Source organism: Nomascus leucogenys, chromosome 9, assembly GCF_006542625.1.
Source record: "Nomascus leucogenys isolate Asia chromosome 9, Asia_NLE_v1, whole genome shotgun sequence".
Taxonomy (NCBI): Eukaryota; Metazoa; Chordata; class Mammalia; order Primates; family Hylobatidae; genus Nomascus; species Nomascus leucogenys.
This window is the reverse complement of record NC_044389.1, coordinates 56,364,497-56,436,585: the sequence shown is the minus strand read 5'-3', so window position 1 is coordinate 56,436,585 and position 72,089 is coordinate 56,364,497. Positions and strand designations below refer to the sequence as shown.

General features: G+C 37.0%; 1 protein-coding gene across 2 annotated transcripts; it reads left to right on the top strand.

Annotated features, from left to right (window-relative positions):
• Positions 1 to 16,003: 16,003 nt before the first annotated feature.
• RASSF6 (Ras association domain family member 6) lies at positions 16,004 to 60,832 on the top strand. Of its 2 annotated transcripts, XM_003265734.4 has the most exons (11): positions 16,032 to 16,128; positions 24,571 to 24,669; positions 37,767 to 37,845; positions 42,870 to 43,012; positions 48,503 to 48,597; positions 50,905 to 51,089; positions 54,317 to 54,418; positions 54,734 to 54,785; positions 58,698 to 58,816; positions 58,919 to 59,016; positions 59,113 to 59,566. In XM_003265734.4, the coding sequence occupies exons 2-11, from the start codon at positions 24,605 to 24,607 to the stop codon at positions 59,186 to 59,188; spliced, it is 1,014 nt and encodes a 337-aa protein (XP_003265782.1). In that variant the 5' UTR covers positions 16,032 to 16,128; positions 24,571 to 24,604; the 3' UTR covers positions 59,189 to 59,566. The 2 variants fall into 2 exon arrangements, with proteins under 2 accessions (XP_004089043.1, XP_003265782.1); XM_004088995.3 differs by lacking the exon at positions 54,317 to 54,418 and having other exon boundaries at positions 16,004 to 16,128; positions 59,113 to 60,832.
• The last annotated feature ends 11,257 nt before the right edge of the window (positions 60,833 to 72,089 follow it).

The window sequence follows — 72,089 nt, the reverse complement described above, 5'->3', positions numbered from 1 at the left end:
TGAGGTATGTCCCTTCTATGCTTCTTGAGGGTTTCTTGAGGGTTTATATCATAAAGAGATGCTGTATTTTATCAAATGTTTTTTCTGCATCTGTTGAGATGATTATATGGTTTTGTTTTAAATTCTGTTTAGGGGATGTATCACATTTATTGACTTGTGTATGTTAAACCACCCTTGCATCTCTTGGATAAAACCCACTTGATCATTTTGTATTATCTCTTTTATGTATTGTTGGATTCAGTTAGTTAGTATTTTGTTGAGGATTTTTGCATCTGTGTTCATCAGGGATATTTGTCCGTGGTTTTCATTTCTTGTAATGTCCTTTCCTGGTTTTGTTATCAGGGTGATACTGGCTTCTAGAATAATTTGAGAGAATTTCCCCCTTCTCTATCTTTTAGAATAATTTCAGTATGATTAGTACCAACCCTTCTTTGAATGTCTGGTAGAATTCAGCTATGAATTAACCTGGCCTTGGGCTTTTTTTTATTGTTGGCAAGCTTTAAATTACTGATTCAATCTCACTGCTTGTTACTGGTACGTTCAGGGTTTCTATTTTTTCCTGATTTAATTTAAGAGGGTTGTATGATTCCAGGAATTTGTCCATTTCCTTTAGATTTTCTAATTTGTGTGCCTAGAGGTGGTCATAGTACTCTCAAATGATCTTTTGTATTTCTGTATTGGCATTTGTAATGTCTCCATTTTTATTTCTAATTGAGCTTCTTTGAATCTTCTCTCTCTTTTTCTTGGTTATTCTGGCTAACGATCTGTCAATTTTATTTACTATTACAAATAATCAGTTTTTCATTTCATTTACCTTTTGTATTTTTTCTTTCAATTTTATTAGTTCTCCTCTGATCTTCCTTCTTTTCTTCTGCTAGCTTTAGGTTTGGTTTATTCCTGTTTCTCTAGATTCTAGGTTGTCAATTTGTGCTCTTTCAGACTTTCTAATGTAGGTATATAGCACTACAAACTTTAATGTTAATATTCCATTTGCTGTATCCCAGAAGTTTTTATAACTTGTGTTATTTATTTCAAAGAATTTTTAAATTTCTATCTTGATTTTATTGTTAACCCAAGAATTCAGGAGCAGATTATTTAATTTCCATCTATTTGTATAGTTTTAGGAGTTCCTTTTTTAGTGGATTTCTAGTTTTATTCCACTGTGGTCTGAGAAGTCACTTGATGATTTCAATTTATTTTAATTTATTAAGATTGTTTTGTGGCCTATCATATCTTCTATCTTGGAGAATATTCCATGTGCTGATGAGAAGAATGTATATTCTTCAGTTCTTAGGTAGGATGTTCTGTAAATATCTGTTAGGTCCCCTTGTTCTAGAATTTAGTTTAAGTTCATTGTTTCTTTGTTAACTTTCTGTCTTGATGATTAGTCTTGTGTTGTCAGCGGAGTGTTGAAGTCCTCCACTATTATTGTGTTGCTGTCTACCTCATTTCTTAGGTCTAGTAGTAATTGTTTTATGAATCTGGTAGCTCTAGTGTTAGGTTCATGCACATTTAGGATTGTAATATGTTCTTGTTGGATTGATCCTTTCATCATTATATAATGACCTTTTTTGTCTTTTTTACCATTGTTGCTTTAAAGTCTATTTTACCTGATACAAGAATAGCTTCTCCTACTCACTTTTGGTTTCCATTTGTGTGGAATATCTTTTTTTACCCATTTACCTTGAGTTTTTATGAATCCTTATATGTTAAGTGAGTGTCTTGAAGACAGTAGATATTTGGTTTGTGATTTTTTAAGTTGATTCTGCCAATCTGTATCTTTTAAATAACATTTAGGCCAGTCCATTTACATTCAACATTAATATAGATATGTGAGGTACTGTTCCAGTCATGATGTTAATTGTTACCTAGACTCTTTGTTTTTTTCATTGTGTTATTGGTTTTATAGGCCATGTAAGTTTCATGCTTTCATGAGGTTCTATTCGGGTGCATATTGACTTTTTATTTCAAGATTTAGAACTCCTTTTAGCATTTCTTGTAGGGTTGATCTGGTGGTGACAAATTTCCTCAGCATTTGTTTGTCTGAAAATGACTTTATTTCTCTTTCAGTTATGCTACTTAGTTTTTTTGAATACAAAATTCTTGGCTGACAGTTTTTCTGTTTAAAGAGGCTAAAGATAGGACCACAATCCCCTCTGTCTTCTAAGATTTCTGCTGAGAAGTCTGCTGTTAGTCTGATAGGTTTTCCTTTATGGGCTACCTCATGTCTTTGTCTCACTGCTCGTAGAATTCTTTCTTTCACTTTAGATAGCCTGATGACTGCATGCCTTGGTGATTTTTTTTTTTTTTTGCAATCAATCTCCCAGGAGTTCTTTATGCTTCTTATATTTGGACATCTAAATCTCTAACAAGGCCAAGAAAGGTTTTCTTAATTATTCCCTCAAATAAGTTTTCCAAGCTTTTTGCTGTCTCTTCTCCTTCAGGAACACCAATTATTCTTAGGTTTGGCCATTTTACATAATCCCATATTTCTTGAAGACTTTGTTCATTTCTATTTATTCTCTTTTCTTTATTTTTGTCTGATTGGATTAATTAGAAAGCCTTGTCTTCAAGCTCTAGAATTCTTTTCTCTAATTGATCTAGTCAATTGTTAAAAATTTCCACTGCATTTTGTAATTTCCTAAATGTGTCTTTATTTCCAGAGGTTCTGATTGGTTTTTCTTTACAATATTAAACTCTTTAGAGAATTTTTCATTCATAGCCTCAATTTTTTTTAATTTCTTTATGTTGGTTTTCACCTTTCTCTCGTATCTCTGATAGCTTAATAATCAATCTTTTGAATTCATTATCTGGCATTTCAAAGATTTCATCTTTGTTTGGATCCATTGCTGGAGAGCTAGTGTGATCTTTTGGGAGTTATAGAATCCTGTTTTGTCGTATTATCAGATTTATTTTCCTGATTCCTCTCATTTAGGTAGACTATTTATTCTGATTACTCTTAAATTTATTTTTTATTGACTGTGTTTTTTTTCCATTTATTTTCCCCTTAAGGATGTGAATTTAATGTTTATAGTTTATTGCGGCCTAACTCAGTTCTTGGTGCTTTCAGGGAGGAAGAGTCTGTATGGGTTCTTTGATCATAGAAAGTCTTTGGATGATGACTTTCTCAGATGCCGGTTGTAGTAGCAATGTGCACAGTGCAAGAGCAAGTTCACTTTCTCCTATGGAGTTGGAATGGCAGAGATCTTTTGAAGTTTATCTCATTCTCCCATTGTGTGTACTTTTTAAATTCATTTTCCCCAATATTTTGTATACTGGGTTGAAGAGTTTAGGCTTCAGGCCAGTAGGGGAGGTGTCCCTGTGTAGAAACTAGTTTTGGCTATGCAGGTGGGTAGATGCAATGCCCAATGTTGGGCAGAGGTCTCAGCCTTGACAGAGGTGTCTGGGGGAGCTCTCAGTGAGATGCACTGAGGTCTTATCAGGGGGAATGGTGGCAGCCACCTCAGCTCTCCTGCCAGTCCAGCAGGAAAGCTATTCTCCTCTTAGACATACTCCTTACCCAGGGTTCTGGCTATTCAGATCAGAATACCTATTTCATTTGCAGAAACATTGATGTTCCAAGTAAAGAGAAATTGCAACTCTACCCCTCATGCAAGCCTAAACCCGAAAGGTACTCCTTCTGTAGCAGGGGATGCAGTCATCCTGAAGTGTTCCAAAAAGGCTACCTGTAGGTGTAATCATGCTGAGCTCCCATGGGCAAAGCCTCAGCTGTGTCTGCAGTGGTGGACAACGAGAGAAAAAAAAGTTTCCTTCTCCAATATCCTTCAGAAGCACAAGGGCTGCCTGACTTTTGGGGTAGAACTGCAGACTTTCCCCACTGAGCCCAGCACTGTAGCTGTTCCTCTGCTGAAAGCAATTTCCCATCCACAGAAAGTTCTGGGACTCAAAAAGCCTGTTATCTGGATTCTTTTGTCCCATGCATGGGGCAGTCCCTTGACATGGTGCATTCCCCCTTCCCATAGGAGTAGGAGCCCCTGAGAGCCAGACTACTGTGAATGCTGCTGCTCCTCTGGATGTAGCCATCTAGTGGGAATGCTACACTCCAGGCTGGAGCTGCCAAATGTCTGCAAGGGATCTTGTGATGTGACCTGTCTTCTAGTTTCCCAACAACAGGTACCAGTGCCAGCTCTGATGAGGGTGGCAGGGGAGTGACGCACATTCTGTGAGATTCCTTGGTCATAAATAGCCTTACTGAGTTGACTTTCTGAAATGCGAGTTGTAATGGTAATAAAGTGGTCACATAGACAGACTCAGGACCTCTTGGTTAGTCAGGTTGCTGCAGGCAATGGTGATAGCTGAGGTCACACACATGTTTTCTCTTTACTGGGCACAGTGTTAGTCTACCTGGAGATGCTGTAATGAACTGTGTCAGTTGGCCTCTAGCCAGGAGGTGGCACTTGCAAAAGAGCACCAGCTGCAGTTTTAGTGGTAGGATTTGTTCTTGCCTTTTTACCCAGGGAGGTACTCTGGTTTCTCAGGTGATAGGTGAGGCCATGGAGCACCCAAAATTTTCTGTCTTTTGTGTTAAACTACCAGGGTGGATGGAGGGGTAAAGCCAGGTTGGGGCTGGGTCAGCCAGGTCTGTGCTCTGGCTCTGTGTGTGCAAGGAAAGCAGTGGCACCTGTGGGGGTTGGAATGTAGTGCTCTGGCCACTGTGGTAATGTTCCAGAGGGGAGTGTGTAACTGCTTCTGCTGCACAGAAGAGTTTGCACAGGGAGTGGGAAGTAGCAGAGGGTAGTAAGCCCCACCGAGCTCCTAAGATTTTGGCAAGGGAGGTCCCACACCCTCAGCGTTCCACTGGCAACAGCTAACTAGGTTCCAGGAAGTCTGCACTTAGAACTCAAATCTGCCCCAGGCCATAAGCCTTCCTGGGGAGACAGCAACCATGGCTTCAGGTCATGTCTGCAAAGCTGGGGTGCCCAGCTCCTGTGCTCATGGCTGCAGCACGCTTCCCACTTGCCACCCGGTTCTGACCAAGGGAGTTTATTACCACTTGAGAATATGTAATGAATTTCAGTTGGGAGTTTCTCTCAACCTGTAACCACTGCCTGATATAGCTTGCAGACTTTTCTGAGGTCGCCTTTGAGGCAGAATCAGAAATAGCTTCCCTCTGTCCATACTGGAGACTAGGAATGCACACAAGGCTCTTCCTGTGCTGCTCCTACTTTTATATTCCCCACTGCTCCCTAAATCAGTTCCAGTGCTGGGTAGTGTTAAGGCCTTCCTCTGCAGCCTAGATTGCAAGGTTCTCAGGGGGAGTGTATATCCTGGACACAGTTTATCTCCCTCTCACACTGTAGGGACTTTTTGTTTTCTACCTGGTTCGCGGTTAGGCTACAGCCTGCCACTTCTTTCAAAGTGTCTTTTGGTTTCTTTCAGTTTTCCTGTTAAGTTCCTGTGTCGCTTCTTAGAAAAAAGTTATAGTGTGAATCTCTGTATGCTATTTTGTCTTTCCAAATGGGAAAGACATGCTAACACTGTCTTCAATCTGCCATCTTGGAAGTCCTCATAACATTCTGAGTGTGTCAATATGCATGAGCACTTCTAAATTAAAAACTAAAAAAAAAATTAAAAATCCATACCCACACACATACCTTCAAGTATAACTACTGAGCCAAGTGTGTACTATAAGCAACAGGATGATTAGATAAATGATTTCCTAGTGAAATACTAATTTCATGTATTTTATCTCAGATTTCAGACCATATAAGACCAACAAAATATTCCAATTTTTTGTTTGTAAATATTGTCACTATAACAATACATTCCTAAGGAATTTTCAGTCTACAATGACATTTAGTATCATTCAACTGCTGATATTCAGATAAAAGTACATTGAGCTACATTTCTTACAAGCTGTTGGCCCTTGGAGTTAAGTGTTTTATGTAATATATTATTGTTTATTTTATTTCCTCAAAAGTTTGTGTTATCTTGTATGATATTAAAAAGTGTTGTGTGTGTGTGTGTGTGTGTTTAAAATGAAGGAATAGAGAAACAGAATACAAATCAAAACTGGCTAGAGCAAGATGGCCAAGTAGAGACCTCTTGCACTCATTTATCCCACAAAGACAGCAAAAACAACAAATAAGCAACTATATCTTGATGAAAATAACTAAAGTAGACCACTTGAATACATCAAAGGAGCAGCAGAAATTTTGTAGAGCCTATAAACCCAGGATGGCCACATAGAAAAGAGAAAGAAATACATAGCCTCTGCCACCCCACTCCTCAGTCAGCTCCAAATAATGAGGTACTTCCTCTTGCAGAGAAAAGGTAAACTAAAGGAACCTGGCAGACCCCATTGCTACCTTGGGCACCTATAATCCCTCAGCACTGGGGACTCCTGCAGTGTCTCAGGAGCTGAGCCCAGCTGAGGGAGCTGCCTGGAGTCCACACAGATGCCCTGCCCCTAGAGAAGCTGCCAACACTGTGTCCCACTCCCCGTGGTCTGTGTGACTACCGTGCTACGCCCTTATTGAACTAGAACTACTGCTGGAGTATTCCTGCTTCAGGGGTAAATATCCATCCCTGAGGCTTTGTCACTGCTACATCACCCCCACCTGGTGGCCTGCCATTCCTGAAACAAGCTGCTTCTACACCTTATCCTGTGGGGGCAAGTTGCTGTGCCCTACTCCTCTCAGTTGCTGCTGCACTCTGCCCCTCAGGTAGAAACTAAGCAACATGCTCTGGAACAATGAATGAGTCAAAGAAGAATTTTTTTAAATGAAAAATATCTTGAAGCAAACAATAGAAATACAACATAGCAAAACCTACAAGATGCAGCAAATTAAGTTATAAGAGGAAAGTTGATAGCAATAAATACCTATATTAAAGAAGAAAGATCTCAAATAAATTGCCTAACTTTATCCTCAAGGAGCAAGCAAGCAAGGGACAAACTAAACTGAAAGTTAGTAAAAGACAAAAAAAAAGATAAGAGCAGATATATATCAAATAAACCATCTGATCTTCAACAAACCTGACAGAAACAAGCAATGGGGAGACAATAGATGTCGGCAAGGCTGTGGAGAAATAGGAATGCTTTTACACTGTTAGTGGGAATGTAAATTAGTTTAACCATTGTGGAAGACAGTGTGGAAATTCCTTAAGGATCTAGAACCAGAAATACCATTTGACCCAGCAGTCCCATTACTGGGTATATACCCAAAGGATTATAAATCATTCTACTATAAAGACACATGCACACGTATGTTTATTGCAGCAATATTTACAACAGCAAAGAAATGAAACCAACCCAAATGCCCATCAATGATAGACTGGGTAAAGAAAATGTGGCACATATACACCATGGAATACCATGCAGCCATAAAAAGGAATGAGCGATCATGTCCTTTACAGGGACATAGATGAAGCTGGAAGCCATCATCCTCAGCAAACTAACACAGGAACAGAAAACCAAATACCACGTGTTCTCACTCATAAGTGGGAGTTGAACATTGAAAACACTTGGAGACAGAGAGGGGAACATCACACACCAGGGCCTGTTGTAGGGTGGGGGATGAGGGGAGGGAACTTAGAGGACAGGTCAATAGGTGCAGCAAACCACCATGACACACATATACCCATGTAACAAAACTGCATGTTCTGCACACGTATCCCATTTTTTTTTTAGAAGAAATAACAAAAAGAAGAAGAAAAACCATAGGAGAAAGCAAAAAAACAAAATTGGTTCTTTGAAAAAGTTAACAAAATTGACAAACCTCTAGCTAGATTGAAAGAAAAAGAGAGAGAGAAGACTCAAATAGATAAAATCATAAATACAAGTGGAGGCATTATTAAATATGCCTCATAAATAAAAAGCATCATAAGTGACTATTATGAACAATTATATGGCAACAAATTGGATTACCTAGAGGAAATAAATGAATGCCTAGACAAATATAGCCTACCAAGATTAAATGAGGGAAAAATAGAAGGCTTGGACAGACCAAGAACAAATAGATTGAAGAAGTAATTAAAAACTTTCCAACAAAGAAAAGCCCAGGGCCAGATGACTTCATGGATCAATTCTACCAAAAATTTAAAGAATTATTAGTGATACTTCTTACACTCTTCCAAAAAATAAAGGTAGAGGGGATACTTCCAAACACACATTTTAAAAGCCCAGCATCATTATGATCAACCTAAGCCAGATAAAAACACCGTAAGAAACAAAACATATAAGCCAGTATCTCTGATGAACATTGATACAAAAATCCTCAATAAAATATTAGCAAATCAAATTTAACAACACATCTAAAAGATTATACATCATGATCAAGTGGGATTGATCCCTGGCATGAAGGTTGGTTTAACATAAATTAATCACAGTGATAGGTCACATTAATGGACTGGAAGATTGAAACCACAGTATCATGGCAAGTGATGCAGGAAAAGCATTTGACAAAGTTATGCATCATTTCTTGATAAAAAAAAAACTCTTAATGGTTTAGATAGGGAAGGAAAATTTCTCAACACAATAAACGCCATTGACATCATAATTAATGGGAAACAATTGAAAGCTTTTCCACTATTATCTAGTACAAGACAGCGATGTCCACTCTCACAACTTCTATTCCTAAGTGTAGAAAACCCCAAAGAGTCCCCAAAAATCTAATAAATGAATAAATGAATTCAATAAAGTTGCAAGATACAAAATCAACATAAAAAAAATAAATAGCATTTCTACAAATAAATAATGACCTAGCTGAAAAAGAAATTTTTATAAATACTGTAAGCAGTACCATCAAAACAAGTACATAGGAATAAATTTAACCAAGGAAGTGAAAGACTTGTACACTGCAAACCATAAAATATTGATGAAAGAAATTGAAAAACACACAAATAAATGGAAGGATATGTCATGTTCATGGATGAAAAGAATTAACATTATTAAAATGTCTGTACTACCCAATGCAATATACAGATTTAATGCATTCCTTATCAAAATTCCAACAGCCTTCTTCACAGAAATAGAAAAAAAAAATTCTAAAATTTGTATGGAACCTCAAAGAATCCTGAATAGCCAAATCAATACTGAGACAAAAAAAAAAAAATTGGAAGCTAGATATTTCCTGATTTAAATTTATATTACAGAGTTATAATATTCAAAACAGTATGGTACTAGCATGGAAACAGAAACACATAGATCAGCATATGGAACCCAGAAATAAATCCAAACATGTAAAGTCAGCTAATTTTTGATAAGGGCACCAAGAGAACACAATGGGGAAAGAATAGTCTCTTTAATTAATGGCGCTGGGAAAACTGGGTTCCCACACACACACACACACACACAATGAAATTGGATCCTTATCTTACACCATTCACAAAAATCAACTCAAAATGGATAAAACACCTAAATGTAAGACCTGAAACCATAACACTTTTAGAAGAAAACATAGGGGGAAATCTCCTTGTCATTGGCCTTGGCAATGAGTTTTTGTGCGTTACACCAAAATCCCAGGCTATAAAAGCAAAAATAAATAAATGGAATTGTATTAAACAAAGTGAAGGAAACAAATCAACAAACTGAAAAGGAAACCTATGGATTGAGAAAAAATATTTGTAAACTATATGTTTGATAACAGATTAATATTATAAAGAATTCTTATAATTAATAGCTGAAAAACAACCCAATCAAAAAATGGGTCAGAGACCTGAATAGACATTTCTCCAAATAAGACATAAAAATGGCCAACAGGTATGTGAAAAGTTGCTCACTGTCACTAATCATCAGGGAAATGCAAATTAAAACCGCTATGAGATATTACCTCACATTCATAAGGATGGCTATTACCAAAAAGACAAGAGATGACAAATGTTGGTAAGGGTGTCAAGAAAAGGAAAGCCTACTACGCTGTTGATAGGAATATAGGTTGGCACTGCCATTATGAAAAGCAGAATGGGGATTCTTAAAGAAATTAAAAATAGAATTACCATATGACCCAGCAATTCCCCTTCTGGGTATATAACCAAATAAGATGAAATCACCACTCCATAAAGATATCTGTACTCCCACATTCAATGCAGAATTATTCATTATAGCCAAGATATAGAAACAATCTAATTCCTAATTGTCCATCAATACATGAATGGACAGAAAAAATGTTATATATATACATGTGTGTGCATGAATATTATTCAGCCTGAAAAAAGGATATCCTGACACTTTTATCAACATGGATGTACCTGGAAGACCTTATGCTGAGTGAAATAAGCCAGACACAGATGGAAAAATATTGCATAATCTCACGATCTCACTTATACATAGAATCTAAAAAGGAAAAAAATAAGGTCAAAATACAAAGAGAATAAAACAGTAGTTGCCAGGGACAGGAGGGGGCAGGGCAGAGGGAACGGGAAGATGTAGGTCAAAGAATACAAAGTAGTAGATATGTACGATGAACAGGTCTAGAGCTCTAATTAACAACATGAGGACTATAGTTAACAAAATTGTATTATATTTGGAATTTTTGTTAAACAAGTAGATTTTAGCTGCTCTTGTCACCAAAAATGTCACTGTGTAGGTTTGTTAACCATAGTAACTATTTTACTATCTGTATGGATCCCATAACATCATGTTGTAAACCTCAAATATCACAATAAAATGTAATTTTTGAAAACACAAATCAAACATGCAATAAGAAAATCAACAAAGTTTAAAAAATCAAAATTGATTTAAGTGCCATATTTTGAAAAACAGCGATCACTGTTACATTTCATTGGATTTCTTTATGTTTTATATACAATAACCAATTTTAAAAGGCAGTAACTTTGGGGGTGGGAAAATGATTACTGCCCATTTCATTTTTTTGAAAATGATTCTTCACATTTAAAAAAAAATTATTTCTCTTTATACCTGTTAAAGTCCATCAAAACATCATTACAATCTGGGTTTCTTTCTGTCACTGAATTTTGAAAGTATGTATGCTTTTAAATTTCTTCTCTTGAGGTTGAAGATTGTCAGCTCCTTGAGAGAGGAGATTTTGTCTTATTTGTCTTTGTACCTTCTCTGCATCTGCTTGGAAAAGATTAATTTTTCAAGGAATGACTAAACTAGATTATTTCCACTATCCATTACGTTATTGAAAAACAGTCTATATTGAAGATAAGAAACTGTCTCTTAGAGCTTCTCACACAAGAAACTTTCTTAGAGAAGAAAAAGCTTTGGAAATAAAAATTAATTTCATTAATTAATGAAAATAATCTTCATTGTTCAAGTTGTAAAAATGGTTGTGTTGCACTTATCCCCATCATCATGACAAATCATGGCCTTACTCAAGAGTCACTGTTGAACCTTATGATACATAATTATGGAAAGGTGAGGCTTTTAAAAAATTCATCAACTATCTAAAAGTTTTAAAATGATTTGTACATCAATAAAAGCATTGTTTTAATTAAAGTTCCGTGTACATTTTTAAATGAAATTTCTCCTTCCTTATTTTTCTCAACAAAGTTTTTTTTTAATTAAATTTCTTGTCCGTTTTCACAGAAAAGCAGTACATGTTCCTCAATTGAAACACGAAGTGACGGTTTATTCTTCAAGTTCAAGATAAATGTTGGGATTTTCCAAAAATCTTAATCTGTTACGGTTGCTGTAATTTATTAAAATTATGGCAAAAATTTCCAGTTGTAAAATATATTTGTTTTAAGCTTTACACATCGGAAATGTAATTAACACATTGCCTCCTTGTGAAGGCCTGGCTTCCTCTTTAAGGCAATTTTCCAGCTAGGTTTTTACTGGGAGCTCGTTTTGGAGCTACACTGCTTCTGCTTCCTTTTTTCCTTCCCTCGCACATATTCTTTAAGTACAGCCTCAGACACGAAATGAAGTGTAAGGCAAAAAATATGTATGCTCTCAGTATTTGATAAAAGTGTCATTTCAAATCAAGAAAGAGTGTGATCTATATTTATTTACTCAACGCTTATTTATTGTTACTATTTTTTCTTGACCCTGTGTTTCTTGACCCTCAGGGGACCACACATTGTTCTAGACACTAAGCACAGAGGAGTGAACCTACAAGTCAAGGTTCCTGATCTCTTAGAGTTTATATTTTAATGACAGGAGACATAAAGAGGTAACCCCAAACGATAAAACATAATTAGCTAATGATAATTGCCACAAATACAATAAAAAAAGGTGCCATAATAGAGAAAGATTGGAAGTCTTCTTTGAATACAGTCGTCATAGGAAGCCTTTCTAAGGAGGTAATATTTGAGGAAAAAAAACATAGTAATGAAAAGAAACTACCCATGACCAGAGCAGAGCTTTCTTAAGTGAATCAATAATAAATACAAAGGCAGTGAGACAGGAAGAAGTTTAGTCCGTTCCAGAAATAAAAATTAACCAGGGTAGCAAGTTTAGAGTTAGTACCAAGGAAGCAGAAAATCTAAAAGGTCGAAGAAGCAGGGATGAGCCAGTCATGTGGGACATTGTAGGGCATGGTAAGCAGTTCAGATTTACATTTTATTCCAGATGTGCAGTGCAACCACTAGAAAGCGTTTAAACCAAGAAAATCAGAAGTGGTATTGTTGTCTGGATATTGCTTATAAAAGATTACACTAGCTACAGGTGGAGAATGGACTGTAGTAGGATAAGAGGGGAGGCATAAAGCCCAGTTCGGAGGTCATTTGTGGTATCCAAGCAAGAGATGATGCTGGCCTGATGTAAGGTGGTAGCCATGGAGATACAACATTAGGACTTGCTCATTTACTGGGCGTGGAAAGAGGGAAAGAAAGAAATCAAGAGTGCTAGTTAAACATTTGATCTGAGCAACCATGGGCCTGCCAGTCACTGTGCTAAGCTTAGTGGTTAAAATAGAGGATAAGACATTATGAATTTATGAAGGTCCTTGCCTTCATAAATTTTATAATCTATAGTTATTTAATAAATGTGACTCGGTTAACAAACTAACACCTTAGACAAATTAAGTTAGATCTAAATTTCATGGTGTTTTAACATAATAAAGTCTAGATGGGCTAAAATGTTCAATTTAATAAATAAATAATATCTAAATCTTAGAAAAACTAGAAGAAACAATATATGTACATTTTTATATACTCTAAGGATGGGAAAGCTTTTATAAAACTGTGACGTAACTGATAAAGAAAAATAATAGATACGGCCATTTAAATTTTTAAACTTTTATATGTCAAAAATACCATAGACAAGACTAAAAGGTAAAAAAATCACCTTGAAAATATAGTCACAGCATATATGATGAAGAGCTGATATGTTTAATATATAAAGAGAACTTATAAATCAATAAGAAAAAAGATGAGCAAAGAGTCCAATAAACAATAAAGCAAAAGTGCAAAGTCTAAAGAGCTCAAACTTACAGGTACGATAATATATATATTTAAAATAAGATATGGATTTTTTTACATTTCAAATTAATAAATGTTTAAAAGAAGTATAATAACCCATGTTAGCTGCCCTGGGAGTATAAAACTGACAAAGATTTTTTTAAGGAGGGAAATTCTTCAAAATTCACATTGCCTTACATCTGGCAACTTCAATTTTTGAAATGTATCTAAAAGGTATAGTCATGTTGTGTGGAGTCATATGTAATCATTCACTGAAGTGTTGTTTAGAGCAATATAACTTTATCATAATGATTAAATACGTAACGGTATTTTCATTTGGTGCAATACAGAGCAGCTAGCTAAAATTACATTGCAGGAAAAAAACTGACTGATTTATAGTAAATTGTTCATACTATGTTTGATGTGATGAAAGCAGGCTATAAACCAACAAGCCAAATGTAATAGCATTTTGATAAACAGCCACAGGGAAAATAAATCAATAAAGACATTCAACAAATTGTTTATGATGATTCTACTTGAGAGATGGAATTATAGGTGATTTTTGTCCTCTACATTTCTGTGCTTTTTCAGATTTTCCACATTGCACATGTGCAATTATATACTTTTTATATTACAAAATAAAAATTACATATTTACAAACAGATAAAACACTAAAAAACAAAAGAAGTCACCAAGCCTCTAAGTTTACTTTTCTTTAGAAAACCAGTTGGAAAGCAGTCATCAGAATAAAAGTTTCCACAGCATCTGCCATTTAACAGTTTCTAAGCCTTTTTTGTGTCCTTTTGTAATTGGAGATATTGGCAAAATACAAAGCCCCCAAATCCAATGCTTGCAGATAAAAGATAAAAAAGAATGTTGCCCTGATGCTGACAATAAGCAAATGACCCACTTCAGGCACAAACAATGGAGGCGGAGCATGGATCTGAGCAAGATATCCTGGAACCTAGAGCTGTAACCACTCAAGGTCCTGCTAGTCATCATTCAAAGGTCAGTCCATACCAGCAACCACATACCAGAGAATTATGGAGCCAACATGACAATCAAATTAATATCTGCAAGTAATATTAAGTCACACCTGTCCTTACATAAGATTGTAAAATCTTTGATCGTGATCCAATAAAACCATTTGCTCAAATAATGATAAATCTGATAGTTCCTGGTCTCCACACACCACAGGTTAAATAGATAAACTGTCTAATATATTTTTTTTTTTGAGTCAGGGTCTTGCTTTGTCATCCAGGCTGGAGTGCAGTGGTGCAATCTTGGCTCTCTGCAGCCTCGACTTCCCAGGCTCAAGTGATCCTCCCACCTCAGCCTCCTGAGTAGCTGGGACTATAGGCATGCCCCACAATGCTGGGCTAATTTTTTTTTTTTTTTGTATTTTTTGTAGAGACAGGGTTTTGCCATGTTGTCCAGGCTGGTCTTGAACTCCTGGGCTCTAGTGATCCACCAGCCTTGGTCTCCCAAAGTGCTGAGATTACAGGCGTGAGTCACTGCACCTGGCCTGCCTCACCTTTTGAACATATAGGATCCTATTTAAAGTGCTATGACAAACATGCAACCTGAACATCTAGAGTCATTCTGTTTGTCTGGCGTTTGAACACAAAAGATACCAGAAATTAATTCTGCCTGCTGAACTCTTTGTAGGAATCAGATTGAATTTCTTTTGAGGGCTCTCAGGTTTACACTTGTAAAATAACCTATATGTTTAAAAAATTATGAATAGTTGCTTTACATAGGAAACCAGTAAAATAACAATGATCCTTAAAAATGTGTGTGTGTGTGTGTGTGTAAATGTACTTCATATTTCCACAGCATCTGTCTTTTAACAGTTTCTAAGCCTTTTTGGTGTCCTTTTGAAATTGGAGATATTGGAAAAAACAAAGCCCCCAAATCCAGTTCAGTAGATAATGACTAAATTATTATTTATTTCCTCTGTTTTGTTTCATTATGTTCATTTTCAAACTTTGATGTCTACCAGTTTCTTCTGTGGAGCTTATAAAAAATATAAATACCCGAAGTGTACGCATGGCCTACTAAATCGGAGCCTCACAGGTGATGGTACCTTGGTTTAGCAGAATACATAGGTGGTCCTGGTGCACCCTGAAGCGTGAAACGCTGCTCTGGGTGAAAAAAAGTGCTAGCAGGGAAATGTGTTAGCAAAAGAACAAGGAAAAGAAAGTTAATAAATCTCAAATTGGAAAAGAAAAATCTTAAAAAGAAAGACGTGAATAATGGCGTTCAGTCTTGGTTGGTGTCATTTCTCACAGACCAATTACCTACAGTCTGGGTGGACTAGAGAATAGAGATTAGCATCAGTCAAATCCCGTGGTTAAAGCGTTAACTAGAATGTCCATTCATTTCTCAAGAAGTGTGGCAGAGAGCAAAGGAGTGTACCTATCAGCTGTTCCTAAGAAAGTAAACACTCCCAACATGCACTGAGGCACAGGGAGTGGCTCAGGTTTCTTAACACTTCCCTGCTGTGGCGAAAAGGAGAAATAATTAACAGCTCCTGGGGCTCTAGCATCGCTGATCGCGTGGGGGGCACTGCAAGCGCCCAGCCTAGCCATGCTCTGGTAGGAGACAGGCGCCGCCCCTGCGCCCGCACGGGCCTCGGACCTCCCCTACAGGTGAGTGACTCGCGAAGTCCCAGCCCGGCAGAGACAGGGCACTGGTTTCCCTCTACCACAGTTCCTGACCCAGCAGAGAACAAACCGCGGAGCAAGTTCAGCCCAATAACGATGGTGAAAAGGCTCCTTCTGCTCACAGTGTGAATAACAGGTAAAAAATGAGGATGGGGAAAAAACTTTCTAATCCACTCCCTGGGGTCATGTTGAGGGCAAGTTATTAGAAAGCAGAATCCATAGGCAGCAAAGTTAAGTGTGTGTGTGTGTCATAGCAGCCTGAATCGCGCACATCCCTTTTCTTTTTGATTTTCTCAGAATATGCTTTCCTAACCAAGGTAAGCTTGTAGGGTGAGAGGGAGAGAGGGGAAAGAAGGGAGGGAAAGGGTGAGGGGAAGGGCTTGGAGGTAATGTGACCACAGGACCCCTCCACCCTTTAGTTCAATGAGCCCTTTACCTGTAATTGTGCCTGGCAAAAATCGTGCCTTATAAAGATACTAGACTTCTGGATGGCATCCTCCTTCCTCTGAGTATCCTTATGGCTGGAATATTGTGTTGAATCATCACACTGGAAAGATCTTAATTGAGGGTTCAGCTCAACTTTTGTTTCTGCAAAGTGACAGAAAGCATGCCCCCCACCAAAAAAAAAAAAAAAAAAATGAATTTTCAATATAAGCGCTCACCAAACAATGAAATAATAAACATAAATAATTAAATGGGAGTCCATGAGTTAAGGATATGAATTCTGAAGCAGGAGAGTGGTAGGTTCAAAGCTCAGCTTTGCCACTTATTAGTTTGCTCCATTGCAAGTTTCTTAAGCCCCAAACGTTTGTCTATAAAACAAGCATCATCAAAGGATCTGCCACATAAGGCTTTCTTTGATGGGAACTGAACACTCAGCAAGTGTTCTGTAAGTGATACCTACTGTTAGCATTAAGAATAAGATGCTCTGCCAAAGGGGTCATTCTCAGGGAGGGCAAGCTGAACTAGGGAGACCAGACAGTGTGTATTAGGATGCTGGAACTGAACTGGTTCCCAGAGAGTGGGTCCAGGACAGGCAAGCAGGTGACAGGTGTGCTAGGATCATCTCTCTGGGTAGCAACGAAATGACCTGGCTTCTTTCCATTTTTCAGATAGAGTATGTGGTGGCAAATTCAGACATATTTGCTGCTCAATCACTTTTCTTTTGAAAAATTCACATTTATATTAATCTGTTATTCCTAAAAAGAAAATAGAATTATAGAGTAAGAGAGTTACACACAATCTCATATTGTGGAATTCATGCCATTTGGGTTTTATAAAGGAGACTGCTTTTGAATAACTTTCATCAGTTTAGACCATATAATCCATGTCTTTATATTTCAGCACATATTGAATTGTTTGTACTGAAGCGATGTTTTTAATTTGTGTTGATGGACAAGAGACATGAAGGAATAATACTTGTATTTTGTCAGTCTCTACCTCTTAAGCTTAAATTACAGGAAAGTGGCTTTATTTTGTGAAGTTTCACTTAAAGGGCACTTTTGTCAATGTTGTTAGTTATTAATGTTACTAATTTTCTTGAGGGGACCAACTTAGTGCCTATGACTAGTAATTTCCATTGATGTCATTTTTATCTTGTTATTTTATTAAATAAAACAGTCAAAGAGTTTGCAATATACACTAACTTAGTATCATCAGTATTTTAATGGATTCTTTTTTCAAATTGCAGAGTTGAAATTCTTCAGTGTGCTTACAATTAGATATTGACTGGAGAACTGTGGATAGAATTCTAAACCCAACCTAACTGAAGTTTACTATGTTATTTCCCTCTGGGGTCTGATTGTGTTTAGTACAGTTTAGCTAAAAACTTATAAAGGAATCAAATTGAATTAGAATAAGTTAGGGCTCCATATTCACTAAACATTTTTCAAAGAGGAAATATACTTTTATGCTGAATTTACATATTGTTATACATCCTTAAACCAAGTTATTTGCCTTTATATTTATTAATAGACATATGTCTAAATAAAAAAGAGTAGCCCCAATTGAGATAAATTTATTTAACCATATTTGAAATTCATTTGAGATTAATCTATTTAACCATAACTAGGTGTAAGTCTTCCTAGTTAAAATCTGTCTAGATAGATAGATAGATAGATAGATAGATAGATAGAGACATAGATAACAACTTTATATCCATACATTAGAATATTGGGTTGAATTGACATTTATTCTACTATTTCTCACTTGTATAACATTTTATTATAAACTATTAAATGTTTTGGCCAGAGAGAGGGAGAAAGAGAGAAAAGAGTGACATAGAGAGACCCAGCAATGATTAAGAAAAAATTAACTTTTCCAGTTATATTCAAAATAGTGTAACACGTATGTAACAAGTCTTTTAAGCATGTAATTAAAAGTTCTATACCTGATTCTTGTTTTAATTTCCTAAAATAAGAAGCATCCTATACTTTTAACTGAAACAGAAACCCAGTGCTAACAGTCCATTTGCTTACATAGATTCATTGATTACAATGTAGGTGGGGAATTCACGGTTACTAGAGATACATGGGCTTCATATAAAAGCTTAGATTTTTAAAATATTCAAGTATAGGCCATTTGAAAATACAACCTCTGAGAAAGGAATTCTGAATGTTTTCCCTTTACACAACAGTTAGTTATTCTGTTGCAAAAATTAATTTGTATATTTAAAATGATCAGTTATAGTGATTTCATCACTTTCATAACGTAATCTCAACCACCAAACTTAACTAGTACCACTGCTTTCAGGAGTTGAACATGAAGTGTCTCCTATTTAAGTAATAAGGATGTTAACTTTAAGGAAAACTTCATCATCACCTAGAGCCTAGTAAAGGAGCTTAAGAGGAGAGAGTGTTGATTCTTTTGCAGCCAATATACAAACAGGAAAAATGAGTCGTGATCTTTGTGACGTCAACCTAAGAATTTCTACTGGGAAGCTCAGGTGAAGCAGAAAATCCTTGAGCTCCACCACACTGGTAATTCCAGAAGAAACTGTCGGCAGACTGAGCAGCGCCTCCCAGACCCAGTGGTGGCAAGATGCCTTAAGTGCCTTAATACAAATTTGCTTCTCCGACTGTTTCTGCTTTCTTTATCTCCCTGAGGGCACCTTGAGCAGAATAAAAATGCATGGCATTAGTACCATGTAAATATGCAATAGAATAGTAAAGGTTTGGCATTTCCAATTAGATTCCACTTGAACTGAGGGCAGTGGCATGCTCACATAGAAGTCTGTTTGATCCATGTTTTGCTTAGTCCTCTTTTAAATTCAATGATTATAATACATTATTTCTATCTCAAAACCAACAATCACTGACTGCAACCAATATAGCTTAATTAAGTGATAGTTTGTATATGCCAACTCTTGACTTTTACTGTCTCTGCAAATAAAGCACATTTTAAGAAAAAATTTGGAGCCAAATGTTTCCCAGAAACCATCACTCTGTTAACTCTTTTCCTTTTATTAGAGAACTAGATAGTAGATGGAATTATAGATGCTTTGTCTCATTTTCTTGAAGTGATGTAATTGCATATAACCCTGCTCTTCTCTACTCCAAGGTTGCAGGTCATAACTTTGGGAAAACAGCTTCATTTTGGAGATGAATACATAATTGTAACTTTCTATTGCTTCTTCAAGCTGAAACGATATTTTATTAAAAAGACTCTCCGTGTGTACAGCCCTTAATATATTCTTGTCTCATAATTGAAATACACACTTGCTATTCTAGTGTGATACTTTCTGTTCTTTTTTTAAGTAGCTTTTACTGGGGACGTGGGTGAAAGAGATGTAACATATATTCCTTGTCTATGATTTAGAAAGTACATACAAAATAAAAAAATAAATAATTATCACACATAATCTCTTAGCTCTTAATTTTACCATTAATATTATAATATACCTCTCTGTATGTTGGATGTATTCAATATTTTGTGTATGTTTTATCTATATGCCTGCATATATTCACTCACTTTAGAAGACACAAAAATGAAATAGCAATAATTCTGTCCTGAAGGACCTAGTAGTCAAATTAAGTAAAATAAAATATGGTTAGAGAGAGAGAGAGCAGTAAGTAATCAGAAAGCTACAGAAAATTTCCTGTGAAATTTCAGAAGCAAGAGAAATTGTCTTTGGCGGGGAAATACAGGGAAGTTAGCACCTGTATATAGATGATAGATAGATAGATAGATAGATGATAGATAGATAGATAGATAGATGTATATATATTAGTTCCTTGTAAAATCATTAGCGTTATGACACTTTGTGCACCTTGTGGCCTCAGAAATAAGAGGCTATAGATATAGATACAGGCTATATTTTCTGTACCTAGCACGGTAGCAGGTGCAGAGAAGGAACTCGTGAAATATTTGTTGAATTTACAAACGAGTGAAGCAAATTTTCCACTTTTAGACATGTAACCATTTAATTAACTCATGCTTGGATAACAGGAAGTTACTTTAAATGACTGACCCATTTGATTTAATTTGTACTAGAATTCACTTCCTGTCCTCTGGCCTCATTCTGGTCACAAGGCAACTGGTAAGTCCAGGCAAGCCCACCTCTAGGCAGGAATGCAGAGCAGGGGAGGTGAACCACGTTCCAGTGTTGCTGGAACGCTAATGCTGCCCAACACTGCCTCCTCAGGCTCCATCCAGATCTCATTGGCCTGTTCAGACCAATTCTACCTCTCCTAGTACTTATAGTGCTGTTGATTTCTCCAGGACTTAATTGCTGACCTATCTAATTCCCTGTTTCTCCAGCTTCATTGTTTCTGGACAAAATGAAAAAGCAAATGACCAAACTTATTAAATAATGATCTTATTTTACACACAATCTAAGTCAATAATCTCTGGCACCAGGGCCTACATAGATTTGTAACAACAATCTTCCTTCTCAAGTTGTAGTTTATTATGTTCTACCAAAATAACTGAACATCTCAAGTAAGACCTCCAGGCTTCTAGAACTGTAATATTTCTTTCTTCATAAATTCTCTCCCTCTTTGCTATTCATGACTTCTCTGGTATTCTCCTCTTAAGTCTTTGAGAAAGTTTGCTCAGATGCTTATATCTACCAAGTCTTTATAATTTAGAAGATTTTCACAAGGGCCCTAGCAGGTTTTAATTTGCTATGAATCATGGTGAATGGGAATGGGAAGATGAGGATGAAAAACTATTTGAATTCATAGATCTATGCCTCACTTCATTGTTTTTGTTTATTTGTTTTGCTTTTTTTTTTTTTTTTTGAGATGGAGTCTCGCTCTGTCACCCAGGCTGGAGTGCAGGGACACAATTGTGGCTTACTGCGACCTCCCTCTCCCAGGTTTAAGTGATTCTCGGGCCTCAGCCTCCCAAGTAGCTGGGATTACAAGTGTGTGCCACCACACCTGGCTAACTTTTGTATTTCACTTCACTGTTAATACTAACAATGGGACTTTTACCAAAGCATGTTCTTCCTTTCAGATATTTAAACTATTTGAATATTTTATTTACCCAATTTTTAGATCAGACATGAACAATATTATTTCCTACTCAAATATTATGTGCTGCCTATGAATGAAAATTTTATCCTGCTTTTATTTTCTTACATTAAATTATATTCAACTGTCTTCCTTCCTAAAGTCAGAGAATAATGTAAGAGGCTTGGAAATCCTTTCATCACATCTTCTGAAGTCTTCTGAAGCTGGCTATGAGTTACCTCAGCATAGATCACAAGTGTGTCACTATAACTACATTGCAATTATTTGCCCTCTTTAATGATACCTTTGATATTTCTTATGAATGCAAATAAAGAGTGAGCCAGTTGGAAAGCCACTGCAATGATTTTTCAGTCCATCACTGCCAATTTTCACTTTGTGATTATAAGAAGCTGCTATCAGTGGTTCTTCAGTTCCAAATATCCCCAGTGTCTTGTGAGGGAAGCAAGCTGTCTGGTTCTTAGATGGCCTTCTTGCTATGCTCTGACATGGTGGAAGGGTCCAGGTAGCTTGTGGGGTCTCTTTTATAAGGGCACTAATCACATTCATGAAGTCTCCACTATCATGACCTAATCACCTCCTAAAGTCCTCACCTGTTAATACTATTGCATTGGGGATTAAGTTTCAACATGTAGGTTTTGTGGGGACACAAACATTCAGACCACAACAGAGGGAGGCCCTCTAGTAGGTTGACACAATAATCCAGGAAAAAGATGACGGTGGCTTGGCTTAGGGTAGTAGCAGTGGAAATCAAAGCGTTTGAATTTGGATTATGTTAGTGGTACAGTGAATAGGACTTACTTTTGGATTGAATTCGGCTTATGATGAAAGAGGGAAAAAATGAGACTAAATATTAGTTTTGATGCCTAGATGGGAAAGAATTGTGGAGGATGAAATTTTAGAGCATGGGAGAAAGTCAGTGGTTCTTTTCCAGCCATGTAGATATTGAGATGCCTGGTACACATCTAAGTAGAGATTAGGTAGGTGGTGACATGCGTCTGGAGCTCAGCAGAGATTATGGGATGGAGACGGATTTGATTACCTGGAAGAATATATAGATAGAGAAGAAAGGATGGCTGAGAATGGACACTCAAACAAGCCAGTATTTAGTGATCATACAAAGGAGGAGTCAGCAAAGGAGACTAGTGTTGAGGCCTGTGAGATAGCAGGAAAATAGAGTGAGGTGATTGTTATTCGTGGTTTGTCTCAAAAGCATCAAGAAGAAAGTGTTTTAAAAGGTAGGAAAATCAATCTTGTCAAATGTTGCTAAGAGGTGGAGAAATAAGGAGAGAAGTGAACTCTTTGGCAAGGTACAGGCTCTTGGAACATGGGTGGAGAGGTGGAGGTACGGCAAAATTAAAGGAATATATGATAAATAATCTGGATCCAGGAGGAAGAAGGAAGTGTTTGGGCCCCAGGGTCATCACTGGGGGATCTCACTAGGGGACATTAATAACCCTTTTGGTGGCTTATTAGAATGACAAAATTCAAGGGCAAAACTCAAGTTTGAGAAGCTGGAGTAACCTGTGTAACCTGTATAACCAAATTGCCCAGACCAAATCCTGTGAATGAGTAACTGGGATTCACTGGGCTCATGGAGCATGTTGTGTCTGTGTCCCCAAGGCAGCATAAAATGCCCATGTGGCTTCTGATGTATAGAATTACTTTGCCTGGTGACTAAGCTTCTGTCTCTCTTGCATGAGTCCTCCAGGTGTCCTGCATGAGACCTGCCAATGATGTGCTATCAGAGGATGCCATTTCTAACTAGAGAAGCACCATTCTTTGAGCAAGAAGATAGCAATAGAAAAGAAAGTAAGGTATAAGTCAATAATGACAATACAAGGTAGAAAGCAGAATGATGACAACAGTGTGGATTCAAAGGCCATGGGGAGACTTAAAGATGCCCCACTGGGGACTAAAAGGGACCAGATATCTGGACCTGCAGTGAGGAGGGCCCTCTGCTGCCAGGGGAATTGGTGAGAAGAGACTCAATGACATGAAATTTCATTAGGTTACAAGGCCTGGTGTTGAAGAAATGTTTCCATTTGGAGCTTGGAAAGGTAGGTTTGAGTGGAATTGAAGAAAGCCTGAAAGTCAGGTTAAGGGACTTGGGCTGTATTTATTAAGAAAGATACCAGGATGGTTTGTGACCAAATAGATGATGGGATGATCAGAATGATAAAAGCCTAAAATGAGACTCCAGCCAAGCATTCACACTGAAAACTGTAACAACGTACCTAGTGAGTTTAACAACATGCTATAAAGAAAAATATGCATCAGAGGTTTTATGAGAATAGAAGAATAGCTTTCCTGTTTTCTTTTTTTTTCCTGGTATTCTGAAGAGTTAGGACATATAATTTCCTAATTTTTATTCATCTTACCCAACCCAAATAACCTGATTTGAAAGGAAAAGGAGGAAATCCACCCCCCTATACGCAAACTTTAAAAAAAAAAAAAGAAAGAAAACTGAACTCTCTTGTCCATCTTTTTATTCTGGCTCTATCCCCTAAAATCTTATAGGCTTGGAGCCATGATAACTGAATATTCAATTTTTGCAAAATGGAATTACCAGAAAATATTATACTTTACATCTCTGGTCACACCCTAATGCCATTTATATGAACATATAAAGGAAGAGATTATTCACATCTGACCACAGTTTCCAGAGTTTGAAGGAGACTTGAAAAATATTACATCATACCTAATCAACTTTCAAGTCAGAGCTTGATTTTAGCTGCCTAGAATTGCAGTTGTGTTCTTCTGACTGGGGCAAGGTTCAGCCAGTTTGGGTGAGTTATTGCAATAGAAGGAATATGATCCCTTATACAGAATTATATAAATCAATAGTCATATTTATTTTGCTAGAAATATATCTAAAACAGACTTACCAAATTGTTCAATCCATCCTTGTCTGGAGTTACCGTTTCTGTAGTTTTTCATTTGCATAATACATTTTTCTGTATTTTTGCTCACACATGACATACTACTTAAAAACTTTCTAAAACCTTCTTATACTCCAGAGACGTAACAAAACACTCAACTTAAATCAGAAACTAAGTTATGAATGCATTATAGGAATAAATCATTAAGATTATTCTCATGTTTAGGATATCCTCAGACCATCTTGAAAAGGAGGAAAAGATGACTATGATGGCTCACCAGTACCCCTCTTGGATCTTCATTAATGAGAAGACATTCATAACCAGGTAACCACACACCTTATATTATACATTGTCCTACTCACCAATCATTTGTGGGATATACCATTCAAAGTTTTCTAAGCATGATGTATGATCAACAAGATCAATAATATGAATCATCAGTAGAGATACTAGATAAGAAGTCGAAAAAGTTTGTTCCTAAAGACTCTCAAATTTACTCTCTCATGGAACAATCACTAATATTTTGTTTAACAGTGGTTTTTACTTTATTAAAAGCAACATTTCTGTTTTAATAGTTGAGATAATACTGAAGAGCAGCATTAGGTGAAATATCTAAGGCTTCTCATAAATGAGAGTTCTAAAGAATTAACCCCAGGGCCAAAAACATTATGTCCTGTCCTAACCTCTCCCTCCCTTGCTCCTCATTACACTCGATTTTTACTGGTTCCCTCTTGACATTAGATTATGCACTATATGGCCGACATCCACAACTTTTCTTGTACACAGCAAACAGTATCTCATATTGCTTTGGGAACACTAGAGTAGGGGCTTAAAAGCTATAAGAGTAGAGACGAAAACTGAAACTGGCCAAGCTACAGCAAAGGCTGGGGACTGAAGGGAGATGAAATCATGAAAAAACAAGTGGTACTGAAACATGACCCAAATCTTATGGGGGGTGTGGAAAAAGGAATAAAGCCAAATAAATGATAGAGAGAAGGGGAAGTGAATGATGCAGGGTTGGGCAGTAGGAAAGTGAAGGAAACAAATATGATCAAATATGGAAATAAAGCCACAGCTGAAAGATAAGGATGAACTATAAGCAGTGGGAAAAAGACATGATGCAAAGGATAAAGCATCCACTGACTTATTCCTCAAACACTTATTGATTTGTCACTGTGAGCAGGTGTTTTTTTGGACCTCGAGTATTCAGTAATGAACCAAACAAAACCCTTACTCTCATGGGGTTACATCATAAAGTTGGGATATAATCAATACGTAAGATAAATGCTGACGAAATGGAGTAAAGAGTGCTGGAGATAGAGAGCGGAAAGGGTTCTGATAGCATATAAACTAGTTCCTTCCTGAGTGAGCAGGAAGCATTGGAGGAAAAGCCTGCAGAAAAGGAGAAAGCAAGCCATGCAGGTTTCACAGGTATTCCAGGCAAGGGGAACGGCAACTCCACAGCCCTAAGGCAGATGCATATTTGTAAGGGTCAGGGAGGACAGTGTGGGGAAATGGAAGTAGAAAGACAGCAGGAGAAGATGAAGCCAAATGGGCCCAGAACATGTAGGGTTTGAAAGGCCATTATGAGGCTTGATCTTTCCCACTAAATAAGATGAGAAGCTGTGGAAGGATATTGAGCACATGAGTGGCAATATCAGTCTAGCTGCTGTGTGAAGAACAGAGTAGAGAGGGGACAAGAGTGGAAACAGAGAAGTTACCAAGGAGCTGACAGTCCAGGGTGGAGATGAAGGTGGCTTGAATGAAGGTGGCAGCAGTAGAGGTAGAAAACAATGGTGAGATTCTGGATATATTTTGAAGACCAACACAATAGGATTTCCAGAAGGGTTAGACATGGGGTATGAGAGAAGGAGAATAACCAAGGATAATTCTAAAAATTTTGATCTAGAAAAATGGAGTTAACATTTTCTGAAATCATGAGGAGAAGCAGGAGCTACAGGAGGTGCAGATTTGCAGCTGAGGATCCGGAATTCAGTCCTGGACACATTACATTTGAGATTGAATAAGAAGCACTTCTTAAAAATGAGGTCCATGGACCACCTGCTTCTGAATCAGATGACTGTTCACCGTATAGACCCTGGGCTTCACCCCAGAACTATTCATGTGATTCTGATGCATACTGAAGTCTTGAGAACAAATTCTCACAGTAGGAAAGGATTAAAGTTCTGAGAACTTCTGACCTCCTAACATAAACAAAATTCCTGGAGCTGGGGGAAATCTCTGCCAGGCTGTCACCAGAAATTATAACAATGCCACTGACCAACTATGATATCTAGCATACCACGAATCCGGCAAACATCCCTGCTCATTTATTCACTTGGCAAGTCGTTTTTTAGCTCCCTCTCTTTACTAGGTATTGTCACGGTAAACAAGATGAAAATTAGCAATTTATTGAGGTATTTTTATTTTCCTGCACAGAACTACATGAAAAGAATGGAAATTAATAGTTAAGCAGAATCTTCATAATCAAAATTTTGGTTTCAGCAAATTTCATGAGGATTACATATGATCAGTAAAATAAGAGGTCCTGATATTAATAATAGCATAGTAGGCAACAAAACGTTTATATCCCGCTACTGGATGAGAATTCTCTGAGTCTAGAAACTTCCTTGTTCAAAGGGTATTGGCACAGGTTAGCTTTGTGCTGAAATGACTAAGCTTCCAGTTGCTGTTTTATTGCCCGGAGTCATCATTGCACACTGCTTCACATAGTGAGCTGCGTGGAAAAAAATAAAAACAAAAGTTTTTAATGGTTACTTTCAAAGTATTTTCACTTTAGGTCATAGGCTGAAATCTGGGCACTTTAGAGGTGAATAAATGCTAACCATGTATTAAAAAAAAAAGACAAATTAATGGAGAAGTTTAAATCCAGTTTTAGAATGCCGATCAGATTTCACTCTCAGAACTTATCAGACATTTTCTGCTACTTAGTAACCTAACATAAACTTTGCAGCCTATGCCTCTTCTAAGGGCAGCTCAAAAGGCACGTGTACAATCCTGTCCTTAGTAAATAAGTTTAATTAGCGTGATGTAATAAATTTTAGCAGAAAGTGCATTATTCCAAACAGTTTCTTTTTCCAAGTATGTTGGCCAGCAATCTTTGTTGAAACAAAGGAACCAGCCACCTGCACTTCTAAGCACAAATTAAGCACAAAGAGCCAGTGTTCCAGAGGCTGCCTTCTACCTGGCCAGTACAGACAGAAGGCAATGTTTGCCCAGGTTTCATACACAGGGTCTTCTCCTGATCAAAGGAATAGGAGCAAATACTGCGTGCCCCTGTGAGTCTGAAGGTAAGTTTCTAAGAGGAGGGCATCTTTCTCCTGAAGAATGCTGAATACCTGTCTTTAATTAAAGTATAAGAGAGCCTGTTCTGATGTATTTGTATAAAAAGTTAGAATTTTAAAACAAGCCAGAGACAGAAGATTTTAACTGCATATTTAGGAGGATCTACTTTAAAAAATAGAATTTTTGTCCACATGGGGATTGTTTTCAAAAATTCACATTATTCATGTTTGATGATCCAGTGAAATGAAAAGAAATTATTATGAGAAACTGGGTATCACATCTGTTATTTTGTCACAAAAAGGTCAATAACGTCATCATGAGATATGTGAAAGAAGAACATTTATTAGTTTTTTATATTTTATATTTTTCAATAAGCATATATTGTCAACAGTCATTGAGCATATCAATATGACTTAATAATCTGTTATTCCTAGTAAAATTTATCTACTTTGCAGTTACCTATTTTATCAGTTAAGGAGGTTTAAAAACAATGAGATCATTTGTCTGCCCAAGATAATCTAAAAATGTTCTCATCGAAAATCCAGTGATTTTCTATGAGACTCCAGAAATTCAGACTCCAGAAATATATTACATGTATGGAATTTATTTCAATTTCTGGATGTGTGAATTTTCTATACTGTATTCCCTACACAAATAACTTTTGAGAGCATACCATAAGCAAGGAGGAGGAGGAAGAGGGGAGGGGAGGGGGGAGAGGGGAGGGGAGGGGAGGGGAGGGGATGGAGGAGAGGAGAGGAGAGGAGGAAGAGCAGAGAGGAGGGGAGGGGAGGAGATGGAGGAGAGGAGAGGAGAGGAGAGGAGGAAGAGCAGAGAGGAGGGGAGGGGAGGGGATGGAGGAGAGGACAGGAAAGGAAGAAGAGTAGAGAGGAGGGGTGGGGAGGGGAGGGGAGAGGAGAGGGGAGGGGACAGGAGAGGGTAGGGGAGGACAGGGGAGGAGAGGAGAGGAGAGGAGAGGAGAGGAGAGGAGAGGAGAGGAGAGGAGAGGAGAGGAGAGGAGAGGAAGTAGCTGTCCTACTCTTGTGGAGCTTGCAATCTGAAGCTGTAGCTCAAACCTGAGCCTTTATCAGAACCACCTGGAGGGTTCTTTAAAAGAAAGATTGCTAGGCTCCATCCCCAGAATTTCTGATTCAGGAGTTCTAGGGTGTGGTGAATATTTGCATGTCTAAGTTCCCAGGTGGTACAGATGCTGCTGGTCTGAGGATCACACTTTGAGATCCACATAGGTCTAAAGGCCTGAAACAAACTGACATGTATTCTGAGGGAAGGAACCCAGTTCTATGAAAGAACAAAGCCCTAGTTTAAACAAGAGTTCCAAGAAGGCTTCCCTAGAAACAATGTTTGTACAGAGATCTGACTAAAAGGGAGCTATCAAAGTTCAGGGGAGTGGGTGGGAGAGCCTTTCTGACACAGGAAATCTGCCAGAAATCCTTACAGCCATACAGCAAAGAGTTCCAACAAGTGAAAGGTGTCCAGGGTGCTGGGGTGCAGGACACAGGGAAAATGTCTCTTGAAAGGAGGCTGAAGAGGAAGGCAGGAGAGAGACCAAACAGGACTTAACCTGCCATAAGGATGTGGGGGTTTTATCCCAAAAGCAATGGAAAGACATTTAAGACATTTAAAGATGTTAACAAAGCAGATGATATGATCAGATACATTCTACATACTCTGGATTTAGTCTGGAGAATGTTTGGAGGATCCCCTGAATAGCAGCAAGGAGTTTGCTTATTATTTTCTTGTTGAATGTAAAGATAACCAGTGGTGAAAGTCATGGCAGCATTACCGAAGAACAAAGTCAGAGCCATTGAGTGTAAGAGCCTGTGTGTCAGGAAGGCTCCCATTTTCAGGCTCGTGCTCATGTTGATGGCCCTGGGAATCACTGGCTCCCTGTTGTGTTTCAAACCCTCTAGTAACAATCCCAAATGTCCAGGGGGCTGAAAGGCATATTGCTACAATAAATGAAATACTTAATTAAATAGGATAGTTTCTCCCTCCCAAGGGAGCAAGGGGCATCAGAGTGTGAAGTCAAAGTACTCATTCTCAATAAGCACAGAAGTCCCTATCTGTTCATACACAAAGGGTGTAATTTTACGGCAAGTTTCCATATGCTCCCATAATGGTTGCTGTTGAGTGGCACACCTGTGTTTACTTTTCAACTGGCTTTAAAAAAACTATAAGGCTTGTCTCAGAAAAACAGGAAATGAAAGGCTAAACCACAGACAAATGAGAAGCAAGACCCAAATATGAGCTAAGTCCCAGCCTAATTGCTCCATTCCCTCATCTCTATCTTGCGTGATGCTGAGGTTTGGGATATGGATGAACCCATCATCCCAGTAGTGGGCACAGTACCCAATAGATAGCTCTTCAGCCCTTGCCCCCTTCCCTCTCTCTTGCATCTAGTGGTCCCCAGTGCCCATTGTTCCCATCTTTGTGTCCATGTGTACCCAGTGTTAAACTCTCACTTATAAGTGAGAACATGCAATATTTGATTTTCTGTTTCTCCATTAGTTTACTTAGGATAATCGCCTCCGGCTGCATCCATATTGCTGCAAAGGACATGATTTTGCTCTTGTTTATGGCTGCAGAGTATTCCATGGTGTCTATGTACCACATTGTCTTTATCCAGTCCAGCACAGATGGGCACCTGGGTTGATTCCATGTCTTTGCTATTGTGAATAGTGTTGTGATAAACACAGGGGTGTGTATGTCTTTTTGGTAGAATGTTTTATTTTCCTTTGGGTCCATATCCAGTAAAGGGATTGTTGGGTTGAAAGGTAGTTCAACTTTTAGATTTTTGAGAAATCTCCAAACTGCTTTCCACGGTGACTGGACTAATTTACATTCCCACCAACAGTGAATAAGTGGCCAAAAGACATGGGCAGACACTTCTCAAAAGAAGACATACAAGCAGCCAACAAACATGAAAAAATGCTCATTGTCACTAATCAGAGAAATGCAAGTCAAAACCACAGTGAGACACCATCTCACAGCAGACAGAATGGCTTTTATAAAAAAGTTAAAAAATAACATATGTTGGCAGGGCTGCAGAAAAAAGGGAAAACTCCTCAGGTATTTGAAGTTGGAAGAGTGAGACGGAATTCAGAGCTTTCTGATCATTTAGGATTTGCATTTTTACTTCAATCAAGATAGACTACTTCACAAATTTCTCAGTTTCCAGACTTTGGAACTCAGTCCCTTCATTTGCAAAGGAAATGTGAATAACCTACTTTCCTAGCTGAGGAGGGTCTCTATGCAAAGATTGAAAAGCATTCTTTCTTCATCATTTGAACCAGGAGATGAACCAAAAGCCAAAAGACATGAAGCCATGGCTGTTTATGAAAGAGGAGCCAAAATTTGTAATTTTAATTCCAGGATTCAAATGGACAGGAATAAAGGATGAAATGAGTTTGGAGAATTCTGCTTCTATTACAGACATCATTAATATGGAATGATGATTTGTCTTGGCAAATGGCTTGATGACAAGGCTTTATTCAGTTCTCTTCTGTGTCCTCATATTTCCTGATTCCATCTTTCCAAAAACATACAAGAGTGTATATTACATTTTTATGAACCTAAAAAATATCATGAAAGTATCACCCATTTCTTATATAGAATTTATAGGCTGGGCATGGTGGCTCACACCTGTAATCCCAGCACTTTGGGAGGCCGAGGCAGGGGGATCACCTGAGGTCAGGAGTTTGAGACCAGCCTGGCCAACATGGTGAAACCCCATCTCTACTGAAAATACGAAAATTAGCCTGGCCTGGTGGCAGCTGCCTGTAATCCCAGCTACTCAGGAGGCTGAGGCAAGAGAATCACTTGAACCCGGGAGGTAGAGGTTGCAATGAGATGAGATCACACCATTGCACTCCAGCCTGGGCAATAAGAGCGAAACTCAGTCTCAAAAAAACAAAAAAAAAAAAAAAGAAAGAAAAGAATTTATAAGGTGTATAGAATTACAACATAGGAAATAAAAATCACAACCGTAATTCCCAGCAAATAATCAATTTGTTACCTTTACATATTTAATGTAATGTTGAATATGTTTAACTTTAATATTTCATAGTTATTTTACAAAAATATAAAGTTCTAAATTCAGCTTTTTGAACCTGACATAAGAAATTGTTAAATAGCCTCACTGCTAAAATTTAATATCGTGAACAAAATCAATGGGAAAAAGAAAACCTGTGCAAGAGAACTAATTAGCACTATCCTTTTCTGCCTCAGTTTTTCACCTGCTGAAGTCTGTTTCAAATATTCTTGGTTCCTAATCTTAAACGTGGCAACACACACAGTGGAATGGTTTTTTGTTTTTTGTTTTTTGTTTTTGGTTTTTTTTTTTGAGACGGAGTCTCACCGTCGCTCAGGCTGGAGTGCAGTGGCGTGATCTCCGCTCACTGCAACCTCCACCTCCCGGCTTCACACCATTCTTCTGCCCAGCCTCCCGAGTAGCTGGAACTACAGGTGCCTGCCACCATACCCGGCTACTTTTTTCTATTTTTTAGTAGAGACGGGGTTTCACCGTGTTAGGCAGGATGGTCTCAATCTCCTGACCTCGTGATCCGCCCACCTCGGCCCCCCAAAGTGCTGGGATGGAATGTTGTTCTTAACGTTGTTGTCACTGAGCAGCTCAGTGGCTGCCTAATTGGAACCATGAACATTTTTCAGCAAGTCTCCAAGAAGCAGAAGTAACACAAACTCAGGAAGCACAGCCAGGGGCTAAATATGCCTTTGGCAGCTTCGTTGAGTGTATTTTCCCCTGAGGTTCATTTGTATCACACGGAAGTCTTTCAAGTTTGTGTAGTGTGACGGCATATGACAATATTTATGCTTTGTCCTTAGTGGGTTCAAACTGTAAGAATCACTTTGTAAAGACCAGGACACGGTTCTTTGCCTTTTAGGGAAGGACTAGGATAGCCACTTAATTATACTGTAAGTCATTATTAAAACAAGAGAAAAAAATCTCTTAGTACAACTAATATTTGACATCCACTCTATCTATGGATATGAGACATAATTCACTTCCACCCATAATCCTGTCCCACATTCATGTACATTACAGTTTTATAAAATTAAATAAAAAGTTTCTTCCAGCCAGCCAAATACCTGATAAGATTGAGGAACTCACTTCATGCTAAGTACATTATTCATGGCAAACGTCAGAATGCGGTTAATTCCCATCGGCTGAGCAGCTGCAATTCAGGCCACAAAGTACAAAGTACACCAGAGCATTTTACAGTAAACTCTGGGTCCACTATTACTCATTAAAACCAAGCTGGAGCCTTAAAGGAACAGGACTCTGGGATCCCCTCAGCATCCCTCCCCCTGGTCTGCCCCCCACCAAGGTCAGTCTCTCCCTCGCTAGCTTTCTTCCAGGACCATGATGAAGAATCCTGGGTATTCATCAGCTTATACCAGGATTCTCTCTCCACACTGCTTGTAGCAGGGTGCCAACTTCTATCCTGGAGAAACTTATAATTTACATGTTCATTTAGCTAGAAGTCCAGTTTATATGGAAGTTTGGTTTTCTTCAGTTTAGTGAAAACACCGTCCTTATTATATAGTGTTTGATGATGTTTAAAAACACCCTTGTTACATATTGTGATACAGTGTTTCATGTTCTAAGCCTTTTCCTAGAAAATCAATTTTTTGTGTCTCACATATAAAAGTGTGAGAAACTTGTGTCTATTTCTTTTTCTTTCTTTCTTTTTTTAAGACGGAAACTTGCTCTGTCGCCCAGGCTGGAGTGCAGTGGCGCGATCTCGCTCACTGCAAGCTCCGCCTCCCGGGTTCATGCCATTCTCCTGCCTCAGCCTCCTGAGTAGCTGGGACTACAGGCGCCCGCCACCGCGCCCGGCTAATTTTTTTGTATTTTTAGTAGAGACGGGGTTTCACCGTGTTATCCAGGATGGTCTCTATCTCCTGACCTCGTGATCCGCCCATCTTGGCCTTCCAAAGTACTGGGATTACAGGCGTGAGCCACCGCGCCCGGCCGAAACTTGTGTCTATTTCTTGAGCGTGCCTTGGACATCACAGACTTATAAACTTGAAAACTGGACATAGAATCCATTTCTTATCACCCATTTTAAAGTATTTTAAGGGCCATCAAACAGTTTATGCTAAGCAGTCTGATCATGTTGGAAGGTGAACTTTTATGGGTTTAAGGGGGAAAGGTGCACAAATTCTTTTTGAGGGGGTCCACATGTAACACTTAGGTGAACCCTAAAAAAACTCTGTTAAAATTACCACTGACAGGCCACAGTGTATATTAAATCAGGGCTCCTCTTATTGACTAAGGACTGCCCAGATAACACTTTAGTGATTGCTTTTGGGTCTTCTAAACCATACAATGCATGTAATTATTATAGGTCCCTTCTGGACTTTAGAACTTTCTATAGACATGGCACATTTGTTCACCTTTCCGTGGAACATCAGCCTCATTTCTGCACCTCTACCACTCTAGTGTTGCAGTGGTCTCACTCATCTTGCTGCCTCTATCTTGTCTCGTACTGAAATCTATCTTCGACATTCTACTTAGTGATCCTTAGTATCATCATGTCTTTCCCCTGCCTAGAATCTTCAATAGCTGCCCATTGCCTGTGAAGTGAATTCCAAGTTTCTTAAAATGGTTCACGGGGCTCATTCATTGCTCAGCATTCCCCGTTTTACATATTGTATTCTTGGAATCCCAACTCTTGAGTTTTTTCTGCGAACTATAGAAATAGCTACATGTCCCTTTTCATGTTATTTCTTTGCCAGGTAAACTCTTTACACTCTTCTTTTCCTGTTTAATTCTCACCAACCAAGGTTCACCGTAGGCAACATCTATTCCTTAAAGCTCTCGCCCACCCTCCCAGCATGACTGCGGCCTCTTGACTGTGCTCACACAGCAACTGTATCATGTTGAATAAATGACCTTCTGTGGGATGGTGTAATGTGGATAGACACAGATGATCAACTTAACAGTAATTCTTCACCATGTTGTTCCCCTAATGCCAAGTTAAATTAGAATGTTACAGACATACATTTTATTTTCAAGGTTATATTAGACATATTGTTTCATCAGGTACATAAACTAATCATCTCCAAAAGTTTCTCTGGTAAGGTGTACACATGATTAAAAGAAATGTTTGGACAGCATTCACCATTGCTATAATTTGTTCAGGCAACTTCTGAATTTTCTTTTCTAATTCCTTGCTTTGTATTGCACCACTAATTTACCTAATTTTACTCCAATACTTTAGTTTACTGAGCTCTAATCTTCAACACTCCAAAATCCTTCAAAGTCCAATTAATAATCAAAAAGATTCTACTCATGGTGAGAAAAATACGGAAGACTTCTATGGTATCCAGCTACCCTATGTTACACAGTGGATTACAGATTGGAAGACTTTCTCTGCGAAGAGCCAGATTAGAAATGTTTCAGGCTCTGTAGGTCATATGGTTTCTGTTACAACTACTCATCTCTGCAGTTATAACAGAAAAACAGCCATAGACAATGAGCAGACAAATTAGTGTGGTGATATTCCAATACAACTTTGTTTACAAAAACAGGCAGCCTGGGACCACCGTCTGCCAACTTCTTATGTCATTTGGAGACTTATTTCAGTTGAGGATTTAGTCAGGCTCTATTCAGGTTCAGAAACATTTTCCAACTGCACATGATCCTGAACTAAACACTTTAGAGGCCGCTCATACTCTACTATATAATGTACTTTTATCAGAAGCAGAAGCTGAGGGAATAAGATTAGGTAAAGCTCCATTTGCTTTCATAACAACTCTCACAGCTCAGCATATCAGGAGTTGCATCTCAAGTGTCCTTGAAATTTCTTTACAGTAAAATTTCTTTATGGTGAAATTTCTTAACAGTGTTCTGGCACTAAACAATGAGTGCTGTAAATCATGTTCATGTTCTCGGCCAGTAGTATAATTTTTAGGAAATATCCTATGACAATGAACCCAGGAGAACAAAATCAGAGTGACCAATGATATTTAGAAGAGACATGTTCATTAACATTAAAAATTGAAAGTAATCCATTTGGGAAATGGACCGACAGTATGGAGGACTTCTGGAGAATCTTTTTTATGGCAGTCGTGTAGAGTGTCTTGATCCTTGGAAATGTACACCTTGAAAATTACAGGTGAGAAAAAGCCAATGGCAACATACATGCTTACGTGATTTCAAACATGTAACAGTCAGTATATGTAAATTCTGTCATTCAATATTCAGTATTTATTGAAGAAGAGCCTACTGTGAGCAAGTTTCTGCTCTGAGAACCAGGAACACAGGAGTGAATAAAGTGGACCAAACTCCTTGCCCTCTCATTTTCTTATGAGACAGAGACAGATATTGAGGATCAAAGGGATTTTAGCAATTGAAATACTTGGAATTTTAATATCATGGCTTGTTGGGTCCTTTTTTTTTATAAAACTGCTTATATGAGAAAGCTTTTCTTCCTTTGTTTATTGTTGTTTAGGAAATGAGTATTTCCCAATAATTTTAGTCAACCAGAATTTGTCAAGTTCCTGCTGTGTACCAAGTACTCTTCCAGGCACAAGATACAGTGTGAACAAAATGTGTACATACCCCTGCCCTGTTAGAGCTACATTCAATGGAGGAGACAGAACATAAGGAAATAAGTAAAATATATAGAAGGTGACTCAGGGACAGGGGCAAAGGAGAAAATCAAGATATGAAATGCTGGGAGAAGGTGAATTTTTAGATGGGGTGATCAGGAAGGACTTCTTCAGAAGATGACTTTTGATTAAATAATTAAAGAAGATGAATGAGCTGGCAAGGTGAACGTTTGGGGGAAGATCATTCTGGGCAGAGGGATCAGCAAGTGCAAAGGCCGTAAGATGGGAGTCTGTCTGGAGTGGCCAAGGAACACCAGGGAGGCTGGTGGTTGCATGGAGTGAGGGAAGGGTGGGAGGAAATGAGATGAAAGAGGTAACAGAAGACCAGTCACATCCAGTCTTTTAAGCCATTGTAAGGATGTTGGCTTTTAATCTGAAAAACAATAAGACATTGAAGAGTTCTGAGCAAAGAGGAGAGATGGTCAGGTTTGCATTAAAACAGTTTCTGCTATTGAGGCTAAACAACAGATACAGGGAGGCTTTTAGGAGGCTGCTGCAGTAATCTAGGTGAGAAATGATGATCATCTCAAGAGGAGCATCTCAAGACGTAGAGACACTGGGAGAAAGATAGAATAGAGGTATGGTAAAAGCCAGTGTTCCCACTGCCAGGGCCCACCTGCCACAAAGGGTGAGATAAGTCAGGAGCATTTCTTACCATAGCTGTGTTCCCAGTGGGAGACACAGGGAGGAGTTTCCAGGCAAGAAAGCACTGAGTGACTCACCAGCACATCTGGTCTCAGATCTTGATACCCAGCTGGAAGAGTGGAAAGGTAGAGGGCTCCTCCCCTACTAACTTTCCTGGCCAGAGCCTGCCATTGTCAGCTGTATGGGGCAGGCCAGGAGAGAAGCTCCCCTGCCACAGTAACAATGAGCCTTTGCTCACTGTTGCTTCACCCAGCCAGCTGGGATCTTTAACTTCTGTGGTTGCCTTTAATAGTCTAAACAGCCCCGGCAAGTAGGACAGATCACCTTCATTTCACAGCTGTGGAAATTCAGGGATACTAAGTGGCTTACACAAGGTAATACAGATTTGGAGAGTTGGGGCACTGGTGTCCCATCCCATTCCCTGGGCACACAGGAGGGAGTAGTTTATAGAGAGATGGTATCAGCCACACACCAGTGCTTAATTTAGGTTGGTTAAAAATGTTGAAATACAAAAAGGAATATGAAACCAAATTCCTGTTTCGTGGCTGCCTCCTGCTACAGAATACTGTTCTCATCATTTTTGTCCTCAGTCATTTCCCACCTTTGGTTATTTCTTTATGAATTAGCACCTTCAACATTTGCTGATATTTTAAGAATGCTTCCACTTCCAATGACCTATGTTAAGTTAAAGTGACAGAACAGTAAAGATTCCATTAAACTATTTCTTTCTATCTCATACCTTTATGAAAGTACCATTATCACCTTTTACGTTAAAAACTCTAAGACTGATTGTAATTAATTTTTTTTATTTTTAGGGAACAACTTAATTCTTTATTGAAGACTTATAACATTTTTTATGAGAACCAGAAAAATCTGCATATTTTATATGGAGAGGTAAGCCCACTGAAGAAAGGCAATCCAGTGTTATTCGCACACACACACACACACACACACACACAATTCTGGAAGAAACAGATGAAAGTTTAACTTGATTATGATTCTTTTAGACTTGGGCTTGGAACACTTGTGACTTTCTAAGCATTTTTGAGATAGAAAAGCATTCAAAAATTTTAATGACATATTTTCTTTCTATTTTAAAAATAGAATATGAATATTTTAACAACATTTCCACTGAAAATCTATCACAATACTTTCTTACAAACGCATCAGAATGTATATAGAAAGACACTCATTGTGATGTCATTTGTAATGCAGAAAATTGAAGATGTCTCTATCAATTAGGGATTATTCAAATAAATTATGATGCATCTGTAATGTCAAATTTGATTTGGGTTTTAAAATGAATGCATTAGATTCCAATAGATGTGCACTATATCAAAATAACAAAAATTTTGAAATATTAAAGAAAGAATTCAGGAAAGTCCTGAAGTTAGAAAGCATTTTTCTAACTTTTAAGTTCAGGGGTACAAGTGCAAGTTTGTTACATAGGTAAATATGTGCCATGGTGGTTTGTTGTACAGATTATTTCATCACCCAGCTATTGAGCCTAGTACCTATTAGTTATTTTTCCTGGTCCTATCCCTCCTCCCAAATTCCACCCTCTGATAGGCCGCAGTGTCTGTGGTTTCCCTCGATGTGTCCATGTGTGCTTATCCTTTAGCTCCCACTTACAAGTGAAAGAAAACAGTATTAGGTTTCCTATACCTGCATCAGTTTGCTAAGAATGATGGCCTCTAGCTCCATCCCTGCAAAGGACGTGGTCTTGTTCTTTTTCATGGCTGCATAGTATTCCATGGTGTACATGTACCACATTTTCTTTATCCCATCTATCATTAATGGGCATTTAGGTTGATTCCATGTCTTTGCTATTATAAATAGTGCTGCAATGAACATATGTGTGCATATGTCTTTATAATAAAATGATTTATTCTCCATTGGGTATATACCGAGTAATGGGATTGCTGGGTCAAATGGTATTTCTGTCTTTAGGTCTTTGAGGAATCAACAGACTGTCTTCCTCAATGATTAGATTAATTTACACTCCCCAGCAGTGTATAAGGGTTCCTTTTTCTCCACAACCTCACCAGCATCTGTTATTTTTTGACTTTTTAGTAATAGCCATTCTGACTGGTGTGAGATGGTATCTCATTGTGGTTTTGATTTGCATTTTTCTAATGATCAGTTATGTAGAGCTTTTTCATATGATTGCTGGCCACATGTATGTCTTCTTTTAAGAAGTGTTTGCTCATGTCCTTTGCCCAATTTTTAATGGGGTTGTTTGGTTTTTTCCCTTGTAAATTTGTCTAAGTTCCTTGTAGATGCTGAATATTAGATCTTTGTCAGATGCATAGTTCACAAAAATATTCTCCCATTCTGTAGATTGTCTGTTTACTCTATTGATAGTTTCTTTTGCTGTACAGAAGCTCTTTAGTTTAATTAGATCCCATTTGCCAATTTTTGGTTTTATTGCAATTGCTTTTGGCATCTTCATCATGAAATCTTCGCCCATTCCTGTGTCCTGGATGGTATTACCTAGTTGTCTTCCAGTGTTTTTATAGTTTTACATTTTACATTTAGATCATTAGTCCATCCTGAGTTAATTTTTGTATATGGTGTAAAGAAGGGGTCCAGTTTCAGTTCTGCATATGGCTAGCCAGTTATCCGAGCAACATTTATTGACTAGGGAATCCTTTCCCCTCTGCTTGTTTTGTCAGATTTGTTGAAGATCAGATAATTGTAGAAATGCAGTCTCATTTCTGGGTTCTCTACTCTGTTCCATCAGTCTGTGTGTCTGTTCTTGTACAAGTATCATGCTGTTTTGGTTACTGTAGCCCAGTAGTATAGTTTGAAGTCAGGTAGTGTAATGCCTCCAGCTTTGTTCTTTTGCTTAGGGTTGCCTTGGCTATTCAGGCTGTTTTGGATTCATATGAATTTTAAAATAGTTTTTTCTAGTTCTGTGAAGAATGTCAATGGTAGTTTAATGGGAATAGCATTGAATCTACAAATTGCTTTGGGCAGTATTGCCTTCTTAACAATATTAATTCTTCCTATCCATGATCATGGAATGATTTTCCATTTGTTTGTGTCATCTCTGATTTCTTTGAGCAGTGACTTACAGTTATCTTTGTAAATGTCTTTCACTTCCCTTGTTAGCTGTGCTCCTAGGTATTTTATTCTTTCTGTGGGAGTTTGTTTGGGATTTGGTTCTCGGCTTGATTGTTGTTGGTGTATAGGAATGCTAGCAACTTTTGCACATCAATTTTGTATCCTGAGACTTTGCTGAAGTTGCTTATCAGCTTAAGAAGCTTTTGGGCTGGAACGATGGGGTTTTCTCAATATAAGATCATGTCATCTGCAAACAGGGATAGTTTGACTTGCTATTTGAACGTCCTTTATTTCTTCAAAAGCATTTTTAGGAGTGCCACTGGCAGGCTACTGTACAAAGTGGCCTTATGTTTACTTTTTTTCTTTTTATTTAATTTCAGTGTTTCATTCTCCACAAGTCTCTTCACTCAGCTTTGTATTCTGATGGGGCTCACTTTACATATTTACAATATCTTCCTGGCCAAAGGGGATATTAGAATTTTCTACTCCTGATTTAATTTCATGGCACAGCATGGACTTCAGGTGACCATAATTTGGCTTAAATCTACAGTTTGGACAGAAGGAAATTTACAAAGCACTCTGGCCATTCCTATTGAGCTTAAATGATTTAGTTCAACTGGGTATTTCAATTACTTTCCCAAATTCAATAATATACTGAATTAAATAACTAATCCCTTTATAAAGAAGTGGGCCTAATTTTAAGTTGTTTCAACATTGTCCTATATCTTAAATCTTTAATATATATAATTATAAAAATATAAAATTTAGGAAAAGATTAAAACTAGGAAAATGATTATACTTTAATTCAAAAGTTTCCACAAAATTCATGATGTTAAGTTTGTTTCCTTTAGGTAAATGTTTGAGTTTTGGTGTTATGAACATTTAAGTTGAGGCATATTCTTTCCAATTCTGTACATCAGTGCTCCATTTATATTACAAAAGTTATTTAGGTCAGATGTGGTGGCTCATGCCTGTAATCCCAGCACTTTGGGAGGCTGAGGCAGGCGGATCACCTGAGGTCAGGAGTTCGAGACCAGCCTGGCCAACATAGCAAAACCCTCTCTCCACTAAAAAAAAAAATACAAAAATTACCCAGGCATGGTGGTGCATGCCTGTTATCCCAGCTACTCGAGAGGCTGAGACAGGAGAATCACCTGAACCCAGGAGGTGGAGATTGCAGTAAGCCGAGATCACACCACTGTACTCCAGCCTGGGTGACAGAGCGAGACTCTGTCACACACAAAAAAAGTTATTTAATTTTTAATAATAGTTTCATGTTTTACATAATTTTTAAAAACAGTATGAGGTGAAGTGTATGGTGAGACCACCAGAGTTTTCAATCTTTACACACTGATCAATAAAGTCATAATTCAGAATTTTTCAAATCTTCTGACACTGTTTGAAAGGGGCAGTCCTTGGATGACAATATGTGGCTTTATTCATCTTTGGTTAATTAATCAATTAATTAAACAAATATTTATTGGATGTCTACCATGTACCAGACACCATTTTAAAAGCTGGAGGTATAGCAATGAAGAATTTAACAACCCCAGCAGAGTAGTGGGTTTTGTTTTTCTTTTCAGAGATTCTATGAGTTTTTGATACAAAGGCTTAATTGAGTTCTAGTTAGGCAGAGAAAGAATGCTATCCACCATTAACTATACAATCTATATCATATAGAGTCATTTCGAGGAATAAATTGTGTTTGACTGTTGAAAACAACTGATTGGTAACCTGACCTCTTAGTAATCTGAAATGTAAAGTCAAAAGTGGAAGAAGTGCAAAAGTTTGTTTCAAGAGTGATTCCAAAGCAACTTTATCAGCCAAAGAAATCATAAACAGTAATATAGAGCATTTATTGAATGCCAGGTGCTGTGAATTGGGGGTTATTACAATGTCTGTTTTTCACATGAGAAAGCCCAAGTTTAAAGGTAGCCAGCAACTTGTCCAAGGCCACAACTAAGAAGTGGCAGAGCCAGGGTTTGAGCACAGGTCTGTCTGATTCCAGAGTCTGGAGTTTTCATTATGCTCTCAAATAAGAATTGAGTTATTAAATGTTGTCTAACAATTGACTCTTCATAAGATTAGTAATAGCTAATGAATGTTAAAATAGGTATTGGGTGGCTGGCATGTGACTTTTGTTAGTTTCTACATTTTCCAAAGTTCCTATAACAGAAAACATTACTTTAACATCGGAAAAGCACTTTCATATGTATAATGATTATTTATACTTTAATTCAAAAATTTCCACACAATTCATGATGTTAAGTTTGTCTCCTTCTTCTGTTATACTACAGTGTTTCTAATTTTAAAGAAATTCTTCAAATGCTATTGTTTTTACAAAACATATATCTATGTTTTGAATTTTTACAGCGTGTTTTCACACGTGTTATTTGACTTGTTTTCCATAACTTTGTGAGTTAAATTTTTTTCTGTTCAGCAATGAGGAAGTAGCTGCTAAATCTTTAAATAGCTTTTTTCTAATTTCTAGTTCAGTATAATTTTTAAATCTGCTTTAATTTTAAATTAAACAAAATTAGAGAATTAAAATTCTACTTAATGGAGGAATCAGAGTTCAGAAAGAATTTTGACATACTGTGCCCTCTGGTGGACATGCCATTACCATTATGATTTACTCACTTTGCTGGGTATAGCTGTTTTCAAAAATAAAAGAATGTTTTAAAAACAGAATTGCTTTGTAGATAAAAATCAGAAAGCCAAACAATAACCCTTGGATTTCTTTTTAACCTATTAAGGTTTGTTACACACTTAATTTCTACATCTTCAGTTAAAATATTTACTGTCTATAAATAATACAAAAACAATTAGGGGATTATTCATTTCTTCCTTAGACTGAAGATGGCAAACTAATTGTTGAAGGAATGCTGGACATTTTCTGGGGAGTAAAACGACCTATACAGCTAAAAATACAAGATGAGAAGCCATTCTCTTCTTTTACTAGTATGAAGTCATCAGACGTCTTCTCCAGCAAAGGGTAAGCTATCTTTCATGTTTTTAATTCCTCAGAAGATGATCTTCATATCTAGTTTTATTGTGTGCACTCTTAAGGAGGGAAACTTAGGCTTGTGTGAAACTGATTAAACACAGTCTCATTTAATTTCCCAGCAATGGCTGGGCATGGTGGCTCACTCCTGTAATCCCAGCACTTTGGGAGGCCAAGGCAGGTGGATAACCTGAGGTCAGGAGTTCGAGACCAGCCTGGCCAACATGGTGAAACCCCCGTCTCTACTAAAAATACAAAAATTAGCTGGGCGTGATGGCAGCCACCTGTAATCCCAGCTACTCAGGAGGCTGAGGCAGGAGAATCGCTTAATCCGGGAGGCGGAGGTTGCAGTGAGCCAAGATCGCGCCATTGCCCTCCATCCTGGGAGACACAGTGAGACTTTGTCTCAAAAAAAAACAAATCCCAGCAACTCAATGAAGTAGGTGTTCAGAAACCAGGGCTCTTCAAGATTACCTAATCTGTGCAAGATCCCCAATTACAATGTGGCAGAACTGGACTGGGCCTTACTTCTGTCTGGGCTCCACAGCCTGTGGTCTCGACTCCTCTGCTCTGTTACTTCTCTCCTGGAGACTGCATTCCTTCATTGGAAAAGGCAAAATGTAAAGGCAGAATTTGATTTACCCTGGCCTGGTCTCCAAAATAAGAGGATAAAATCTAAATGTCTTCTTTCCTTGGAACAAAGGGCTCATCGTGCTTTCTACTAGGGAAACTTAATGATGCTCCATCTGATTGTCCCAATCCAGTTCAACAGAGCACCCTGAAATGCATTTGAAGTTAAATAAATGCACAAAACAGTCCCTTGTGTGGGTTTATGCAAGTGTCCCTTGGATATCCAGGTTGGGCTGATTTTTTCCTTACCCCTTTACAAGTTTTAGAAAAATTAATAAATATTCTCAGCAAGAAACATACCTGTATAAAAGTTCTTTTCATCCTTTTTTTCCAACCCTTCTTCCTTTTTAGTCCTTACCTCTCCAGCTCAACCCACTGTGTACATACATTGAGATACCAAGCCTTCTCTTCATACACTTCATCCTCCCATCCATTGTTAGATGAGCTGGCATTCTATCAGAGGAGGCATTGGAGAAGGAGCTGCCAGGACAATTTGCCCAATGTGATATTTGGCCACAACTAGGGAAAATTAATTATCACTTTGGCAGAAGTCTGCTTTTCCTTTGGAAAAAATATTTAAGCTCGACTATGATTTTCACCTTGCCAATATTTCTCAAAAATTATGCTACCGCCATGCTGAATGTTTTGTAATTCCCTATACATTTCATGCAATTTCTAATTTTCCTGACTCTGCCTAGAAGTCTACCTGCTTCTCCACATCCATTTGCCTGACTCTCTTCCACCAATCCTTTAAGACCCAGGTGAGGTAACATGTTCTCCAGAAAGCCTTCTGACTCCTCAGTCTATACTAGGTTCACTGAAAAGTTTTCTATATCACCTGACACACATGCAGTCAATTGTATTTTTGTATACTTATCTCCTTGTCTATAGTGCAAGCTTCTCAGTGGTAGAGAATGTGCTTTATTCATCTTTGCTTTATTTGCTTTATTCATCCCAGTGCGCAACTGTGTGCCTGGCACAAAGAGAAGATTCAAAACATGGTATAGAGCAAAATCCCCAGAAGCCTGTGGTTAAATTACCTCTGCTTTGTTGTGACTACTTGATCCCTCTATCTATCTCGTCTCGCATCCAAGCTAAGGATTGCCAAGGAGCTTAGGGCTCAGGGTGTAAGGAAGAACAGAAGGGAGGCAGCAGCCTCTGGCAGCCTGAGAGAGCCCCGCATTTCTCACTTCAGGTACCTGATGACTGATGGGGTTTATGATTCTAAATGACAAGGAGCGTCATTTAAAAGGAAAAATTACTCTTGGGCTCTGCTTTCAGAAAACTGTACAAGATATGAATTTACAAAATTAACTACCATATTTCGTATTACCTAAGACCTCCTTGCAAAATTCTCTGAGCAGTCACATCTATTTGATGCATTTTAATTTTTTAATTCATGAAAATGTAATAAATATCAAACATTAAAGGAAAATGTCAGAGAAATGAAGTAAGGTAATTTTAGTATCACCTTAAACCATCATTATTTTATACGGTTTTACCAAGATATGTTTTAAGTTTTATTTTTAATTGACAAATAATAATTCTATAAATTTATGGGATACAACATGTTTTTATGCATATGTACATTATAGAATGAACAAAACAGGCTAATTAACATATCAGCCATCTCAAATATTTATCACTTTGGTGGTGACAATAGAGAATATAAAAAATTCTCTTCTTTAACTCTTTTGAAATATACAATATATTATTATTAACCACGATATTTTTTAACTTCTCAAATTTAAAACACTTGTTCCTAGCAATTCTGAGTTTTTGGATGAGTTTCAAGAGCCCAGGTGGACAAGGTAATATGCTTCTCCATATACTGCCACAGGTTCTAAAATAATATCCTCATGATACACCTGCTATAGGATCCATTTACATTTTGCATTGTTTATTAGTACATTGCTGTGAAGCAAACAGGAATTTGCTCTTTTTTTTTTAAAGTTGAGAAAAATTACCTAGAAACCTTTACCGGCTTGTCCTTTTCCAGCAACAAGATTAACTGTAGAACATTTGGCAGAAAAAGATCCCATTTCTTTCACATACATACAGAGCCACACGCAAACAAGAGCAAGATTAGATTTGGTTGTCATTAATTAGCCAAGAGTACTTCCTGGAAGCCAGCTGAACACTCAGGCAGGAAGGCACAGCACAATTTGAATGGCTTTTCTCTGGTTTCTTGTTCGCTAATGGGGTGCATAGCCACCTAAGGTATCACTTTTGTTGTTTCAGTCCAATTCTAGACACCCCCCCTCTGGTTGTCTCATTTAAGATAACATCCATTTAAATTCTCAGCCTTTAATTGTGAAAAGAAATTGACTGTTTTCTTCCTCTTAAACTTCTCCTATTTTTTTTTTCCCATACTGGGCATCGCTGGGCAAAACTTACACCTCTGCTCTTGCAGGATGACAGATTTTATATCTGCAGTGGGTAAACGTGCGGTAAATGACAATGGAACTTCAGCTGCAGGAAGGGCTATAATCTTGTGTCTTTCAGTTCACCCTTTGACAGAATCATTGGTTTGTCACGTTAGTTTGTTTTAATTATGTTTGAAATGAGTCACACAGAGGAAGTATCAGCTTAACTGGAGTGATGAAGCTTTTAAAAAATCAGTTTATTTGAGCTCTGACCACTTGTTATTCTTTATGGAAACAATTCCATGGGCAGTACTTTGATCTCTCATATCTGGCACAAGTGTTTTGGAAATCTTTCATAACAAAAGAAAAGAACAGCCTTGTTAAGGTTGTGTTTGCTTATGCTATTTTTCACTTCTGTTTTTAATATCTTTCCAAACTCAGCTTTTGCATATTTTGGAAAAGTCATGACAGAATAACATAAAGAGCACAAACGGGACAGGTGTACATTTGAATAACGTCAGTGGTGTTTTTTTTTCTTGCAATATGGGTAGGGAAGTGACCATATTCTATTTGTCTATCAAATTTCTACCTCCTTTTTATTTTTAAACTCCTTAGAAAAGCTCCCCATAGTTTAAGTTTGCAAATTATATACATCCTGAACTTTAGTCAGAGCAACAGAAGTCCCATGTTTGGGCAAGTTAAACTATTTGATATTACATAAAGTTCCAACCAGTTTTCTCTTGAAAACTCTGGGTAACTGCTCTGAAGCTTAGTCATGTGCACAGTTGTATGGGGTGATGCTTCAAATTACACAATCCAGAGCTGAAAACTGGTGTTTTCTGCTGTAGATAGTAGAAAAAATAAGGGGCCAAACACAGAACATATTGGACGACTTTTGGCCTCCTATATTTGTGTGACAAAACCAAGCTGTCACGTCTGCCAGGGTCACCAAGAATTTGACTGGCATCCTAGGGATTCTTATCTTTAGTCCTATGACATAGCATCAGGTTACTTTGCATTTTTAGTTTCTGTTTTTCGTTGGTATTGACTTTTCCATTCCTAACCCTCCTTCTATGATAATTATGTCTGCCCTTTCTGATTATTAAGCTGCTATAGATTGGGGGAAATGGGTGATTTTATCTGCCATAAGACTAATTAGATTCTGAGTCAGGACCTGGTAGTTTTCCTTTGAGTTAAAGTTATTACTTATAATTGGGCTTTATGACATTTGTTTTCATTGGCTGTATTCTGAATAGTACAGCTTGCTGGAAAATTAACAAATGTATTAGGATTACCTTCTCTACCTCATAAGGCTATTGTGAGACTCAAATGATACAGTAGCCATAAAACAGGCTTCAAAAGAATTCAAAAGTAAAGAGGATAAGGGATGATTTTTTTCATATTCACTACCATTAGTATTAATAAATATTTTTTGTTGCCACCAATGAAATTTGGGCAGAGTCAATGCCACAAATTCCCTATAAGTGAATATATTTTAGTCCTAAGAAAAGCAGACATTATTGAAGAGATTCTTAGATAATAGCAACCATTTGCCTAGAGAGATCCAGGAAGACCTTGGGTCCCTAATGGTTCCTGGCCCATCAGGAATGAAATAGATACAGATGCTGGTGATGATGATGATGATGATGATGATGATGACGACAATGGGGATGAGGATAATTATAATTATTGTTAATCTATATTGAATGCTTACTATTTTCAGGGCACTGTTTCAAGAATTTTATACAAATTAACTCTTTTAATCCTCAGAACAACCCTATCCTACCTCATACTGTTATCATTTTTATTTTACAGATGAGGACACAGGCACAGAGGGGATAAGAAACTTGTTTAAGACCAGATAAATAAAATAAATAAACATTTGTCAGGTTTCATGTATTCTGAGCACTAGAATGCACTTAAAATTGCTAGTTTCTTTATGAAATCATAATTTTCTGGCAAAATTCTCATGCATTTTCCTCCTTTGTAAACTACATTCTTCATGGTAGTCAAGGGCCTTAAAAGATAGGCACCATATTTTATTATTTTAGAGCCACTCTACCTAACAATGTTTTGAATGCAAAAGGTACAATACGTATTGACAGAATGTATAAAGAACACTTTTATACCTAAACTCCCCTAAGAGTATTGTGAAATATCTTTATAACAATTGATCATCTTGGTTTCTACTAATTCAATTTGGACATATGTTTTACAGAATCTATATAACTTGTGTTTCAGTATGTAACTGAATTATTATGTCAAAAAGATATGCTCTATAAAAGTACAGGAAGCATTTAAAACATATATTGACCACTTTGGTGTGAATATAATTTTAATAATATCATAAAATTTTATAACTTTGGACAATATATCCACCTACAGAGGCCCACAGTATTACTATATTAATATTGTAAATCTGGAAACCATCATAGGCTTCAATATGAATGGAACTGATGTACTTACAAGATTTATTACTTTTCAGAATGACACGCTGGGGGGAATTTGACGATCTCTATCGTATTAGTGAGCTGGACAGGACCCAGATTCCTATGTCTGAAACAAGGAATTCCCAGGAAGGTCAGTATCAAAATCTTATTGATTGGGAGACTTAATTTTTAATTAATGTAAAGTATGACTCCATATGTTTCCCTGAAATCTAACCTTTTTCCTACTACTACACAATAAACTCTTGTTTTATATGTATATATATTTTTAAATATCTTAGGAGCATAGTAACTTAAGTCACTATAGTGCTTGTATGATATTTAAGAACCTTACTTTGGTATATAAAAATACAATTCTTAAAAAAATTATATTACATCACTTAGATTTATTAGAATAGGGAGAGCTAATAGTTTTAATAAAGTTTGTATTCATAAAATTGTTAAATATCTTCCCCAAAGATTAGAGTCATTTATTATTCTCAATAGCTTTATATGTTAGGCCAAGCCCATCAGACCTAATTCTGTATCTTTTTAGAAGCTGAACGTTTTAGTTAGTTAATAGATATGTCAATAATATTACTTCTCAGAAAGACACAGATATGCTGGAGTCAATTTTATATTTGATGGAGTTATTTCAGAGATCTTTTTAAAAGAGAAATATACTTAAGGATCAAATGGATCCATACTGAACTTGGCAAACCAATGGGAAATGTCAGCTCCGGGGATGTGTGACATTAGTAGTTGTAATCATAATGGTGATGATGTGAGAGTAATAATAATGATATTGATAGCTGTAATCTGTTGAGACTCTGGTAAGTATCAGGCATAATATTTTGTATTTTATATGAATTTTTTCATGTAATTCTCAAAAACACATAAGATTCAAAGAGTAGTGGATGCTGATGACTGAAGCTAGAATGAGGGGTGGTAGACAGGTTCATGTGCCTGAAATGGGGCTGTGATTTTTGAAGTCGATTCAGTGTGAACAAGGGTATCCCACTAGCATTAACTTCATAAACCTACCAGCAACTTGCAATGTTTGTTTTCTTTTTTTTTTTTTCAAATTATTCTCAATTCTGCCTCCTCTGCTATTCCACAAGAACCCAGATCCTGTGACAAACATGATGTTCCTTCCAGGGTTCCCTTATCTCTTTATCCCATGGGATCTTTACATCTTGTTAAATATGGGCCCTTCCAATTATCTTTTAGAAATATATATTAAACCCAAGGAAACCCCAGTATCTTGGCATCAAAGACATCATAAAAATATATTTGTATTTAAACAGCAGTGCTAGAGAATGAAGAAATATCTCATGCCTATTTGATGATGTTCTAATTACAGTAGAAAATTATTTAAAATCCTAAAGTAAAATAAAACACAAATGCCACCGCATGGTTTTATTCTTACATATGAATATGCATAGAAGAGGAAATTGAAGAAGGCACTATCAATTGGATACAAGCAGAAAAGGGGGCAGAAGGCAGGTTTGAATCTTCTGCATCCTAGGCTAGTAACACATTGTAGCTCAATTCAATTCCATTTAAACACCTTCTGCCTACTCAATAGATACTAGAGCTGTTCAACACTACACTATAATTTTATACTCAAAAATCTGCCATAGAAATTGTAATAATTCAATAACCAAATTTTGACCAATAAATTGTGAATCATTGTTAAATATACATGACTCAATGAGAAGAAATAATAGGATAGTGGACAACTAAGTGAAAAAGTCATTCATATCATACTTCTGGAATGTTTTAAAACGAATATAATGTGAATTACCTTTGTGATATATTACAAATAGTAGGACTAGTCCAAAGCATACTATTCCTTTTGCTTTTATAAAAGATGGGAACAAAATCTTTCAATGCTCCACATACCATATAAATAGCTTCTCAAAGAGCTTTCTGTAGATTTTTAGGAAAACTAAGGCCCAGTGTTTATTTTTTAGGGAAAGCTCCAATGAACTTGGGCCAGCATATAATAAGGATCCAGATCTGATTCTATCATTTATGAGTACTATGTCCATAGGAAAGCCACTTCAACTCACTGTACTTTTTCTTACCTATAAGAGATCAAACCTGATAAAGTATCAGGTTTATCCCAGCTCTAACACTCTTAAATGCCACAAAATGCACCCCCCAATAAATTAAGATTAAAGGAATGCCCAAACCCCAAACATGATCATTGTGATCATTTCTTATGAAACATAAGAATGAGACATAAGAATTTTATATGAGATACTGGCAGAATTTGCTGAGTCAGTCTCAGGCAACATTTAATAAGTAAATACGCAGCTAAGCAGTAGACTATAATGCTTTTACACAGCCAGAAAATAGTAATATTCCTAAAATTAATGAAAGCATACACAAATCCACTCAGGATGCTAGGAGACAGCCAGCTAAATGATATGAGCTTATAATCTATTCTTCCCAGACTATTTATCTTATCACAGCAACACCCTGAAGCCACATGCAGAGGATGAATCAGACTCCCCAGTGCTCTATAGAACCATGAGTGAAGCAGCCCTGGTGAGAAAAAGGATGAAGCCTCTGATGATGGACAGAAAAGAAAGACAGAAAAATAGAGCCTCTATTAATGGACACTTCTATAACCATGAAGTAAGTGAGTTACATTTCCATTAATGTAATATAAAATAAGGTTTCCTGTTTCACTAACAATACCACTCAATTCAATTCACAATTTAGAGTCATAATAATAACAGTAGCATGTCTAACATCTTGGGGGCACTCTCTATGTGCTAGGTATTAAAGTAAATGTGTTTTAAATAGGTTTTTACTGAATTATCTTATTAATCACTAAAACAATCCTATGAAGTAGGTACCATTATTTTCTTTACTTGACATATAAGCTAATTGAGGCTCATGGAGATTAAGCAATTTGTCTTAGATTATGCTACTCTTAAGTAGTAACTTTCAACCTGAACCCAGCTTTGTCTGACTCCAGAACACAAGTTTTTAACCACCATGATGGGTGAACTCTATCACTGTGCCAAGCATTAAAAACATGCAGATGAGGCAGCCGATATCTCAGCCAGTATGGAGCTCAGGGATTGAGCAGGGAAACCAACATACCAACAATAATACTGGAATAATGTAAGTGCTACAAAGCGGTTGGATCAAAGGACATTTGAATATGAATACTTAAATACAAGGAAAAAGCCACAGGCCAATTTATTCCAATAAATCGAACTTCTCATGTTGCCATGTTCCAGGTCTTTTACCTATACACATACCCTTTTTATATAAGTGTAGTTGTAGTTTAGATACAATTCACATTCTGCTTTTTCATTGAATATGTGTTAAATTTATATGTGCCTTTCCATAGTGCTTGTAAGACATTACATTTTGCGGAAGGTAGGAAATATATCATCATTTTTTTCCAGAACTCAAATATTTTTCATGTGATGTACTTTAGCAATCATTCATCACTCCATCTCATAAATACTTAGCACTTACACTGTGCCAGGTATCTTCTGAGGCCTTTAATAAGAAATAGGAACTCACTGCTTTGTAGGCTTTTTCCTGTAAGGATTTCTACTTTATTTCTTCTTCTACCCTTGGGAGGTATCAATAGTGTGTCTTTGGAGCCTGGTGGGGAGAAACCTCTTTTCCCAATTCTTTATTCATATCAGAATTTTAGGGTTCCAGAATCATTCTCATTGCTATAGAGTAGCATTGATAGTCCCCCACAGAGAGGTACCTACCAATTGTCTTGTTTCCCTCTTCTCAGAAATTGTGTTGTATGTCGTTATCTTGTGGGGTAATTTGTGTTGAAGAAGGAAAGCCGGCCAGGCGCGGTGGCTCACGCCTGTAATCCCAGCACTTTGGGAGGCCGAGATGGGCAGATCACGAGGTCAGGAGATCGAGACCATCCTGGCTAACACGGTGAAACCCTGTCTCTACTAAAAAAGAAAAAAAAAAAAAATTAGCCGGGTGCAGTGGTGGACGCCTGTAGTCCCAGCTACTCAGGAGGCTGAGGCAGGAGAATGGCGTGAACCCGGGAGGCAGAGCTTGCAGTGAGCCGAGATCGCGCCACTGCACTCCAGCCTGGGTGAAAGAGCGAGACTCTGTCTCAGAAAAAAAAAAAAAGGAAAGCCACGTTGTTCCAAGCAAGTGGCTTTCAGATTGGATCACTTGTGCTGAAAATGAAATTGACACTAGGTTGGCAGCACGGAATGGTGGTTAAATGCTTGAGCCCTGGAGCTTGACAGCCTGGTTTTACATTCTTGCTGAGCAAGTTTAAAACCTCCTCAATCTTTTCATCTTAGTTCTTTCATTGTTCTTACTTTTCAAGGCTGATGATGGGATGGAATGAAATGAGGTAAGTTCAGCATAAGAATAGTACCTGGCACAAAAGAAGAACTCAGTTTACATTAGCTTATGTTGTTGCTGTTGATTGAATGACCTCAAGCTGGGACTATAGATATTTTACACAAATGTCATTCACTGCAATTTAATAACCAGCAGAAAACAATACAAACAAAAAAGAAAAAACAAAGCATTCTATCAACAATTATACAATGATGGACATCTAGGAATTTTAGTGGATATGTTTCTTAAGTTGCTGTGTGTCGTAAGATATGTTTTTATACTATGAAGCCCCTTGTTAATGCCAATATTGTTAGGCTATGAATAACACACATATTAAAGGCTTAGATTGTCATATCTGGAGATTAATTATGGTGAATATAAGTTGACCAGTAGCATATTTCTATCCATGCAATAGTAAATGATAGCAGGTTTCATTATATGTTTTGGCCAACACAACTGATATAAAGACTACAGATTTAAAATACTGCTCTGAAAAATAAATTCACTGTATGTTGACATTTTAGAAGAGCTCTCAGAGATTATTTAGTCTTACTCTCTTAGTTTATAAATGAAGTCATTTATCAAATATATGTTAAGTGAGTCAGTAAAGATGTTAAGTGAGTTGACAAAGTTGGAGTTTGTGGGCATTTAGTGGACACTAAAATCTAGGTCTCCTGAATGGTAATCTATGTTATTATTATACTGCATGAAGCTTCTTCACACAAACAACATCAAACCACATGTACAACATATTCGCCTTAGCTCAGGATGAACATCTGGTTTTTCAGGCCTCCATAGAAATCGTAAATGTCACAGAATAACTTATCAATGCACTAAAATGTCTATAGATATTGAATTTTCTCATACTTATAAAAGTTTATCCTAGACATTCTCCACACATCTTCTCAGAAAACTTATTTACATATCCATATTTTTAATCACACAAATGCTGTGTGTGTGTGTGTGTGTGTTACATGTGTGGGTGTTATATATGTGTGTGTCTGCATACTTTGATGTTAATTTGCTGATCTCTCAATATAGGACTTATCTTTTTAACACCCAATGAGCCACCCCAAAACCCACCCATCTCCACCTCTGCTGAACCCACCCCATTTCTACAGAGCCTTGGAATACTTGGAGATTGTGCATATAAATAAAATATGTGGAAATAAATCCTTACTTAATATCTCTATCCATTTTTAAATACGCATCTGGTGACATTCTTTCTTATTTATTTTGAAATCTTAAACTGCACTAAAAAGGGGTATAATTGTCCAGTGAAAATGTTACAAGCATCCTCAAATGGTGTTTTACCTAATTTACTCTAGAAACAATATAAAGCTGCTTAAAAGAACACATAATATTCAAAAACAACAAAGAAAAACAAACAAAAACAAAACAAATTTTTTAAATGAATGACCTTGGATTTTTTTTGCCCTGTAAGAAGATTATGTTCAAGATATTGAATACCCTTAATATAATTTTAAAGACTTATATGACAATTCTTTTTCTAGACATCAATTTTCATTCCAGCCTTTGAATCAGAAACTAAGGTCAGAGTAAACAGTAACATGAGAACTGAAGAAGTAATAAAGCAACTTCTCCAAAAATTTAAGGTAACCTTTATCACTTAACTGAGCTATAAATATATATAATTCAACTATAAACACACAAATCCACTCTTCTGAAAAAGATCTATGAACATGTAAATCTAAATTGTATGTTGAGTACTGAAAGATTCTTTCCTTTGTATAACACCTTTTGGTAACTATCCCTTGAAAAATTATATAGTTCCCATAAGAGCAGAGAAGATTTTATGTCTAAAAGTGAAAAATGAAAGAGAGAAAACAGACATGATTTGGGTCTGGTCGGGTTAGAAAACATCATATAACAACAAAGAATTTATATTTGTTAATTTTTTCCATTGACAGATTGAAAATAGTCCCCAGGATTTTGCTCTTCACATTATTTTTGCAACAGGAGGTAAGAAAGCTTGATCACACTTTGTACCTGACTCTAGAGTGTTACAGTTTGCTGCCCAGGGGGAAGGCAGAAGAACAGTTTACCTCATTCTGTGGAGAAAGGGGAGGAATGGGTAGGAGAAGAGGAAAGAGTGGTCTTTAGAACATTATCTATAGTCCACAGTTTTAAAGAAAGATAACTTAAGAATAAGGTATCCCTGAAGGGTCTGTTATATGAAAGAGTTTGCTTGTTGGCCAGACATTAAATTATCTGAACGGAGATCAAAACGCTCTAGAATTGTTAGGCACTTTTGTCTTTGCTCACCTCTGTAACTTTTCTTTTTGGCTTTTCTTTCTGAGTGTCGCTCTTAGAGGAGTCACGATTGCATACCTGTTCTCTCTGACATTGATACTGCCTCTTTTTTAGCACAGGGTCTGACACATTGGGGGAGTGCTATCTCTTCCTCAGTAGAGATGCATATTCAGAACTTTGTGGTAGGGAGTAAAAGGTTAGAAGCAGAACATTGGGAAGGCGCTATAAGTGGGATGCTAGGAGCACAACAGAGAGAATAGAGAAAACTTAAAGTGATACTGAAATGAAAGTTTTTAAAACTTCACAAATGAAAAATTTTATATGCCAATTTGTAGAAAAAACTCATGCTATAATTTAAGTGTCAGAATGTTTGAGCCAGAAATTTATTAGAATAAAATAATACATTTTGATGCCAGAACAACCTTAAGAAAATGAAAGCTGTATCTCCAAACATATATAAAATTAAAGTTCTTATAATTGAAAGCTTAAAGATCTATTTTTTGGAAAATTCTAAGGGCATATATATACTCATATTCTAGTTGTTTAGGAAAGAAAGAAAACCAAAAGATATAAAATAAATGGTAGCAATATTGGACTGTGTAACAATTTAAAAGATACAAATAGTAGATTACAAAGAATATTGTCAATGTACTCCAAAGATTAATAACTATAATACCAATAATTTCCTACAAAATGGTAACAAAACAACAAACAATCCAATAAAAATAGAAAAAAGCATGAAAATACAATTGAAAGAAAAAACTATAATAACCAGTTAAATAGTTTTAGAAAAGTCTTAAACTCAGTGAAATGAAAGTAGCTAAGGAAATGCAAGCTCAAGCTACACTGTAATATTATCTTGCACTTCTCAGATTGGCAAAATGCTTTAAAATGATTCTACCCATGGCTAGCATGCATCAGGGTAAAAAGATATTTTTATGCAACACTGGTGAAAATATGACTTTCTCTTTATTGGAATTTATTGTTGCAATATTTATTAAAGTTTACAGTATATATGTCCTTTAACTCGACCATTCCACTTGTGAGAATCTATCCCACAAAAATATAAGCACTAGTGCCTACAGATTTATGTGCAAGGCTGTTTATAAGTACAAAAAGCTAAAGACAAAGTTACTCATCCTAGGGAAATGATTAAATAAGTGATTGTTAGGCTGCCATTGAATGGAACGAGTTAGATTTATGCCAGTAGAATGGAGGGAATTCCATAATATATTTTAAGTGAGAAATGCAAGGTGCCTAAAAGTATATATAAAAGATCCTATTTTTAAAACAGTTACAAGCTCCCATTTAAATGTGTGCTATATATGGTCATATGACCAGGGAGAAAGGTATGGAGTGATAAATACAAAACCATTAAGATACATTACCTGGTGGGGGATTGGGGAGATGCAGATGAGAGGATGAGAAGGGGGGTGGCGGGCACGGTGGCTCACACCTGTAATCCCAGCACTTTGGCAGGCCGAGGTGGGCGGATCGTTTGAGGTCAGGAGTTTGAGACCAGCCTGACCAATATGGTGAAACTCTGTCTTTACTAAAAATACAAAAAAAATTTAGCCAGGTGTGGTGGCACACACCTGTAATCCCAGCTACTCAGGAAGCTGAGACAGGAGAATAGCTTGAACTCAAGAGGCGGAGGTTGCAGTGAGCCGAGATCGCGCCATTGCACTCCAGCCTGGGTGACAGAGGGAGACTCCGTCTAAAAAAAAAAAAAGAAAAAATGATTTTTTAAAGGTGTGTACAATAAAAATAGCAAGCATGATATGATTACCTTTATGTATTATGAATTGCGCGAAGGGGACACTCAATGGGTAATACGGAGTATTTCAGGGCTCGGAAATTCCAGTTGTGATTTACTACCTGCTTTATACTTTTCTCGTTTGTTCCAATTACAATAGCATGCATGTTTAGGGAAGGGAATGTTTTTTAAGTTTAAAAAAAGCAGTTTTATTAAGAAGATTGCATGATAACTTGAACAGCTAGGTTGTACAAGATTTGAAAATTCCCTCTTTGATGTTCTCCAAGACTTGGAATCCATTCACATGCACCTTGTTCTTTCCTCACACCTCTAACTTTAGCCTGCAGTTGAGCAGAAATATGGCTTAGTTTCCTTCCAGTCATTCTTGGGCTTCACACAAGGTGCTGGACCTATGAACGAACAAGCGTGTTGTTTTATAAGAAAAAAAGTCTATTTTCCTTATAAAAAATATAGTTCTTTATAATTGCACCTATAAAAATCCCATTTTCCTTTATATTTTGTGTCAAAATTTTGTATATATCCATAACTGAGGATAATAATACTAGGACCCTTTAGGGACCAGAAACAAAGAAAAGAAGAGCGCATATGGCTCCTGTTTGGGCAGTAATCTGGAAAACAGAGATAAGTGGGTTTTAACTTTATATCTACAAAGCCCATTACATTGTATCTCACATTGTAGTTCATTTCAGATAACCTATAGAGTTCACTTAAAATACAGATTCCCAAGCCCTTCCAGATCAGGGGACAACTCTAGGAATGTGCATTTTTAATAATCATCCCAGGTAATCATAAAGCAGAATCATGAAGCAAGAGGATGCTAAACCAAGTTAACATTGGATCTGAAGGTCAAAGGAGGATTCTGGTGGGTGGATGACAGGAGCTAAATTGTCAAGGCTCCCAGCTGCTTCAGAAATGGCAGAGGAATTACAGCAGTAAACACTGACACTGTGTGAACAGGAATGGGTAAAGTCACTTTAATTGTGGGGAGGCTGGGCTTTTGAGTTCTAGACTCTCTCTTGACTCTTTTCCTGGGATAAGTCCAGCTCAGGGAATGAGAACAGTTCTCACTGTTCTGAAGAAAGTAAGCAAGGTGAGGGAGAGAATGAGGAAATAAGATGAATATAAGGACACTGTGTTTTGTTCACGCTTCATTCTGATAAAAATGAAATCCCAGATGTGAAACTACTTTGACAGAAAGCTGTAAGTACTTTTGTAGCAGGAGTATTTATATTATAACTTTTGGAAATTTGAAGTTCTGGAAACACACCAGATTGGAAGATATTTTCTTTCTCTATCTCATTTTCATGGCTGAGTGGATTAAGCCCACAGATGAATGAATAATAAGAATATTATTGATCTCAAAAACCTCGTGAATGTATTTTTAAAGATGAGCCAAGAATTGGGTGTGGAGCGAGACAAAGGAAGAATTGAAAACAATTACATGGTTTTGGACCTGAAGAACCGGAAAGATGGAATTACATCAACTGAACTTGGAAAGAACTAATAAATATTTGTTGTATGGATGAAGGAATGATGGAATGAAACCTAAATAATTATCGAGGCATATTACTTTATAAAAGGCCTATCAGACCGGAGATTTTTTGAACATTCTAATCAAAGGAAGGTTGAGTTCTTTGAGACATTAATCAAACCTTGAGATACAGTAAGAGAAAGAAGTTCATTTAAGTTTTAATTTCAATTTGCTTTTTTGAATAATTGCCTCCTGTTGCAGGTGTTATTTTTTTCAAAGTGAGTTAAATAAGAAAAATAAATTGGAAAATTATCTTCCTTCTTCTCCTCCAGCATGAACTTCTGATTGTGGTTGATTCTTGTTTTCACTGCAGAACAAAGACGATTAAAGAAGACAGACATTCCACTACTGCAGAGGCTCCTACAGGGACCTTCTGAAAAGAATGCTCGCATTTTCCTCATGGATAAGGATGCAGAAGAAATTAGCAGTGATGTATGAATACCATCACCCTGAATCTGTTTTTTGCCTCCCTCCTGACTCAGCACCTCTTGCATAATTGTTCTGCTTTCTTTTTTTCTTCTTCTTCTTTCTTAGGTGGCTCAGTACATTAACTTTCACTTTTCTCTCTTGGAATCCATTCTTCAAAGATTAAATGAAGAAGAGAAAAAAGAGATTCAAAGAATAGTAACAAAGTAAGTCAAGAGCATGCACATTGGATACTCAGTTCTTTAATAGGTCCAATGCACAAAATATGTCCAATTTTTAATAGTCTTTCTTCTCATTTTCAGATTCAAGAAAGAAAAGGCAATTATACTGAAATGTCTTCAAAATAAACTAGTAATAAAAACAGAGACAACAGTTTAGCAGTACAGGCTGCTATTGCTAAAACATTTCAAAAAACTTAGAGATATTACTATTTGATGAATGCATAAGTTCTGTACTTGCATTTATACAAATATATATGAGACTTGAATCGTAGAAAATTGAATGTCAAAAAAGCTCATTTCTTTTTGAAGTGATGAGGTTAACTAGGGTTCACAGTTGGACAAAATGAGCTTGAGTTTAGTTTCAGTAACTGAAATAAGCTTGAATACTGCATATGCCAAATAGCTTTTACAGTAAAACATGTAATGAACTCAAATTTAAATGGTGTCTTCAGATAAGCAGTTTAAACTTCATTTAGCTTGGACTCTCAAGAGAACTGAAACATAATCAATGGATTCAGAAATGACTCAGAAAAAAGAAGCTGCCGGTTGTGGAATGAAAGAGAAATACAGTCTTACACCATCAAGGAATCTACCTGATAGTGACAGTAGCTTCTTGAAAACTCTGGCATTTTCATAAAATCTAGGACTATCTTAAATGGCCTGTTGACTTCTGACTATCTGTGACATCAGAGCTGTCTGGCCTTTGGAAAGGAAAAGATTATGGACTCTGTTAAGAAATCCTAATTGAAATTTTCTGAACCTCCCCCCAGCCCTTTTATTCTTTCTCTCTTCTACTGATGAAAGATCTTTCATCAGTTCAAAGCTTTTCTTAAGCCCTTTTTTAAGTTAATTGCACTTTTTCTTTATTTATTTTTCAAAAAATGGTTATATCACATAGACATATTACATCAGCTAAAGCAAGACTTGGCCCACAAATACCTATTTGTTGCTGAATGAATACAATGGATAAAACATGACTATTGTAGCTGAAGTTAGGTAGGGAATCCCCAACTCTGCCCTCTTAACATCTTATTCTACATGACAACTCTCAAGGTACTTACAGATCTGTTTAACCCACTTGAAAAAAAAACACTAAAAATGAAGAAATGCTGTAAGTATAATCTATGATTTTATTTGTAAATTCTATATTAAAATGGAGTTATAGGCAACATTCTTTCATTCTGTAAACTAATTCCATTTGCATTCCTCATAAGCATTGTAGCAAATTGTTTGATCATATTACATATACTAAGGAATGAGATTATATGCAATAAACCCAACTGGAAGATTAACAATATTAAAACATGAAACATTTTTAAGACAAAGGCATTACTTCTCAGTATTACCAAACCTAAACTGGATGAAGGTGAAAGTGTGCTATGGCCTTTTCAAGCCTAAGAAGTCTCTCTTACTGAGTAAACCAGAGGCTTGCATCATTATTCTTTCACCTGTCAATTAATAAGAAAATAGTCTCATCTCACTTAAATGAGGCAAATGTAATAGTTAAAATTCAACATACTTGTAAAAAAACTAGTGTCATGTACCTGCCATGAACATGACAAAAGGTTAATCTTTAATAGACTGAAATGTATAAGAGAAGAACCAAGTCTTACATGGAAAAAAAAGGTAGGTATGAAAAGAAAAATCACAGAAGAGAAAATGCAAATGACTACTAAGTATATGAAAAAAGTCCTATCTTAACAGCGATCACCTGTGTTCGTCTGTATCAATCAGAAGAGAGAAACAAGGCAGTAATTTAAACAGGGAAAGTTTAATATAAATAATAATTAAGCTATGATAGGAGAATAATGATAAAGATGAAAAGAGAAGGCACCCTAAGGCTGAGGGAAAGAATCCTAACAAGGAAAGGCAAGAATGAGGGTTTCAGAATTCACTGGAGAAGGTGTGGTTGCAGCCCACTGGAGAGAAGTTTGCTGGCTTGCCCAGGCCAGAGCAGGACCACAGATACCGGACAAGCTGGTACAGCCAACCCCCTGGGTGTGGGCCAGCTGAGGCAGGTGGGCAGATATGCAGAGGGCCTTGGGGCTTTGCCAAAGGGTGAGCACAAAGAAGGAGTCAGGGGGTTCTGTTCGAGGCACTGTTGGGATTAGGAGCCGGAGGGGCCTTCTTTGCAGGAACCTAGCATAAATTTGTGTGTGACGAGACTGCACAAGACAAAGCTCAAGCAAGTGGCTCAGTAGTTGGCCAGCCCCGCAGGGTCCTCTGTGTGAGTGTGCACCCAGCTGAAGAGAAGATATGGAGAACAGCAATTGGAGCTTCAGGACAGGCTTGCACTGTGGCTCCAGGTTATACCACCACTGCCCACAGCAAAAGCTGGAGAAGCAAGTGGAGAAATGCTGGAGAAAGCTGCACCCTACAGGCAACCAGCACTGGAGAAACCACTCTAGGCAAAGTAGTGAAGGAAAAAAGCCTGCTCTCCAGGAGCCTGGCCTGTCAGCCTGGAGGAATCAGGAAAGACCCTTTCCTCTTGCAGTGTGTCTCCAGCGCCCTCTACTGACAAAGCATGCCATCATGCAAGCTGCAAAGGAAACATTTAAAGAGCCTGTATCTATTTTCACGGAGCAGGCAACCAACAGTGAATGTGAAGCTGACAGACAGTAAAATAATAACTGACATGCCACCGAAGTACCAAGTAAAATAAATAAATAAATAAATAAATAAATAAATAAATAAATAAATAAATACACATTTTGGCCTATTAGCAAAGATTAAGAAATGATAACATTAAATACTCAATAAATCAGCATAAGATGGGGACTCAAACTTCTGGTAAAAATACAAATGGATATAATTTTTCTTGAAGGCAATTTAGTAGTCTGTTTATCCTATAATTCTACTTGTAAGATCCTATCATATGAAAATAACCAGAGATACAAAGACATTCTGCAAAGATATGTTTTATATTGTTATTTATTGTGACAAAAGGAAATAAAAAGCCTAAAGGTTCAGAAAATTATTTTAAAAGATGAAAGAGGGAAATAGGCCATGGACGGTGGCTCACGCCTGTAATTCCAGCACTTTAGGAGGCCAAGGCAGGCGGATCACTTGAGGTTGGGATTTCGAGACCAGCCTGGCCAACATGGTGAAACCCTGCCTCTACTAAAAATACAAAAAATTAGCCGGGTGCGATGGCAGGCGCCTATAATCCCAGCTAATTGGGAGGCTGAGGCAGAAGAATCGCTTGAACCCAGGAGGCAGAGATTGCAATGAGCCGAGATGGTGCCACTGCTCTCCAGCCTGGGCAACAGAGCAAGACTCTGTCTCAAAAAAAAAAAAAAAAGGGAAATAAACACTTATTTGTATATTGTTATGTAGCCATTAAAATTATGTTTCCAAATAATTTTAATTACAGGGATAAATTCTTATATATCTAAATAAGAATATACACATACACGTGTTCCAAAATATTTATTATATACTTAAGGCATATATATTATATATGTATGTGTATATATATATTTGTGCGTGTGAACACTAATATTTGCATATATATACACACAAGAAACAAAAACATGTTAAAAATGGCTATATCTGCATTGTAGAATTATGAGTGATTCATGTTTTTCTAATTTCCCTATCTGTATTAAGTGTTCTATAGTTTATATTTGTTACTTTTTAAATCAGGAAATAGTAAAGTTATTATTTAAAACTTATGAACAAACAAGTAACAAGCACATGCAAGCACAGAGTTCTACCAAATGCAAAAAATTTCAAATCAATTATTCAAATGAGACATTAACATCACTTCTGTGGTAGTTTTATATCCATGAAGTCTGATTCTCCTCCTTTGAAGAAATGGAGCTTAATCTTCCTCACCGTGAAAACAGGCTGGACTTGACTTACTTCTTTTTGTTTTATTTTTAATTGACAAATAATAATTGTATGTATTTATGGGGTACAATATTATGATATATGTATACATTGTGGAATTATTAAATCAAGCTAATTAACATATCCATAACCTCTTATAATTTCTTTGTGGTGAGAGCATTTAAAAATGTACTCTTTTAGCAATAAGGGACTTACTTTTAATACAGGAAAATGGAAGAGACTGTGAGACTTTGAAGTAGGTCATAAAAGTCATTGTGGCTTCCTCCTTGCTCTCTCGGATCACTTGCTCTGGGGGAAGTCAACTGCCATGTCCTGAGCAGCCCTGGAAAGATCTACATGATGAAGAACTGAGACCTTCTGTCAAATACCAGCAGGGAATTGAGGCCTCCTGTCAACAGCCATTTTAGAAGTAGAGCTTCCAGCCTCAGTCAAGCCTTCAGATGACTGCAGCCCTGTCTAATAGCTTGACCGTAACTTCATGAGAGACCTTCAGCCAGAAAACCCAAGGAAACCATTCTGGATTCCTCATCCTCAGAAACTGTATGAGATAAGAAGTGTTTGTTGTAGTGTGCTGCTAAATTTGGGGCAATTTGTTACATAGCAATGTATAGCTCATACAATTTCTGGGAAAAAAATAGTTTATCTTAGAATCATTTTTGCATAATGCAAGAATATAAACTTGTCACGGAATCATTTATCCTTGTTTTAGGTGGTCCAAATATTTCATTGTCAGTTATATATTAGCTCAAATTAAATTTTAGATAATATATATTATTATTAATGGTAAAGAATGTGTCACATTTATCTTCACAGCTTTTCTGTACCTAATATTGTGTCTTGTGCATAGGATGTGCTCAGTAAAAATTGATTGAATAAATAAGTGAATGAAAGAATAAATGAATGAGTGAAGGAATTATCTGAAATATTTTTATAAAATTCCCCATATGTATGTATTATTACAAGTGTATGTATGTATTATTACAAGTCTGGTCCCATAGCTGAAAAAATATTAAACATTATATATATGTTTTTCCCTGATATAGTGGTAGATTTTATTATCTCTTGGCTCTACTATGAAATATTCAGTTAGGTGTCATTACTGTTTAATTTGGTTTAGGGCTATTTAGATTGGTTTTTGAAACTGCAGGGGAAAGAAGCCCTTTGCAATGCAATCGATGAAGTGATAAAGACAGCAGGTATAACTATTAGGTGGAGGCATATATATGGGAAAGAATGAGAAATAGGATGTAGTTACAGAGGGCAAAACCTTACAATGACATTCATTTGTCTTTTTAATTAATAACATCTAATACCTATTAGACCGAGCCATTTGAAATTGCCAGTATTTGACCTACAAAGGCAATGATTTCATATTGTTCAAACTAATAACAACTTATTTGCTGGGCACTATGTTTAATATTCATTACAATTCCATAGGGAAATTACTCTTTCAACCTCATGCTACAGATAAAGAAAGTAAGCCATGGAGCAGTTAGGAGATTTCATAGGTAGGATTTAAACTTATGGCTCCAGAAGCCATACAGTTAACCACCATAATCTGTGGCTTCCCCCTAAACTATGCTTCCTGAATCTGCCATTCTAAAGTGTGTCCTCATTTTTAAGTGGAATCATAGTACCTACTTCATTGGACAGTTGGAGGAGTTACAAGAATAGCACATGTAAAGCCTGGCACTTCACACATAAGAATGTGATAAATATTAGCTATGTTATAATTAAACTTCAGTATATTCCCCAACCACCATTGTAGCCTTATCTTCTACTAAGTCTTATTGCCCACAGCTATGTCATTTTTGTCTTAAAACCAGCCATACTAAATCACTCAGCATTCCCTGAAACACTGCACACTTCAGCACATCTCTTTCTGTTGAAACATTCCCATTTTCTAGTCCCCGGTTAGGGTCACTTCTTCCATTACCTTTCCTGGTCTCTGTAACAATGTGTGATCTCAAGCTCCTGTGTACCACAGTTTCAGTTAGCTCTGCTCTTGTGACACCAGAATTTTGAAATTTGCCTTTTATTATAATTCTTTATGTGCTTATATCTTGTATAAATGCATTAGTGATCTGGTGCAATCATATTCATGTTTGTATCATTCCTTGTAGTATCTAGCACAGTGTATTGAATGCGTTAGGTACTCAGCAAATGTTTACTGGATTTAATTCACTAATGCATATGAATGTGTTGAAGTCACTGAAGTGAGGAAAAATAATTACTTAAACTCAAGGAAAGGGTATTATAATGATAATTTTTTCTATAGTTCTCTAATCAAAATAATTCATTTAAGTTCATTCATTATTCATTTATTTAAGTTCATTCATTCATTATTAAATTCATTTATTTAATAATTCATTTTACTTTATCTTTTATACAAAAATATCTGGAAAAATAAAAACAAGTCCAAATGATACACATCAGTTCTTTATGTCGTTTGCAGAAAGGTTTCCAAGGAAAAAAAGTACTCTTACAAATCATCACTTCAAGCTCAAATTAATTTAAGTGCATTACATTGTATTGGTGCCAATACAGCATCACATATTTAGGGTAAAGAGTAAAGGTGAAACCTTTACGAAGGTAATGTTATTATGAAGCTTATTTCATTCAGTTTGGCAATAAAAATTTTCAGTATTGGCATAGACAAAAACTCCAAGTTTCTTTTAGGGTTTTGTTCACTGTGGAAACTTGGCAGACAATTCCCAGCTTGGTGTGGCAGTCCATCACATCTACCTGAGCCCTTTGAAAGCTGTTTGATTTCATGTTTCTGTTTCTGCTCTTGAGAAGCAGAAAGCTTGTTGTTGAGAGACAGGGGTAATTATGGTGGGTTTTCTGAGGGTTACAGTAATTAGATTTCTCTGCTGGGTAAGAAAGGACGATTTCAGTGTAGACTGGCCAGTGTTCTTGAGCAACTTTGTGAGCACCTGAAAATTTATTTTGTTGATTCTTATTTTGAATATTAGATATGTTTGATGATTTATAAGAATAAGTTTAGATCTCATCAAAGATCCTACATTGACATTTTCTGGGATCATTTAACCTCCCCATAGACACTAGTACTTTTTGATCCATTTGGACCCTTAGGAAAAGCAAACAAACAAATAATTACATTTGTGAGAAGAAAAAGAAAAAGTAAAAACCTAAATACATATGATCACAAAATAGAAAAATGTCTAAGACTTAGCTGGGAAGGGCAGAGCAAGATGGCCAAATAGAAGCCTCCACCAATCATTCTTCTCCACCAATCAAACACAACACCAAATTTAACAATGATTTACACACACACACACACACAAAGAAAGAAAAAGAAAAAAAGAAAAAACCTTCATAAGAACCAAAAATCAGATGAGCAATCAAAATACCTGGTTTTAATTTCATATCACTGAAAGAGGCATTAAGAGGGTAGGAAAGACAGTCTTGAATTGCAGAAACCACCCATCCTCCATCCCCCAGCAGCCGTATGGTGTGGAGAATCTGTGCACTTGGGGGAAGGACAGCACAAGGATTATGAGGTCTTACATTGAACTCAGTGCTACCCTGTCACAGTAGAAAGCAGAATCAGACTGAATTCATCCAATTTCTATCCATGGCGGGAGCATTTAGACAAGCCCTAGCCACAGGGAAATTGCCTATCTCCGTCTTTGGAATTTGAGTTGCAGCAAGCCTCAGAACCATGGGCTAAAGTTCTCTGGGACGCTAAAAAAACATGAAATGCAGTCTAGACCACAAGGATTGCAACTTCTAGGCAAGCCCTAATGCTGTGCTGGGGTCAGAGGCAGTGGATTTAAGCAGCACACAACCTTGTGAGACACCAGCCAGGGTGGCTAAGGGAGTGCTTGCACACTCTTCTCCCAACCATAGGCAGCACAGCTTACAACAACTAAAGTGACTCCTTCCTTGTGCTTGAGGACGGAAGAAGGAAGAATCAAAAGAATTTTGACTTGCATCTTGGATACTAGCTAGCCGACAGTAGGATGGAGCCCCAGGCAAAGTCATGAGACCCCCATTCCAGGCCCTAAACCCTGACAACATTTCTAGACACACCCTGGGCCAGAAGTGAACCCACTGCCTAGAAGGGAAGGATACAGTCATCGCAGGATTCATCAGCTGCTGACTAAAGGGTCCCTGGGCCCTTTATAACCAGCAATGATACTCAGGTAGTATGCTGTGGGTTTGGTTGAGACTCTGAAATGTGCTGGCTTCAGGTGAGACTCAGCATGTTTCCAGCTATGGTGGCTATGGTGGGAGACTCCTTCTACATGAGAAAAGCAGAGGGAAAAGTAAAGGGGACTCTGTTTTGTACCAGCTTGGCCACAGTGGAGTAGAATATCAAGCAGGCTCCTGGGGTCCCCAGTTTTAGGCCTCGACGCTTGGACAGCATTTCTGGACCGGTCCTGGGCCAGAGGGGAGCCCACTGCCCTGAACTGTGAGTCATTGGTCTGGCAGCATTACCACAAGCTGACAGAAGAGGACTTGGGCTTTAAATGAACATCAGTGGTAGCCTGGCATTAGTCCCTGTAGGCCTGTGGTGGTGGTGGCCACAGGGAGATATTCCTTTGCCTGTGGAAAGGGGAAGGAGGGAGGAGAGGGATGGACACTGTCTCATTATTTGAATGCCAGCTTAGCTACAGAATAAAAATCATCAGGTAGATTTCTAACAGTTTTGATCCCAGGCCTTGGCTCCTGGACAGCATCTCTGGACTCACCCCTGGCCTGGGGGATCTCACCGCCATGAAGGGAAGGACACAAGCCTGGCTTCCTTCACCATCTGCTGATTATACAGCCCTAGGGCATTGAATGAATATAGGCAGCAGCCAGGTGATAACTACCGTGGACTTGGGTGAGACCCAGTGCCCTGCTGGCTTCAGGTCTGATGCAGTGCAGTCGAGTAGTGGTGGCCACAGGGGTGCTTGTTTCATTTCACCCTAAGCTCCAGGCAGCTCAGCACAGAGAGAGAAAGACTGTTTGGGGAAAAGTAAGGGAAGAGAACAAGAATCTATGCCTGGTAATCCAGAGAATTCTTCTGGATCTCTTCCAAAACCACCAAAGCAATGCTTCTATAGGTCGGCAAGAACCACAACATTGCCGGGCTTAGGGTATCCCCTAATGCAGATTGGCTTAAATCATAACACTCAAGTCCCTTTGAATACCTGGCAAGCCTTCTCAAGAAAGATGGGTACAAATAAGCCCAGACTTTAAACACTACAATAAATACCCAACTCTTCAATATCCAGACTGACAAATGTACACAAGCATCAAGCTCAGCCAGGAAAACACGGGGAAAACATGACCTCCCCAGATGAACTAAATAAGGGACCAGGGACAAATCCTGGAGAAACAGAGATATGTGACCTTTCAGACAGAGTAGGCAAAATAGTTGTTTTGAAGAAACTCAGAGAAATTCAAGATAACACAGAGTAGGAATTCAGAATTTTATCAGATAAATCTAACAAAGAGATTGAAATAATTACAAACAATCCAACAGAAATTCTGGAGATCAAAAATGCAACTGACATACTGAAGAATGCATTCGAGTGTCTTAATAGCAGAATTGATCAAGCAGAAGAAAAAAATGAAATAGAGCTACAAGATCTAGAAAAATAAGCTCAAAACAGAAAATCTAAGAGTTATTGTCCTTAAAGAGGATTAAGAGAACGAGATGGGGTAGAAAGTTTATTCAACAGGGTAATAACAAAGAAATTCCCAAACCTAGAGAAAGATATCAATATCCATATACAAGAAGGTTATAGAACACCAGGCAGATTTAACCCAAAGAAGACTACCTCAAAAGATATAATAATCGAACTCCCAAAGGTCAAGGGTAAAGAAAGGATTCTAAAAGCAGCAAGATAAAAGAAACAAATAACATGCAATGAAGCTCTTATCAGGCAGCAGATTTTTCAGTGGAAATCCTACAGGCCAGGAGTGAGTGGCATTACATATTTAAAGTGCTGAAGGAAAATACTGTTACCCTAGAATAGTATGTCTAATAATAATATCCTTCAAGCATCAAGCAAAATTAAACACTTTCCCAGACAGACAAAAGCTGAGAGATTTTATTAGCGTCACAACTCTCCTACAAGAAATGCTAAAGGGAGTTCTACAACCAGAAAACAAAGGATATTAATCAACATTAAAAATCTTCTGAAGGTACAAAACTCACTGGTGATAGTAAGTACACAGAAAAAGATATAATATTATAACACTATTATTGTGGTATGTAAACTACTTTTAAGTAGACAGACTAAAAGATGAACCAATCAAAAATAATAACTACAATAAATTTTCAAGACATAGTACAATAAGACATAAAGAAAAACAACAAAAAGTTTAAAAGTGAGGGAATACAATTAAAGTATAGAGATTTTATTAGTTTTTGTTTATGCAATCAGTAGTTGTCGTAAGTTTAAAATAATAGGTTAAAAGATAATGTTTGCAAGCAACATGGAATTTCAAATCAAAAATCATACAATGGATACATGAAAAAATAAAAAACAAGAAATTTAATCTTACTACCAGAGAAAATCATCTTCACTGAAAAAAGGACAGGATGCGGGATGGAAGGAAAGGGGGAAGAGAACACCGCAAAAGGACTGGAAAACAAACAACGAAATGACAAGAGTTAAGTCCTTACATATCAAAAAAAAAAAGAAACATTGAATGTAAATGGACTAACTCTCCAATCAAAAGACATAGTGTGGCTGAATGGATTTAAAAAAAAAAAAAAACAAGATGCAACGATCTGTTCTCTACAAAAAACACATTTCACCTGTAAAGGCACATTTACATTCAAAATAAAGGGATGGAAAATATATTCCATGCCAATGAAAAGCATAAAAGAGCTGGCATAGCTAGCTGGCATAGCTAGAATACACCTCCTGCTCAGCACATAATCATCCTCAAGACAGACCATGTATTAGGTCACAAAACAAGTCTGAAAATATGCAAAAAATTGAAATAATATCAAGCAACTTCTCTGATAACAATAGAATAAAACTAGAAATCAATAACGAGTAATTTTGAAAACTGTACAAGCACATGGAAATTAAACAACATATTCCTGAATGACCAGTGGGTCAATGTCCTGAATGACCAGTGGGTCAATGAAGAAATTAAGAAGGAAGCTGAAAAATTTCTTGAAACAAGTGATAATGGAAACACAACATACCAAAACCTATGGGAATGCAGTGAAAGCAGGACTAAGAGTGACATTTATAGATATGAGCACCTACATCAAAAAAAGAAAAAAAAAATCCAATAAATAACCTAACAATGCATCTTAAAGAATTAAAAAAACAGGAGCAACCAAACCCAAAATTAGGAAAGAAAAGAAATAATAAAAATTAGAGGAGAAATAAAACTAAAACTAAGAAAACAATACAAAAGATGAATTAAACAAAGTTTGTGTTTTTAAAAGACAGATAAAATTGACAAACCTTTACCCAGACTAACTAATAAAAAGAGAGAGATGACCAAAATAAATAAAATCAGAGATGAAAAAGGAGACATTAAAACCAATACCACAGAAATTCAAAGGGTCATAGATGGCTATTCGGAGCAACTATATCCTAGTAATTTGGAAAATCTAGAAGAAATGGATAAATTCCTAGATATATACAATCTACCAAGGTTGAACCATAAAGAAATCCAAAACCTGAGCAAACCGATAGGAAGTAATAAGACCAAAGCTGTAATAAAAGTCTTACAGCAAAGAAAAGCCTGGGACCCAATGGCTACGCTGCCAAATTTCCCAAACATTTAAATAACTAACACCAATCCTACTCAAACTATTCTGAAAAATAAAGGAGGAGGGGATACTTTGAAACACATTCTATGGGGCCATTATTACCCTGATACCAAAACCAGACAAGATATATTAAAAAAAAAAAGAATCCCACAACACTACAGGCCAATATCCCTGATGAATATTGATGTAAAGATCCTCAACAAAATACTAGCAAATGAAATTCATCAACACATTAAAGAGTTCACTTATCATGACCAAGCGGGATTTATTACAGATATGCAAGGATGATTCAACATATGCAAATCAATCAATGTGATACTTCATATCAACAGAATGAAGAACAAAACCAAAGATCTTTTCAATTGATACTGAAAAAGCATTTGATAAAATTCAACATCCCTTCATGATAAAAAACCCTCCAAAAACTGGATGTAGAAGGAACTTGCCTCAACATAATAAAAGCCATATATGACAGAGCCACAGCTAGGATCATACTGAATGGAGAAAAACTTAAAGCCTTTCCCCTAAGATGTGGAACAAAACAAGGATGCTCATTTTACCACTGTTATTCAACATAGTACTGGAAGTCCCAGCTAGAGCAATCAGACAAGAGAAAGAAATAAAGCACAACCAATTTGGAAAGGAAGAAATCAAATTATCCATCTTTCAAATGATATAATCTAATATTTGGAAAAACCTAAAGATTCCACCAAAAAACTATCAAAACTGATAAACAAATTCAGTAAAGTTGCAAAATACAAAATCAACATACAAAAGTCAGTAACATTTCTATATGTTGACAGTGAACAATTTGAAAAATAAATCAAGAAAATAATCTCATTTATAGTAACTACAAATAAAATAAAATACCTAGGAATTAACCAAATAAATGAAAGTTCTCTGCAATGAAATCCATAATATACTGATGCAATAAATTGAAGAGCATACCAAAAAATGGAACAATATTCTATGTTCATAAATTGGAAGAATCAATATTGTTAAAATGTCCATACTACCCAAAGTAATCTACAGATTCAACACAATCCTTATCAACATACAAATGACATTTTTCACAAAAATAGAAAAAAATTTCTAAAATGTATATGGAACCATAAAAGACCCAGAATAGCCAAAACTATCATAAGCAAAAAGAACAAAACTGGAGGAATCACAATTACCTGACTTCAAGTTATTCTACAGAGGTATAGTAACCAAAATGGCATAGTACTGGCATAAAAACAGACAAATAAATCAATGGAACAGAATAGAGAATGCAGAAATAAATCCACAAATCTACAGTAATCTCATTTTTGACAAAGGTGCCGAGAACATCAATTGGGGAAAGGACAGTCTCTTTAATAAATGATGCTGAGAAAACTAGACATTCATATGCAGAAAATGAAACTAGATCCCTAACTCTCTCCATATACAAACATCTAATCAAAAT

Bases quoted from the DNA above. Each gene is read 5' to 3' on its own strand.
- RASSF6 (XM_003265734.4), top strand. From the start codon at position 24,605: ATGACTATGATGGCTCACCAGTACCCCTCTTGGATCTTCATTAATGAG. The intron at 24,670-37,766 runs GTAACCACACAC...TTTTATTTTTAG, and splicing joins GAGAAGACATTCATAACCAG to GGAACAACTTAATTCTTTAT. The intron at 43,013-48,502 runs GTAAGCTATCTT...ATTACTTTTCAG, and splicing joins GACGTCTTCTCCAGCAAAGG to AATGACACGCTGGGGGGAAT.